This window comes from Budorcas taxicolor, chromosome X (genome assembly GCF_023091745.1).
Source record: "Budorcas taxicolor isolate Tak-1 chromosome X, Takin1.1, whole genome shotgun sequence".
NCBI lineage: Eukaryota > Metazoa > Chordata > Mammalia > Artiodactyla > Bovidae > Budorcas > Budorcas taxicolor.
The window spans coordinates 29,473,264-29,540,148 of NC_068935.1; the positions used below are offsets into that span (position 1 = coordinate 29,473,264).

Consider the following 66,885-nt stretch of genomic DNA (forward strand, 5'->3'; position numbering starts at 1 on the left):
TTCTGTTCACATATCTTTTTTGGTTATCTTTGTGCCTTCATATAAGACACATAAATATTTCTTGTTCCATCATCTATAGATAGTATCTCTTGATTCTATACTTTCTAAAATTAGAATATTAGTGCCTCTATGCATCCTTCCACCTCCCCTAAATTTGTCTACTTTCCAGTTTCTGTATGCTATGCTTTAAAATTATTTGTTAACATTTATCTTACACTTTGTAATTATAATTGTTTCCTGTGATTGTCTCTAGATTGGATTCCAAAGGTTGAAAAGCAATAAAGATAGTGTTTGTATTATTATGATTGTATATTTTTCAGTGTAAAGCTAAGAAATGGGCCTTGATTATATTTTCATGTTACAACTTCCATCAATTATTCTATATCACTCCATGTTCTAGTTGGTCATCATTATTGGAAAATGACATTTTTAAACAGTTTTGTATTTGAATTTTTGATTGCCCCCCATTTTTTTTTCTTTTTGGCTGTGAGTTGACTAAACATGTGCTGTCTATACCATATCTCTATTCTCCAGCTTTCTCATTTTGTCTAGTGCTCAGAATAAATTCTATTCATCTATAAGCACACTCTCTGTGTTAATTCTATCTGATTTTTCACATTTGATCGATGATTTCTTGTACAGATTTTGTTTTTCTTGGATTTCTTCATTGCTTCTTTTTGGATTATTTCTTGCCTTCTATGCTTTTATTGTATCCTAAATTTCCCTAGCTCTTAACTATATTATCTCTTTTTCCAACTTCCCTTTTCCCTGGATGCCTCTTTTTCTGTTATCTACGGTGTTTTTCTGGACTCGTTGGTTCCAAATCAGCATGTGTTCAGTCAATATCCTTTCCTCCAATTTCTGTCTTCTAAACATTTGTAAAATACAGTGTCATCTGAGTCCTTCTCTTTGTTATGAGCTTATGCCTTTTCAATCCCTTTATTATAATTCTAATAGTGTCTTAGGAGAGAGTGGATATAAATGCATGTGGTCTTTCTGCCATATTGAATGAGAGATATACAGCCTTATAATATAAATCTTTCTTTTAAAGTTCTAAAATTAATAACACTTTTTGTAACTAATTCAGACATGAAAGACCTGTATAAAGTAAAACTTAAAAGTCTGTTCACCACTCTCACTTGCCAGAGATAACCACTGTTAAGTATATATCCTTCCAGACTTTAAAAACTATACATATGATATATAAAGTCATACACATACAAAATGAGTTTTTTATTTTACAAAGTTTGTATTTTAGAAAAGTTTAGATACTTGATTTTTAAACTTAATACATATTGGGCACACTTGCTTGTCAGCTGATGCTTAATTTTTTAATGTAAAAATCTTTATTGAAATATATACACCTACAGAAAGGTGATAGTCTTCTCTTTCCTGTGTATACAGTTAATGAACTTTTGGTTGCTGCTAACTATTTCATTGACAAGCAGTGTTATAGTGAATGTCTTTGTACATATATCTTTGAACACATGTGCTAGCATTTCTTAGTAGAAGTAGGATCGTTGGGTCAATGGTTATACAATATGAAAATATTAAGAGATACTACTGAACAGCCCTACTGAAAGATTTTTCCAATTTACTCTTCTATCAACAGTATTTGAGAGGGTACACCCTTCTGAGGCAAGCTCTCCTTAAAAGGTTGGAAACTGTGGTGCATGCTTGAGAACTGGACTCTGCCCTGTTTCATGTTTATCTTTAATGACTTCACATGAGCTATTCTGTTCTCCCTTAGAATACTTGAAGTTCTTTAGAGCCTGGGATCATGTCGTTTAGTTCTTGGATATTTCTCATCATGCCTGGTATAGGCTGAGCAAACTGTGGGTGCTTGCCACAGTTTAATGATTGACCATAAACCAGTTTATAGTTTTGGGCTAACACAATCCCTTGAAGTCAGCTCGTGGAATGAGAGGGCTGGGCAGAGCGGGAGGCTAGGGCTGTGCTGGGTTTGTATCATATGCTCTCACTTAGACATCAAGTTTAGACCATAATCTAGGGACCTAAACTGTGAATACCTAGCACAATCCTTGGCTCAGAGGAGGTCCTTAATAAATGGTCTCCATTGATGTGATTATGACTCCTGTTTAGTGAAAGAGGGCTCAGCAGTAAAGAATCAGCCTGCCAATGCAGGAGAAGTGGATTTGATCCCTGGGTTGGGAAGATCCCCTAGAGAAGGGAATGGCTACCCACTCCAGTATTCTTGCCTGGGAAATCCGCCAGGCAGAGGAGCCTTGTGGGCTACAGTCCACGGGGTCACAAAGAGTGGGACACGAGTGAGCAACTAAACAACAACAAGAAGTCTTAGGATTAGTGTTGAGGGCTCCGGCACAGCATCTAAAATCATTCTGGGTAGAGTCAAAGATCCACAGTCTAGAGATGAAATAAAATTTAAAACTGGCAAGAGCAGACTGGCATCAGAGGCAGGGGCAGAGACTGGGTTGGAGCACTTTAGTTGCACTGTCATAGGATCTTCTTGGCACCCAGGCAGTTTTTCCTGGACTTTTTGTATTGTATTTGTTATACAAATATTACTTATTTGTAAAATGTTTGGTTTTCACATGGTGGCATCCTAAAGGTGCTTCTCAGTCTCTGACAGGAGCCAACAGTCCCAACACAGTGATGTGAACACAGAAGGTGTACAATGACAGAGATGCCAGTGGTCTCTTACTTATTGAAACACATAATATTCAGGCAATATTGAGGATTCCCTGGAGATGATGGTGCTACAAAACAGCCACTCTACTAGACCAAGATTATAGCCCAAGCTTTTCCCAAGCATAAGTAAGGTTCCCCGGGGACTGGGAAGCCAAGGGGCCAGTCAGATAAGGATTAATTCCAAGTGACAGATTTAGACGCTCTGTAAACACACAGCACACAGATGACCAGGGTTCGACAAAGTGAAGAATGGGTCTGTTTCTTCTTACAGTTCTACCCCCAGTCATCAGTGCAGATAAAGGAGGGAGGTGGGAAACGGCAGTTACCTACAGATATCATTAGGACATACATCATTGATTGTGTTTCTCCTATATGCCAGACATTTAGCACACATCATCTCCCATTCCTTTTATAACTCTATGAAGTAGACATTAGCTCTGTTTTACAGCTGAGGAAATTGACTCAGAAATGAGAAATTACTTGACATAATTTACACGAGCTCCTGAGTAGCAGAGTCAGGATTTGAACCTAAGTCCATCTGGCTATAAAGCTTTGGCGCTTTCTGCTATGCATACCATCTTGCCTCTTCTGCGTCAGGGAAAGCAGCCCAGCCCCCAGGGAAATAGCTATTGCTTAAGAACACTAAGTTGGTCCCTGTGGACAGGATGTCCGTGGTTCTTTCCTTTATTCATCAATTCATTCTACAAATATATGTTTATTTATAGCCAGAAAGTAAGAAGAGAGCAGGCCAGGTGGGTGAGCTAGAAAGGGACACTTGTGTGGGTAGGAGGACAAGGCGGCCTGAAAGGGTTGAGGCTAATGTAAACAGACAAAAAAAAAAAAAAATGAGGCCAACAAGAGCTTAAATGCAGGATGGGGACTAAGTTTGGGGATCTGTTTTGGATACAGTACTGAAGGGGTCTCTGGGTGTTTATAGGAGAGATGTCTGGAGCAACACAAAGAGGCAAGTTGCAACTCCATGGCAGCACTCAGAATCTGAGGCCGTTGACACCTCCACACCACGAACACACGCAGGAACTATCAATATGGAGACAAGTATTTTTAAAAAAGCACACCAGAATGTGTGTGACCACACAATGGAGGCCTACGCCTTTATTCCATGCCTTTTCGAGTGCTCACCACGTGACTGCAACTCCCCTTCAAAGGAGCCAACACCCCTTTGGATGCATAAAGTCTAGAGGTTTGTGGAAAAGAGAAAACAATGTTCATTTATAGTCACAGTGTAGTTAGGGATGTGTATTAAGACCTTGGGGATAATATGAAACGATGCAATGACATAGAAGGAATCGGTATGGAGGGTTTGTCCATATCCATTTTCCTTATTTTTCTTTCAGAGGTGAGCACAAATGATAACAGATTGTAGTAAAGCAAGCCTGACCTACACAGTCACTTAATAATCCCGGAGGGAATGTGACCCAGAGCAGGGAGGGGCAGAGCTCAGGAATGTGTTGCTGTGACTCATTCCGGGACTCCCAGGGCTTCACCTACACCTGAGACGTTTGGGTGCTGGGGAGGTTTATTTTTGTCCACTCCCCAGTTGGGAGGATGACAGCTGGGGAGACTCCTAAGGGCCTCTGGTATACACAGGCTTGGGAACCCAGAGGCCTGCTGAGCTGTCCCTCTCCTTTCCATACCAAATGAATGCAATACCAGCAGCCTCCAGGATTTAAAGGGGAGAATGGAGGTGATGATACTGATCATACAGTTCATAAAAACTACACTGATGATTATAATCAGCATGAGTGCTGGGGAACAATAAAAGCTTTATAAAGATGTACTTTCTCCTACAAATGAATTATAACACATCTCTCATAAGAGAATTACCTAGTAATTTTTTTATCCTTTAAAATTTTTGATTGAAGGGTACCATGAATGTGTCAAATGTAACTATCATTAGGTAGAATTTTGCTTCATATCTTGTGGGACCCAAATCCTGTAAAAGGAGAAATAGTTCTTGACCAGGCAGTGGTCCTTCAACTAACACACACCAAAAAAAACTGCCTTGGGAAGAGCTTTGGCAGTCTCTTTTGTATTCATTACAAATACCTTCACCCCAGAGAAACTTTGTTCAAGCTTAGGAAAATAGCTAACAATCTGGGCACTCTCCCTGATAGTGTGACAGGTAAGGAAAGACCACCTTACACCGTCTCTCATATTTCCCCTTATATTTGGAAGCCAAGAGCCACAGTAGCGGAAACAGACCCAGTATCTTTTAAAGTCTGTTGTAGAATATTGATGCCGTGGTTCTCAACTGTTTTCCCCACTCCATTCTTATGCTAAAGGATGCGACTCACTCAGATCAGTAGCAGTGGCTCATTGTGGTAATAACTGCCCTGTCAGAGAGGTGGCAGAAAGATAGAATCAATGTGGTTGGTGCGTAGAGTTTCTGCTGCTCCCCTCTGAGCCCCACTCAGCGCCTCATTATCACAAGCTCTTCAAATCTAATAGTCATTTACAAGCTTTTGAAGCAATCTTTACTTCATCACCTACCTGAAAGAATTTATGTCCTGTCAGTAGAGTTTCAGCGTCAATTTTTTGTTTACGATACCGCAAAGTGATTCTATCCTCTTGGGGACAGTTATCTCTTTCAAGTTCCTTTTTATATCTGTTTGTTTTGTCCCTAAAGCCACAGATGCAGGCCAGGATGACTGGGACAAAGGTGGGATCCCTACCTCCTGAATAGGACTTGGGAGGCAGAGGACTTATTTTTACGAGGGTACAGAGTAAAATCCCAAGTCGCGATTGATTTTATGTAAGTACGGCTGGAGAGGCCCAAGCAGGATCCAGTTTGGGGTGAGCACCGGGATCTGTGAGCCAGGGTTCCTTCAGCGTCTCATGGTACGTGTGTTGGGGGGGAGGCAGGTCCCCCGTTCTTCCTAGTCCATTGACACTACGCTTCATCCCAGTCCCTGCGGAACTATATTAATAGAAAGCGACACTTCACACATCGGTGCTCAGACCCCAAAGGGAGGCTGGCAAAGGCTTGGCAGGTGGGCACCAAGTCGGGAGATGGGTGGGGGAATGGGGCGGAGGCGTCGTCGAGTGGCGTTCTGCGCAGCCAATGGTAGTTCGGGACAGGGGTGGCAGGGGCGGAGGCGCCGAGGCGGATCAGCCAATAGAGGGCTAGCAACTACTGGAACGACCTGGTGACGTGAGGAGCGTTCCATTTGGCCAGCGGTGGGCGGTTGCCACAGCTGGTTTAGGGCCCCGAAGACTGGGGCCCCTTGTCAGGAGGAGGCAGCCTCCGGGCTGGGGAGAAGCCGCTGCCATCTCTGGCGGCCGACGCGGTCCCCTGGGACAGTGTACTTCCTGGCTTCGGTTCCCGGCCGAGTTCGGTCTCCGGGGTTCAGGTAACAAGGGGGTGGGTGGGGGTGGGGGTCTCCGGGGCTCGGCCGCGTGGTGGGTTGCAGCCCCGTCGGCTGCCCTGGGATGCGCGGAGCCTGCTCTGCCCTTCTCGGCTCGGCAATTGCCGAGCCCCTGGCCGGGGGTGACTACACGTGGCGGGGCGTGTGTGTGTACGAGCGTGCGGAGGTGGCGCGCGTCCCATCCTGCCCGGGGCGGTGGTCGGCGGCGTGGCTGAGGTTGGGCGGGCCTCTCGAGGCCGCGCCCGCCGCCGGTCCGGGACTCGGGCCTCGGGCCCCGAACCGCTGGGCTGGTCGCTGGTTCTCGACGGATTTTGATCTTTGTTCTCCCAGGCCTGGCTCCCCTTCCTGGTCTCTCCTCCCGCTGGGGCGGTTTATCAGGAGAAGATTGTTATCCAGGTTAGTTTTACACAAAGGAAGTGTTCTCTACACCTCCGATGCCCCCTCCCCTTTCCCAAGCCTTCCAGCTTCTCCTTTCCCTGCTCAGCTGCTAGTCTCTCTTTGGACTGTTGCCCTCTCCAGCCCAGTTGGTTATTTCTCATCAGTCAGTCGAGCTGCAGGTTTCCGCCTCCTTCTTGCCAGCGTGAGGCATGTGGTATCGGTAAATAGAGGCCACAGCACCACACCTGAAAGGAGAAGGGTGACAGCGGTGAGAAAGGCTGGGCCTGGGGATTCAGGATGCTAAGTGGAGATGGTACTTCTGAAATGTCCCAGAAAGCACCTTTATGACTTTTCTTAACTGCTGCCACCCCTCCCCCCCGTTGAGCCCCTCCTCCTCCCAGCCATATAAGAATCTCTCTGGCTTAAGTCAGCCCTTCACCTACAGGTCTGTGATGTGGTTTCATTAAGATTCCCACAAATGTTAGGCTAGACCGGCAAAGTTGGTTCATTTCCCAGACTCAGGAAGTTAGGAGGGTTTGATTAGGGGAAATCTGTTTGGAGTAAATACAACCTGGGTTTGTGTACAGTGTCCAAAACCTCCTAGCTCTCCCAAAGGATGACTTGTTCCCTGGTGTGATTCAGATTCCAGTGGCTAATTGAAGAAAGAAGGTGAAGAAATGGAGGAGGGGAGGGAATGGCCCCTAAGGATAGAAATTCCATTATTTTTAGAGTCTTTTTCATGATAATTATACAATAATACGGTATAGTGGAGAGCACCCTGGACTGAAAGTCAACAGACCTGTTTTCTTGGCTTAGCTTCGTGGCTTTGTGACCCAGAGAAGTGATTTCCCCACTTCAGTCTTCAGTTTACTTATTTCCAAAACAAAGTAATTGGGGCTGTCACCTATAAAACCTCTTCTAGTTCCTAGTTCTGTGATAGTCAAATCATCAGTATTATACTGAAAGTAAAGGGATGTATGTAAGATATACTAGCCTCTTTCTCTTTTTGAGAACCTTTAACCTTTTCTTCTTTTAAGGGACAAAAACAGATTGGAAATAAACTCTTCCATTTCTTCACTCTCAACCCTTGAGGCAGTACTCATCTTTCTGCCTCTGGGAAAGGAAGATTGAACTGCATTTTCTTGTTCTTGCCTCATTTTTTTTTTCTTTTTGTGTTTTTCCTTAGGGCTAGAAATTGGACTTCTGATGATGTTTGACCCAGTGGCAGCAATAGCACACATCGTGATTTCAAAGCTGGGCTCAGCTTCTGTATCTTCCCTCTTATAATCACAAACCCATTTTGGACCAGGAATTCCAATCATGTCTGTGATGGTGGTGAGAAAGAAGGTGACACGGAAATGGGAGAAACTCCCAGGCAGGAACACCTTCTGCTGTGATGGCCGCGTCATGATGGCCCGGCAAAAGGGCATCTTCTATTTGACCCTCTTCCTCATCCTGGGGACATGTACGCTCTTCTTCGCCTTCGAGTGAGTTTCCATTGAGTACTGTTGCCTGATTATGGTTACTTTGGGTCCAGGGAAAGAACCTTCTTTCTGGGGAGTTTATGGCTAGTCCTTGGAAGGTTGTCACTGTCCTCTTGAGCAGTGTCTGTAGATCAGGTCACCTGAATTCATTGCTTTGTATGTGCCTTCTTAAAAGACCAAGACATTTGATAACCAATTTTATAGCACTGATTTGGGGCCGCCCCTGGAACACTTAGGAAATAAAAGAATTCATCTTCATTACTCACCTCCCCTTTACAGTGGTCTCCTTAGGTGGTTAGTGACAGATTGCCTCTTCTCCACCCCTCCTGAGCCTAGGAGCACTCCCTGTGGTCGTAACTCCACCCCATGATACTCACCTATTCTGTTATTCTGGGTCCTATTTTCTTAGGGCTCAGCTCTCAGCTAGCTGTTAAATTGAAAAGCCAACTGAATTGGGAACCTACAGATTGGTTCCAGCCTCAGCTGTGCCACAGTCTAGCTGCCTGTGTGGCACATATGTGCTTATTAAATGTGAGTTGCTCTTTCTTTCAGTCAAAATCACTCAACATAAACAACTCTCTATTCTGTGTGTGCCTGATACCAGCCTTGGAGTTATTTTTTCTGTGATGTAACAGCTAGTTCTAGAGGCAGTTTGAAATCTGTGTCGGTCACTGCTCTAGGGAGTTGACCAGTTGACTACTGTGGCATGACTCCTGGGTATGCTGAGAATGTGGTACATTCCAGGGATGAGAGCAATGCTAATTGGTTTGGGATTATTATGAGGAAGGCCTTGAAGGAGCCAAGAGATGTGTTTGTAGACCATGAGCTACACCTAATATGAACCTGCTACAGTTCATGCACTCCAGTGACCTGGAAATGGAACTCCCCTCAGGGGGTGTGGCCATGGGATGGAGGAGGGGGCTTCTTGGCTTGCCTTGGTAGATAATTAAAATGAACTCTGATCTTTGGGGGCTCATTTTTGTCTTTCTTCTGTAAGGGCTTCAGGCTTTCCCAGTGCCTCAAGAGTGATTTTTGGGGGGCTGGTTTGCCAGACTTTGGGATAAGTGCAAATGGCTTGAATAACAGCAGGGGAAGGAGAGGGATGTAGTTTATAACAAGGCCAGGAAAGTAAGGTCAGAGGACCTTTTTGTCAAAGGCACGTTTTTTGCTGCTGTTGCTACCAAGTTGTAAAATATTTGGCAAAATCAGACAGGTTGATCATGGCTTCTTAGCTGCTTTCCAGTCAGAGTTTCATGGCTGAATGTGTGTGTGTATACTTTGTGTGGTACAAGTGAGCGTGTGCAGGCGGGCAGGTATAAGCATAACATTTAAAAAAATATTTCCCCACTTCTCACCCTTGTCTCCAAGTTAGCTTTGTTTCTTCCTTGCTTGTTTATGGAAGTGCAGAGCTGAACTCTGCTTTCTGTCATTCTCACTCCTTCCTCTGCTAAATCATTAGCTCTTTTTGCCTCTCTCCCCTCCCCAACTCAGGGTTAAATTTTTGTGGTTGAAACCATTCAAAACAGAGATGAGATTTGTTTCCAGGCCCTGAGCGAGCTGGTAATTCTGGGCCCAGGAACCCTCTGGTTTGACTGGCCAAGGGAACTTGAAATTTGGAGCTACTGGCATTTGGCCCTTTTTGTATCTGGGAACCAGACAGAGTATGATTTGGATGTGTTCTGTTCGGCCCTGAAGGCCTCTGAAGAAAACTGCCTGTGAGATGAAGCTTATAATCAACCAAGTTACTGTTTGACAGAGGCAGGTTGGGTTTTCTGGTGAGATGACTTTTTCCCCCCCAAGTTATTTCTTGCGCTTTGCCCTCAGATGTGAAGGGTGAGGTTGTTTGTAAACTGCCCTGGGTTCCAGCTGTGTGTGTGGTAGGGTAAATAGTTTCGAGGGTAGGGCTGGGCGAGGGAGTAGGAAAGGGGGAAGGGAGAAGGAAGTAAAAGTGTTAGCTGAGAAGTGGAATGGGGAAGTTTACATCTGACCAAAGGGGAGAGGGCCCCGTCAATGAATCCTTCTTACTAAGAATGGTGGGATCTGTGTTTGTGAGCACATATGTGTATGCATATATGTGTGCACATGCACGCATCTGTCTGTCACATGCAGACACATGGGCACTCTAGGTGGCGGCTGCCTTGAGCCTAGCCACTGACAGGCTGTACAGAGGACACCAGCCTGCCTCTGAGGAATGAAGTCTCTTTCGAGTCAACCTTTTTCTTTGGGGGTCTATAATTCACTATCCACCACACGGTGGAGGATAGGGTTTGGGGGCAGAATATGGGCTCCTTTGCTAGTATGAGAACTTACAGAGACCTCAGGAAATCACCTGGTTTAGTCCCCTGCCTTCAGGCAGTTGAGGGTGTCTGAACCGGACCGTCTCTTTTCATGTTTAAATTGTATAGGAGCATAGACTGTACATTCTCTGGCTGCTGCATTTTGGCCTTGAGGAAAAAAGTTCAGATCTTGAGGCACATCTGGACCTGCATTTTCGTAACAGGGTCCTGCTTGCAGCAGGTGTGCAGGAATGAGTGAGAGGTGATTTATAACCCCCCGTGGCACAGCCCTGGGTCGGCCAGATGGCTTGAGAAATCTGGTCAGGCGTGTGGGCGCCCCTTGATGAAAAACATGCAGTGTTAGTAGTGTCAGTGGACATCTTTTTATTTTTGGATTTCGCTTTTACATGTTTAGATTTCTCAAAGGAGGGTCCTATGATTTTTCAGTGAACAGACAGTAGGTTAACTACATAAAATGAGAAAAAGTGGTCCATACAGGTGCTCATTAGCTCTGTGTTGTTAGAAGCGTTTCCAAAGAAGCTGGGTAGCCATCTCTCAGAACTGCTGTCACAGACTGAATTCCTGCCCAGGATGGGAAATAGGGCTAGATTATCACTAAGCCTCTTGCAGCTCTGAGATTCTGAAATTCTATAACTCTTGTGTCTGTCTGGAAGATTCTAATACACACATAGAAAAGGAGAGGATAGAAGATTACCAGTAGATAGCTGTATTTTAAATGTAATTGTATCTATTGTATCTATAGTAAATGTATTTGAATTTAGAAGCAGAGTATACATTGTACAGTGCTTGAAAAAAAGAATTTCTTTGCAAGTAGAGATTATCATACTAAGCGAAGTAAGTTAGAAAGAGAAAGACAAATACCATATGATATCACTTATGTATGTGGACTCTAAAATGTGACACAAACGAACCTATCCACAAAACAGAAACAGACTCAGAGACACAGAGAAAAGACTGCGGTCGCCATGGGGGATGGGTTAAGGAAGGAATGGAGTGGGAGGCCGGGGTTAGCAGATGTAAGCTATTATATATAGAATGGATAAACAACAAGGTCCTACTGTATAGCACAGGGAACTGGATCCAATACCCTGGAATTAATCATAATGGAAAAGAATGTATATATAACTGAATCACTTTGCTGTACAGCAGAAATTAACACAACATTGTAAATCAGCTATACTTTAATCAAGAGTATTCTAATTAAAAAAAAAAAGAGGAATTTCCTAATGTATTCTTAGGATGAGGTATTTAGGAAATGTGAGCTTTAAGCACATGAACCATTCTCCATCCTTTCTGCCCAAACTCTGTCCAGCTTGTGTGATGAACACATAGCCAACAGCTTGGCTAGGAATGTCAGGACACTATAGCATACTGACACTGACAACCTGTGAACTGTCCAACTACTGAAAGGCTATTGTGGTATTTAGTCAAATTCAACTTTCTGATAAAGCTTGGGGAAAAGACCAAGTGCACTGTGTTCTGAAAGTGGCTTCCTAGCTTTCTGTTTTAACTGTGTGACCAGATCACTACTGGGGTCAAGGTCTCTTGTGGCATGAATGATTGTGTGACTCTTGACCCCTGAAGTAGGAAGGCGTTTACTGCTGTGATCAGTGCTTATGCCTCACTGTGCTGTTTCTAGCGGATATCGTATCAAGGCATTATCAAACCCTGTTGGACTGACCCTCCTGGGTGCTTCTGATGTACAGAGGAGTCATTGAATTGGATGAACTGAAAAAAGCTTTGTAGCACTGCTTAATAATTGTCCTACTTCTAGCCTATTCAGACTCTACCCATTTTTCAAGTCCCTTCTTGACTCTTCCTTCATGAAATTTTTCTAGTAATTTCTGCATTCATAGGACTAATTGTACATATCAGTCATTTAACACATAATTACATGACATTTTTAATATTTTGTAATTCTGTGGATATTACAGTTTGAGTTCTTTCAGGGTCAGGGACTATTCTCTGCATGTGTGTGGCCCCCACAGTGCCTTCTACTAGGCCTTACTTAGAGTATGTAATCAATAAATGTAGCTGAATTGATACATTCTGGATGCACTTAAGATGTAGCAGTCTTGACTCACAGAATCATAGAATGATAGATCTGAAAGGGGCCTTGGAGACCATCCCCATCCTTTTGCGGGTGACAAAACCAGGTCTACAGAAATAGATTTCATCAAGGTCAATCGGCCAGCCACTGCCTTTATACGACACTACCTTTCATCTCATTGTTACCTTTTGAATACGGAATCCTGAAGACATGCAGATTACTAAAGCTGTGCATAGTGCCAAATGCTGGACTGGCATATTCTGGAGTCTTGCTAATGTTTGTGTTGCTTTAGTGGATTCTAGGTTACTTTGGCCTCCTTAACTCATGCTCCTAGTGGCTCAGATGGTAAAGCGTCTGCCCGCAATGCTGGAGACCCAGGTTCGATCCCTGGGTTGGGAAGATCCTCTGGAGAAGGAAATGGCAACCCACTCCAGTATTCTTGCCTGGAGAATCCCATGGGCAGAGGACCCTGGTAGCATGCAGTCCATGGGGTTGCAAAGAGTTGGACACAACTGAGCGATTTCACTCACTAGAAAACGAAGGCATGTTTGTGGAAAACTGACTGTATTCTAGCATGGCATTCTGGTAGCCTTGCAGGAACAAGGAACCTCTTCCTTTAAGTGTGAACTTAGAGAGTAAGCTTTTGAGTTACAAGGGATCATCACCCCTGTTACTGCTCCTAGTCTCTGCTTCCAAGATGAGGACAGCTCTGAGAAAAATTAGGTAATGTGTGCTCCTTAGCATGTTACTCTGTGGGTGATGGCAATGAAAGGGGCACTGTGTCCCCATGGTCAGACAGAAGGGAAGAGGCAGTCTGATAACAAAGTTACCGGGTTTGAGGAGACACAGGGCTAGGTAGAGCAAGGCCAAACTCTGACATGGAGGGATATCCCTGTCTATAGTGACAAAGTCCAGGTCTCTGAATTCCTTAGGTGAGATTAAGAAGAAGAAAAAGTGACTTTATCATGATCTGTAATCAAGAGAGTATTCTCTGAAGAATTGCCCTGTGGAGATTCAGTCTTGTGCTTATCTAGCCCTATTCTGTGACTCTGCCAACTAAAGACAGTTTTAGAAAGGCATAGTTGCCTCTTTGATATCAATCTGTTACAGTACTTAGCTAAACTCAACTTCCTGATAAAGCATGTCCCCTGGAGAAGGATTGGGCTATGTCTCCTGAACAATGTATTTCTCTTTACCAATTTTTTACGCTTCTGTCATTCAGAATTCATCTGTGTATTTTCAGCCTTTACTACCTTTTGTGGTGATGAGGTTCACACTGTCAGTCTCCACTGAACGTATCTCCCATCTTTTGAGAATGTCTTAGTTGAGTATAGTGATCGTCTGCTTTGGGAAAAGTGAACACAAAGGACAGGGGTGTCCCTAGCATGCCGACAACAGTTGAGATGCTTATTGAGGGAAAGAAGTCTTAAGTCTTCCTCCTCAGAGATGCCAGAGCTGGTATTGTGTTTAACAACAAAAAAGACACTGTATGCCTCCTCTTGCGGTAGCAAGAGGCTAATGAACTCACGGTAATGAGGAAGATGTGTCTGGAATGGAGTAAGGAAGAGGCAAGAAAGAACCTATGATGATGATTAGATAAGGCCAGTTAAAGGAGGGTCTCAGAATACTGGCCTGAGGAGGTGGGGGCTTAATATAATAGGTAGCAGGGAACTGTTCTAAGTTCTTGATCAGGAAGATATTATAGTTGAAATTTGTTACTTGTTATTTTTGAAATTGGTTATATTTGTTACAATTGAAATGTGAAATGTATTGTTACAATTGAAATTTGGGAACTACTTAACAGGTTTGCCTCTATAGAGATTTTGGCCTTCCTCAGTGAGAGGATGGCTCATTGCCTCAGAATTGAAAATGTTTGTTTAATTTTCCCTTTGCTGCTGGAGCAAAACAGGGTTATGCATTTTCAAAACTCTGACCTTCACATAGCAGTAAATCTTGAAGCTGATATTAAATTATGTTTTAGTGTCAAGGAAACTTTGTCCCTCATGCAAACTCTGAATGTCATCAGCAAGAATGTTGAACTGGTCCTGTGGGTGGTTCTACGTGTTTACGTGCTCTAGAGATAGGATGTATGTATAAGGACAGATGGCAGCCCCTGTCAGGGAGGACTTACAGCAAAGGCTTATTTCTGTTATGTGGACTCAAGGGCCATTGCGGAGCTCTAATCCTTAGCCCTTTCTGCTGTGCCAAGCTTCCTTAAAGACACCCTTAATGACTGCTGTGGGAGCAGTTTCAAGCAGCCCCCAGATTCCCAAGAGAGCTCTTCTCTGACCACTTACAGTCCTTAGAGTCTGACTCACCATCCGTACACTTGATTATTGGTCTTATCTTATTTAGCTGTTTCATATGTTAGTTATGTTTCTCCAACAAAATTAAGTTCCATTTCTCTTGTTCTTCATTTGTTAGACCCATAAATACTTGGCTGATTGTGCTGATAAAAGAACAACAGCAAAAAGCATAGCAAGAAAGCTATTAGGGAGACAGAACCAGAGTACAGAACACTAGTGCACACTGCCGGGCTATGAGGCAGCCCTGTCGTGGGATCTGTCTGGTTTCTTACCACTTCCAGTCATGAATCTCTTTTGAAGTTTTTTGTGTGAGTTGAAGTCTATGTCATTATGATTGTCCTTCCAATGAACTCTGGTGTGCTAGAGATGGGGGATGGGATATGGCACACCAGCCCAGCCTGGCACTGCTGGTTACTGCTGGTCAGTACCATCATGTGGCCCATGAGACATGTGGGAGTCCTGTCATGTAGTCCAGCTGTGGAAGCCTGAAGCTGATCAAGAGGTTGAAAGAAGATGGCTTAAAGTGATGATGTCTCTGCAGGTGGCAGAAATGGAGATTTAGTGGGGACATGGTTGCATTTATAAAATTCACAAGGGAGAAAAGTCACTTCTAACTGCCTGGTATTCTGAAGACAAAGGAGAGTTCTGTTTCAAGTAGTGTATGGATATCATTATTCATATCAATATAGATAGAAAGTACACAGGGTTTCAAAGATTCAAAGAGTTTCTATTTGTGGATGATAGATCCAGTCTTTCTCTAGGACAAATTAGTGATGTTTGAGGATACTCCTGACTTTTGAGGTTGATACTGGGAATTACCACCAAATCTTTGCATAGCTTATTCTTATTTAAGAGAGATCACTAGCTTACTGCAATTATGAGGCTAACCCAGGTGGGTATTAAAGGCAGACAGATGGGTTGTAGTTTGCAGCGGTCTTAGCCTCTGGCTTTCTTATTTCCTCTTATTCTGAGTAGAAAGGCCTGCTGGTCCCACATCTGCCTTCCCAGCCACACCCACTCACTAGTGACAACTGGCTGCCAGTAGCCTTGTCTCCGAAGAACAATACAATGGGCCTGTTGTGTACTTGTTGACACACAGAGTGGATTGTTTTAGCAGGTGCAGAAGATATTCTGTGTGGAGATTACAGAGACCTTTATCCTTGATGGTGAAGCGTAATTCAAATCTAAGTTGTCCTTTGTCCAGTCAACAAGCAGGTGTTGAAATGAGACTTTAGTTAAGCTCGGTCCTTCAGGGTATGGGGGCATCATTAATGTGTGTGTTTGTGTTCTACTCTCTCTGTGTCTTTTCCCTCAAATAAAGCAGTTTTAAACTCCCTTTGGTGGCCAATCAGATGGCTCTGATTTTTCTAAGGCTTTTCATTGGCAATGATACACCCAGGGCAGTCTGAATTCTGGAGATGTCACTTCTTTGTTTTCAACAGTGATTTTAGGGATGGGCAGTGATGAGGAAGATGGCTATTTTCTGCCAGTGTGGTAATGTCATTTGGCTTGTCTCAGAGATCAGAACCTTGTGTTTCTCCTGTGTCCTTTTGGGTCCTTGATGAGTGCAGGTGACTTTTCTGAATTCACTTCTTGATTATCTGTACCAGTGAAGGGGAGCAGTGGAAAAGAAGGTAATCCACAAGCTCGTGCTATGCAAGGACCTTCATTACCCTGAACTCAGTTAGCCAGACCCTACCCTGGGATTTTAGGAGAAGGAAGAAAATCGTACAAAAGCAAGATGAGAGCAAGGATTTTGTTAAAAAACAAATGAGCAGGCAAGCAAACAAAAAGCCACAGAAATCATTTGCAAATTCACTCCGTATGTTCACCTTCATGGCAAATTGCTCAGCCGAGCAGTACGGTTGGTTCCCACCCGCCATGCAGTTGAGTGTGTGGCAGGGAGGCAGGAGAAGGATCTCATGGGGATTGTTCCAAACGTGCAGCGTAGGTACAGCCTGGGGTTAAAGGTCTACTCCAAGTGGACAGCAGCGTGCTTAATCCCCATGCTGATGAGGTAAGCCTTTTTCCTTAGCTTACTCTCTTCACTCTCCCTCTGGTCCTTGTTCATCTACTTATAGTCAGCTTCCGAGACAAGATTTCTGTGTTGAAGGAGGAAATATGCATCAGGAGAAGGAGAATAAAAATAGGTCAGTGATAACTCTCATCACATATTCCCATTTATTTGGTTTGATATTCAGTTCAACTGGACAAGTATTTGTTGATAGCTTCTTTGTTCCCATACTTGTATTGGGCTCAGGGAGATAGAGATCCATGATGATAATGCTAATAGCTGATATTTACTTAGCATTTACTGTGTGTCAAGGGCAGTTCTAAGCATTTTATTTGTATTCATGCATTTGAGCCATACAACCACCCTATGAAATACTACTATTATCATCTTCATTTCATAGGTAAGGAGACAGAAGTTAACTCAGTTACCCCAACATGAGCTGGTAGAACCAGAATTCAAACCCAGGCGTTCCCACTCCTAAAAGGCAAAGTTCTTGCTCTTCGGAAGTTTAATTGGGGGAGATGAAGTCAACGTAGTGAAAAACAGTGCAGTTTAGGATAGGCCTTTGGAAGAAGCAAGACCTCACTAAATCCCAGATTCTTCAGCTATCACAGATGTAGTTTGAGAAGTGGATGCTACAGTGTGTCTGAAGAGCCAAGTGCATATGGTGTGTGCTCAATAAATTGTGGTTGTAATGGTGACAATGATGGCATTGATGGCTTTAGGTCTGAAAGGCCAGTAGAGCTGGGATATCCAGAGAGGGAGAGGAATGGCCTTCCAGGTGAGTTAAGGGGAAAGAGGGGAAGAAATATGATATTGAGAAGGGGTGCTAAAGAGATACAGTTTTCTTATTCACTTGCTTATGGTCACTGGCCACCTACTGGCTGAGCTAGTTGAGGAAGGAAGAGGAGTGAGTGGATGTTGCAGAGTCAGGCAGCATCTCTGAAGCTTTTCAGTGGCCTTTGAACACACTGGACATACCATCTGTTTGACACTGGGACTCTGCTTCATGGCTGGTCCTTATCTTTTCTTCCCCCTCCTTGGGCTCAGGCCCAATGTCAGATGAGTGAGTACGAAAAACTCTAGACATTCCCAGAGTGAGAGCAACCTGTGGTGCTTACAATCCAGGCTCAGTTACGTCCCGGACCTTAACAGGTATGAGCCTTTGCTGAAGTGCATAGGAAATGTGGCTGCCAGCAAGCTGATGGAAGGGACTGGGCTTGGGGGTATCAGAGGTCCCTTAGACTATCTCCTGTATATTATAGGTAGCATCAATCAGTGATGTATTTGTTGAGCTCCTAGTATGTGCAGAACCATATGTTAGGAGGTTTTGGTAATTTGAGAAAAGTAAAAAATATGTCCCTGCCCTTGAAGTACTGTGATTTTGTTGTAGAGACCAGAGTGACACACTGGTAATAATTCGAGGTCAGTATTGGGTCGGAATAACTAAGTGTTCAATTGTCTGCTTTCTTCAAGATGCCGCTACCTGGCTGTTCAGCTGTCTCCTGCCATCCCTGTGTTCGCTGCCATGCTATTCCTTTTCTCCATGGCTACCCTGCTGAGGACCAGCTTCAGTGATCCTGGAGTGATCCCTCGGGCCCTACCAGATGAAGCAGCTTTCATAGAAATGGAGATAGGTGGGTTTTCTGACCAGCTGGCAAGATGCTGTACAGTGAGTGGCTTTGATTGGTAAGGGAGTGGAATCATAATTATAGTTGCAGATTAATACTCACTTCCGGCCTTTTCCCCTAGAGATCCTGAATCTGAGATTGTTACCACTCAGTAAAGAATGTGAACTTCATTCTTCCCTCTTTGGGGTTGCATTTCAGGAAGGATCTCTTACCAAGGTCCTGCTGCACTGTTTCCAAGAGGATATTTTTAAATTAAGAAAATAAAAACTTTTGGGGGGTCATCAGTTCATTTGATTTTTTTGAATGAAAACTGTAAACCTCTTCATAAAAATATTCTTAAATGCATCACACACATACAATTTTTTATTTATTTTTATTTATTTATTTATTTGGCTGCACTGGATCTTAGTTGGGGCACATGGGATTTTTGTTGGGGCATGCAAGATCTTTTTAGTTTTCGGCATGTGGGATCTAGTTCCCTAACCAGGAATTGAACCTGGGCCCCCTACATTGGGAGCTCAGAGTCTTAACCACTGGACCACCAAGGAAGTCCCTGGATATAATTTCAGGACTTCATAGATCTTTTGAAGCATTCGCATGAGTTTCTAACTAAGAATTCCTGCTTTAGGGAAACACAGGGTGAAAGGGGACACTTACGGTGCCAGGAACCATTGAGAATTCTAGGAATGGTAAAGGAAGTAGTTACAAGCTCATCACAGTGCAGTCTGCAGCTCAGGGTAGGGCTCTTTGGGACAGAGATGAAGTGCTGTACTAACCAGGAGCCAGCCAGAGTGCCTTCATGAATTGAAGCAGAACATTCCAGAACTCGAGGAGGGGATATCCTAGGAGCTCACACTGCAAAAGAAGGCTCTGATGCCAGTACTCAGAGAGACTGGGAGCCCACCAGATCCAATAGCAGTCGGTGCCTGCCTAAGTTGTTCTCAAGTCTGATACTCAAGTAGCTAGAGTCAGTATCCAAGTCACGTAGAGTAGAAGAAAGGGACCCAGGACTTGTAAGACTAAAAGCCATGCCAATGGAGCACTGATCCGTGGTTAGCCTTTACTTCCTTCAGGTGGTTTGTTGTTATTGTTGCTCGTTTGTTGGGATTTTATTAATAATAATATTATTTTATTTAATTAGAAAGATATAAACATGTTAGAGTTCTAATAGGTATTATATTGCATTTATATCTTATTTTTGAGAGAATTTATATTTGTATAAATATTATGTGCCTCTCCAAGAGGATAGTATATTTTTCTGTGTTTTCAGACTGAATTTTGTACCCTTTGATACAATTTTTATCATTTTTAATATAATTTCTGTACTTCTCATCCTGAGTTTTTTCCTAATGTTTATATGCGTGCTGTTGTCAAGGAAATGTTTTCTCCCAGTTCTAGTTGGTTTCTTTTTCCCCCCAGTTTTATTGAGATATAATTGACATGTGACATTGTGTAAGTTTAAGATGTACAATGTTTTGATTTTATATTCTTGCTTTGAAAGCTTCCAGCTTTTGTATTTCTTTTGTTTATTTAACTGTGTTTATCTTGCTTCTTAGTGGATTTCTTTTTGAAAAATTTCAGTCTGTTTTAGTTGTGCTAAGGGGACACGGGTTTGTGCACATCTGAGCTCAGACTACTTAGGGACGCAGTGAGGGTGGGAGTTGTGGGAAGGAAACAGAGGTGGGGCTTGTTGGCACAGCTGGAGTTGGGGAAGACCTGGGCTAGTTAGCAGCAAGATAGGAAGGGACAGTTATGAGTGTAGTCTTTGCTCTCTCGGGGTTATTATTCTTTTATCATCCTCTTTCCATTCACATATGGAGAAGCTGAAGGTCAAGGCAGTGCTTTGCCGTGATCTTGCCTCTCACAGCAGACGGTTAGCAAGGTTAGCTCTGTTTTGTCAGATTGCTGGGCCCAGGACCCAGTCTTGAGCTGTCAGGTTGTTACCTCTGCATTTAGCATGTTTCTGTCAATAGTAGGGTGTATTCTTGAGTTCATACATATGTTTATGTTAACAAGTTTTTGTCAACTTACATTTGGCCCTGTACCAGGTATGCTGTGGGTGGGGGCTGGGTAGGAGAGAGAAGAAGACATGTGGTTCCCTTGCATAGTAGCCTGCCTCATGGGGAGGGTGAGCCATGAACTCTGTCTCCCAGGTGCCTTCATGCAAAGCACATGCAGAAGAATGTTAAGGTGACATGCTGGTACTTAGATCATCCTCTAATGAATAGCTCTCCCCATTCTTTTAAGACTTGTGTCACACTGTTATTGTTTGATTTCACAGCATCCGCCCCACTCTGCAAAAAAAGGAAAAAAGTTCCATATGGCAGATATTTTAAAAATCAAAGTGAATTGAAAAAAATCTGTTTTTAGAATTATCCTGCACAGCAAGGGTGCAATGAGACAGGCACTCTCACATGCTACAGATGGGCGGGCATTAAATTAATACAGTCTGTCTGGGAGGCAGTTTGGCAATAAGTGACATGGGCTTTAGGGTTCTTACCCTTTGACTCAGTCATTTCACTTCTCTCAGGATTAGCTTAAGGAAATAATCTGGGATGTACACAAATAATCATAGAAGGATTTTTAATGCATCACTTTTTTTCTTTTTCCTAGCTATTTTAATGACAGCAACTTAATATATTACTGCTCAGACTTCAACATGTTTTCCTTTTTTTCTTTATGATTTAGCAATAAATTTTAACACATAAACATATTCTTGAGGAAAAGGAGGAGATTGTGATTAGGGTGGAGATCAAAGGGAACAAGCTTTGTCTTTAATGTTTTAAGTTTTTGCATACAACATCATTTAAATAGCAAAATTCCAGAGACAGCTTAAATGCCCAATAACATGGATTGGTCCAAATAATTGCAGTACATGCATATGATACAATATAGATAATGATGTTTTCAGAAAAAAACAATTAACAACTGTGGGAAAATGCCCATTGTATAATGTTGAGTGAAAAATACAAGGTATAAAATTGTATCTATAATATAATCTCAAATTTAAAAAATTATGAATGTTTGTTTATCTGTTGAATAGAGGGAAATACACCAAAATGCATAAATATCCCTGAGTTGAGAGATTGTCAGTGACTTTTCTTATCTCCTATTCGTATTTTCTGTCTTTTCGATTTTTTTGCAATAAACATGTATCACTTATTTTTAAATAGTTGTTTTTCTGATTCTAAATATTGCCAGTTTTTTCATGCATATATTTACTTTTGCAAGATAAAATCCTTTATACCTGTTTCTTTTTAGCATACATTTTCATTTTTCAGTATGTTGTGAACATTTTCCTGTGTCATTTAAAATGCATACATCATTTAAAATGGCTACATAATATTTCACCCCATGTGTGTATCATAATTTACTTAACCAATCTCCTACTCTGATATTGAGGTTATTTTCAGTCTTTCACTATTAAAAGGGACTTCTGTGACAAATATCCTGCGTTAACATCTTTTGTACATCTCTTTGTAATTTGGTAAGTTCCTAGAAGTTGAATTGCTGGGTCAAAAGTATACACATTTAAAATTTTGGTAGTCACTGCCATATTGCTTACTAGTACCTCCTCCCCATCCTTGCCAACACTGAGTATTTTTCTTTCTAATATTTGTTAATATAGAAAGTGGAAATGGTAACTTTGTGTTAATTTTTTATTTCTTTGGTTATAGGTAAAGTTGGATGTTTTTATTTCATATATTTTTTAGCCATTTTTATTTCTTCTTATATGAATGTTTTTCTGTGTTATCAGCCAAAAAGCTTGAAGAAACACTTTTTTACATGTAAACAAAATAATTGCATGGCACTCAGTGGAGTTTTGGGAAGATACTCTTGTGATGTTGAGAGTCTAGTCTGGAGATGACAGTGGGCCTAGGGAACCTTTGATTATTCTCATTGCTCTTGGAGAGGTGGTATTAACTGTCTTTACTGTTCTACAGAAGCTACCAATGGTGCGGTGCCCCAAGGCCAGCGACCACCCCCTCGTATCAAGAATTTCCAGATAAACAACCAGATTGTGAAACTGAAATACTGTTATACATGCAAGATCTTCCGGCCTCCCCGGGCCTCTCATTGCAGCATCTGTGACAACTGTGTGGGTGAGTAAAACCGAAGGGGCTTTGCCTGGGGGAAAGGCTGAGTTGAAGAGGATCAGAGTGATTTTTCGGGGATGGGAAGATAGATTTAGATAGAAAATGAGCTAGATTTAGTTAAGAAACTTTAGATAGGAAACAAGCTTCTGAACAGTTGTAAATCAACTATACTTTTGTAGATCAGATCATAATTTAAATATCCTCTAGTCTTAAAAAAAAAACAACCTCTTGTAAATGAAGAGATAAACTTTACCTGTTTTTCAAATCTGAATTTTCCTCTGCTGAATCTGTTTCAAGTGGAACCCACCTTATAAAGGGGGAGGAGAATCCTAGTCCACTGGAGGGCAGCATCGAGGAAGGAAGGGCTAAATAAGTGGTGTTCCCAAGAAGAAAAAAGTTGCTAGCACTTATTGAATTTCTCGTATATATTAGGCACTGTGCTAAGTGCTTTCCCTTTCTCTCATTTAAGACTTATAAAAACACCATAAGATAGATATTATCCCCATTTTGCAGATGAGGAAATAGGTGAAGCACCTTTGTGTAGGTTCGTATGAAGCTGGAAAGGGTCTAATTCCAAAATCCTCATTTGTTCTTTCTCTGCTTCTGCTTCAAGTGTGGCAGGTGTATGTGTGCATAATACAGGGGTCTGTGCTTCTATTTGCATATATATGTGACTTAGTTGTAATCACTGCCTAGTGTATGCTGAGCCCTGGAAACGATCAAAAACAGACAGTAAATACGTCCGTTGAAAGGCAAATGTGTGCAGTTCCTTATATTATCAATAAGGATTCTTCCAGCATTCTTCGTATATGCCATGGAGTATGCCTGAGTACCTTGCTTTCCTCTTATTAGCCAATTCTTTTTAGTTTAAGGGTGGGAAGATGTATCTTACTTTAAATGGTAAAAGATATTTGTAGATAGGATTTTTATAAATTGAAACATTTTAAGTGAATCAGGAAACTTGATATTTCAAGAAAGTCTGATGTGACGGTTTTCAGAAAGAATTTCCTCTCCTTATTAATATTCTTAAACATAAAGAACTCATGCAAGTTGATTTTTTTAAGAAGAAGCCCTAATATTTTAGTAGAAATATGGACAGCAGATAAAACAGGAAATGCATTTACTTAGTTAACATGAAAAAAAAAATGTTCATCTCTACTCAACATCAAAGAGAAAAATTAAAACAAGATCTTTTTAAATCTAGAAATTCAGCAAGGAAAACTTGATAATGCTTCGTCCTACACTAGTGAGAGTATAAATTGGAACAAACTTTTTGGAAGGCAACCTAGTAAGATTCATGCCTTTAGAACATGTATACTTTGATGCCACTAACTTGCTTTCTAGGGATCTATCCCAAGAAAGTAATTAGGGATATGGTAAAAGATTTAGGTATGGACATATTTACCTCCAGATTATTATAATAATGAAAAATTGGAAAGAACCGTATTGTTCACCAGTAGATAGATGGTCAAATAAATTGTGGGACATTCATGCAGTAGACTTCTGTCTATGGGAAAAGCTCATCTATGTCTATGGGAAAAGTGGAATGAAATAAAATAGAAGATAGGCTACATTTATAGTGTGATCTCAGTTACCCATTGAAAAAAATATAAGTATGTATAAAGAATTATGCATGGAAGTTCCCCAGAATGCTTATTGTCTGTTATCTATAGGTTGTGGGGTTATAAGGGATTTTGTTTCCTTCATTAGAAAAAAATTATTTTCAAGTTTTCTACAATGAGCATGTACTAGTTGTATTATTAGAAAAAAGTGTGATTTTAATATAATAAAAATATATCTGTATGAATATATATTTTCCAATGTTTTTTATATGGCAGGTTTGTTTAAAGTAAGGCTATCTTCATTCCTTTTTCTGAAAAGATATTGCAGCCCTTTAACTAGGAGGTGCACCATTCTTAACACTTATTTTTTTGACTGGTACACAGCTCATTGTGCTTTAAAAATGATGTATTTTATTCTTTGTGGGTTTTTTTGATTCATTAAAATAATACACATTCATTGTAGAAAAGATAGAAAGTACAGGTATAAATAAAACTTAATCCCAAACTCATTCTCCATTTTGTTGTATTTCCTTCTAGTCTTTCTCTTGTTTGTAAAACTCTATCTACATGATAGAGTTTTTAGTCCTGCCTTTGTCATTTACTGTTATCTCCTGAGCATTTTTCTACATCTTTAATAAATGTTTTTTGAATATATTATTGTTATTATTTTGGCCTCACTGCATGGCCTGTGGGATCTTAGTTCCCCGACTAGGGACTGAACCCACATCCCTGCATTGGAAGGCAAAGTCTTTACCACTGGACCGCCAGGGAAGTCCCAGAATATGCTATTTTAATGACTGCATAATCCATCATATGGCTATATTCTAGTTTATTTAGGCAATCTGCTATCAGTCTATATTATTCACAATCCTATTTCATTCATTATTATAACACATTAATCAAAATTAATAAGTTTAGGAATGTGGTGAAATTGGAACCTTCATACTTTTCTGGTGGGAATTGTAAAATGGTGCTGCCACTGTGAAAAATACTTTGGCAGTTCTTCAAAAAGTTAAAATTATATGGCTCAGCAATTCCACTCCTGGATATATACCTGTATTAGTGTGCTTGGGCTGCTGTAACAGAATACCACAGACTCAGTAACTTAAATAACAGAAATTAATTATCTCATAGTGCTGGGTGTTAGTGGTCCAAAATCACAGAGCAGACTGGGTGGATTTCTGGTGAGGATTGCAGGTGGCCACCTTCTGGCTATGTCCTCACCTGGCCTTTTCTCTGTGCTTGCGTACTTCCTTTTCTTATAAGGCTACCAGTTGTATTGGATTAGGGCCCCACCCTTATGATCTCATTTAACTTTAGTTATCTCCTTAGAGGCCATATCTCCAAATACAGTCACATTGGGGCTTAGGGCTTCAACATATGAATTTTAGGGAGGCGGGGGAATAACACAATTCTGTCCATAGCAATACCAAAAGGAACTGAAAAACAGAAACTCAAACATATTTGTACATCAGTGTTCACAATAGCCAAAAGATGGAGGCAATCCAAGTGTCCCTCAACAAACAGATAAGCAAAAATGTGGTACAGCCATACAATGGAATATTTTTCAGTCATAAGGAGGAATGAAGTGCTGATACATGCTACAACATGGTTGAGTCTTGAAAACATGCTGGGTAAGAGAAGTCAGATGCAAAAGGCCATATATTGTATGATTCCACTTAAGTGAAATATCTAGAATAAGCAAAGTCATAGAGATAGAAAGAAGATTAGAGGTTACCAGGGACTGGGAGAAGGGGAAAATGGAAAGTTACTACTTAATGAGTACAGAGTTTCTGTTTAGGGGTGATGAAAACTTTTGGAAATAAGTATTTGTGATGGTTGCACAACACTGTGAATGTAATTAATGCCAGTGAATTTTACACTTAAAATTGGTTAAAATGGCAAATTGTATGTTTTATAAATTTTACCACAATAGAAAATTTAATGAAAACGTATTGACCCTAAATTTCTGTGCTCTTCTCTATTTCCTTATGAGAAATTACTGAAAATGGATTTATTCTGCCAAAGGGACGTAAACATTATTAAGGCTCTTGATACATATGTCCAAATTGCTTTCCAGAAAGGTTCTCTCAATTTGTAGTTCCACAAACAGTATATTATACATTTTACCCTGTTCTCACTAGCATTGAATATCATTTTATATATCCTTATTTTGATAGGCAAAACCTTTCTTATTGTTGTCCATGCATTGGAGAATGAAATGGCAACCCACTCCAGTGTTCTTGCCTGGAGAATCCCAGGGACGGGGGAGCCTAGTGGGCTGCCGTTTATGGGGTTGCACAGAGTCGGACACAACTGATGCGGCTTAGCAGCAGCAGCATTGCACTGACTTATTAATGAATCAGAAGACTAAATATATGTTTATGTGATATTATTAACTGTTTTGCTTTTTGACTATTTTCTTGAAGGAGTATTTGTATTTAATTATTGATTTATAAGGACTTTTAATACACTAAGTTATAAAATTCAAATATATTCCTGTTGGGTTTTCTTCCTCTTTCATTTTCCTGATAGTATTTTTAACATATTGGAAATATTTTTTGAAGTGTATGAAGTCAAATCATTTCTTTGTCATCTGTGTTTTTTTCCATTACTTTTATGCTTAGAAAGCCCTTCTCCATTCAGGAGACAAATGTTCACCTAGTGTTTTTGGTTATTTTAAGGTTTTACTTTGCTTTTACATTTAACTCTTTAATCCATCTGGAATTACTTTTGATAAATAATGTGAGGAAAAAAGATTGAAGCTCATTTTCAGTCAAGTAACCAATTGTTTATGGAATGATACTGCCTTTCACCACTGGTTTTGTAGCACTGCTTTTCCCAGACAGAAGATTTTTATATATTCTATTTCTGGGTGATTTCCATTCCATTAAGCTATGCCACACCATTTAAGGTGTGTAATTTTTTACTAACTGGAGTTTAAGAAAAACCACACTACTCGTTTTTCAAAATTTCCTTGGCTGTTTATACTGATTTATTCTTCCTGCACTTAGTAGACTCACGTACTAAGACTTTTCTTGGGAAAAACAATCTCTGTGCTGTTAACTGACGGTGAGACAGATCACTTAACCCCTCAGTATGCCAGTTTCCTTATCTGTAAAATGGAGAAAAGAATATCTTCTTTTGCCTAACTCCCAGGGTGATTGTGGGGATCGAAGGAGATGGCTGTGAAAACATTGCAAAAAGTGAAAACCAGTGTTTTTTACAGTTGCAGTACACAAGGACCCTAAGGGTCTGGGAATTCCGTATGAAGTGGATGGTGGGGTTGTGCTTCGTCTTGGAGGCTTTGGTGCTGGACTCTCTCTTTCTCCCACAGAGCGCTTCGACCATCACTGCCCCTGGGTGGGGAATTGTGTTGGAAAGAGGAACTACCGCTACTTCTACCTCTTCATCCTGTCTCTCTCCCTCCTCACGATCTATGTCTTCGCCTTCAACATCGTCTATGTGGCTCTCAGTGAGTATACAGGGCAGTGTCTGTTGGTGGAAGGGTGGGTGGAGGGAGGAGGCTTGAGGACAGCTTAGGGGAGTGGTTCCATATCCTGGGGAGACTTTCCCATTGCAAAGGCACCTTAGGAACAATTAGAAGTGAGCACTACTGTCTGCTCCTGAGCAGAGCTCCAAACCTCAGGATTTACTGAGCATGTTGGCCTTCTCAGTGGCCCTCTGCTAGGGATTGGGGCCATAATTACCAGTTTGTCCCTAGAGTACCTGGCATGTCCCAGGTGATCCCAAAGGTTGGGGATGTATTTTTGGTGTATGTGTCCTCTCTTCTGCCTCATAAGACCTGCTTGGTGTCAGGTGGTAGAAGGGGTTATACCAGAGAAATGTCTTTTAGTGGCTCATGGTCTGCTTCGGAAGATAGAAAACACACACTTGTGCACATCTGCACATGCACACACGCCCACACATCCAACAGCCCAAGAACAGACAGGATGTGGAGTTAAAGGAGTGGTCTTCCTCAGGGTAGCTCCCTGGGAAGAGATGAGTTCTGAGCTGGGTTTTGAACAGTGGAGAGATATAGATTGGTGAAGAGAGAGGATTTTTCTTGGATATTTCTTGTTTCTTTCACCTATGAATGCATTTCCCTGCTGCATGCCCATAGCTGGAGGTTAGGGAGAAGGGAGGGGAGCCAAATGCTGGGCTTGTAGCTGACTCTCTAGTTGTGTTGGGTCCTGCGTTGGAAAGGTGAACCCTTTAGTCAAGAGAGCACCAGTTTGCAGGAGAGTCCCTTACCTGAATGAGGGCTTATCTCTTGCCAGCTTGTAACAAGGATAGGGAGGGAAGAAAGTAGGCACTAGAGTACGTGGATATTTTTTACTGAAGTTACTAATCTTTCTACTCCTCCTCCCAATTTCACAGAATCCTTGAAAATTGGCTTCCTGGAGACATTGAAAGAAACTCCTGGAACATATCCTCCCCTGGCAGTAGGTCCCTGTGCAGCCCTCTTAAACTACTTTTCAGCGTGCTTTCTGTCTGCAGTTCTCCACCATCTCATTTTTCAGACGTCAGAGAGTGCCAATGTCTAAAATTGAAAAATGTAGTCTTAGTGGTAGCAACCAGAATGGAAAATGGCTGGGGCTTAAAGGGAGGTTGTTTTTTTCACCCTTGTCTCCACTGCTTCCCTCCCAAGTCCTTCTGATCCCAGGCTCAGCTCTGCCTTCTCTAGTGGGCTGTACTTTGCTCTCAATAGACCTCTTGTGTCACTAGAAGTCCCACCTTCCTGTTACAGCTAAGGCTTATTTTGTACAGCAGTTACATTTCTGAGAAGGAGATTCAACTGGGATTTCTAGAAATCACATTCTGGTTTCTTTCCCACCAATTTTTTTGTTTATAGAGTTTGTTTTCTGGTGGCAGAGATGACCATCGTTGTTTTGCTTTGGACCCCTCCTAAATGTCCCTTTCAAAGAGCCAATGATGAATAAACAGAAAACGTCTAAATACACTAAATCTGTTAGAGAGCTCCTTGTAGTGTATAAACAGGAGTCTGTTACTTTTCATGAGGGATACAGCCAGTGAGTTTAGAATTCATCCATTGTTATAAATGGATATATATTTGTGATGTATGTTCCAAGGGGTAAAGATGGTGTGATTGGTGCCATGAACATGGGCTGAGGCATTAAGTCCCCTGGTGTGGCCTCTTCAACATTCCTTAACAACACCTCACTGTTCTAGAAGTACTCATTTGCTTCTTCACGCTCTGGTCCGTCGTGGGACTGACTGGATTCCACACTTTCCTTGTGGCTCTCAACCAGACAACCAATGAAGATGTGAGTCAGCTTTTCCTTTCCTTATCACATATTCTTCTACCAAAAGCCTATTCTCTAATTACCTGCTAGAGAACTGTCTCCAGGGTCTGGGAGATTGAGGCAGGTGTGGGAATTGGTTAAACCAGGTGTGTAGAAGAACAAGCAGACTGCTTTGTTTGGAGCTGAATGCCTATAGGGAATGAGGAAAAAGAGATTGAATGGTTGGGTGGGCACAAGGTCTTCAAATGTTCATACGTCCTTAAAAGTTAACTAACTGGGTTTGGAATGGAGAGAGACAGTTGCATTGAATTACATCCTTGCTTTTAAAAAGTTACTGATTAATCCATATTTATTGTAGGAAATCAGAAACTACAGATAAACAAAAAATAGCAAATAAGTCCCTGTAATTTTACCTCCTAGGCCTCACCATTGTTATGGTATGATCTATAGTCTTCTAGACTTGTCTAGACTTGTTCCCATGCTTGTTTATTTGAGTATATTATGGGGGTTTTTTGCAGTCTGGATTTCTTTTTTTTCTTTTTTTAAAAATAAATTTATTTATTTTAATTGGAGGCTAATTACTTTACAATATTGTGGTGGTTTTGCCATACATTGACATGAATATTACGTATTTTTAAATGGAAATAATATATAATGCTCAGGTATCTACATTTTCAACTCTATTGTGAATATTTTTCCATGGCTGTGCGTGCATGTATTTCTTTTTTTTTCTATTGTGGTAAAAGACATATAGCATAAAATACACCATCTTAAACCATTTTTAAGTGTACAATTCATTGGCATTAGTACATTGACATTGTTGTGCAACCATTGCCACCATCCATCTCTAGAACTTTTCCATCTTCCCATGCTCTATGTATTTCTTCAACATAATGTTTAATGTAAGCCTTGGCTTTTATCTTGCAGATCAAAGGCTCATGGACAGGGAAGAATCGTGTCCAGAATCCCTATAGCCATGGCAACATTGTGAAAAACTGCTGTGAAGTGCTGTGTGGCCCTTTGCCCCCCAGGTACTCAAAGGACTGGAAGGTTCTGGGACTCTTGGGACAAGCAGTTAGACCCAATCCTGTCACCTGGTCTGATGCGTTCTTCTGAACATGGCCTCTTGGTGTCAAAAGAGGGCTTCCCAGGGATTGTCCCTGGGTGCCATATCTACATGGACCATAGACCACAGGCTGGTTGTTTTGAGGGGATGACCTTTCATTCTTATTTCATCTGTTTATTCCTTTGTTAATGTGGTATTCCATGATTTGTGGAAGAAAAAAGTGAATGGAAGGCAGGAGGTGCGTGCTTGGATCAGGCTAGACTGCCAAAGGGCAGGCTTGTGTTTTCCAGCACACACAGCAAGCAGATGTGGGTGGATGGACAGGTGGATGCGAGGTGTTTTGTTAACTCTGCTATCTCCTTCAGTGTGCTGGATCGAAGGGGTATTTTGCCACTGGAGGAAAGCGGAAGTCGACCCCCCAGTACTCAAGAGGCGAGTACCAGCCTTTTGCCTCAGGGCCCAGTAAGTGTTCCTGACTTTTTTAAAGCTTTTAGACTTTAAGACTGATTCGGTGATAGAGGGTATAGGGTAAATTTATACCTTGGCAATATAATTAGGCAATTTTGTGTCCAATCACTCCAGCTTCCCTGTGTCTGCTTCTGTGCTGACATTTTCTTAAGATCTTTGTGCCCTTGACATAGATTAAGATCTAGTCATTTCTCCAACATTTTGTGCCAGCCAATGTGTTAAGGATACACCAATGAACAAGGCACGCAATGTCCCTGATCTTACGAACCTCATTGTGTAGTGGGGATGAGAGACAATAAAACAGGCTGTTAGTTGGTACAGTGATGAGTGTCTTGATGAGGGAAGAATAAAATGCTATAGGAGCAGTGGTAGTGGTCAGGGGAGTGGGTCGGAGTTAGTGGTGTGGTTACCTTGATAGAAGGGGGCTGCTTCTCTGGAATATGCAGATGTTACGGAAACTCTCCCAGCTATACTACTCAGATATGCTTTAATAAAGTATGTTCCTCAGAAGTTATTAGTTGAACTTTCTTCTTAAATAATAGCTCTATTGAGATATGATTCAGATACCATAAAATCTCAATTAAAAATGTAGGATTCACTGGTTTGTAATATATTCACAGAATTGCACTATCATCACAACAATCAATTTTTAAACATTTTCATTGCCCTTCCCCCCCCCAAAAAAACCCCTGTACCCATTAGCAGTCACTGTCCCTTTCCCCCCAGTTCCCTCAGCCCCATCCCTGCTGCTGCTGCTAAGTCACTTCAGTCGTGTCCGACTCTGTGCGACCCCACAGACAGCAGCCCACCAGGCTCCCCAGTCCCTGGGATTCTCCAGGCAAGAACACTGGAGTGGGTTGCCATTTCCTTCTCCAATGCATGAAAGTGAAAAGTGAAAGTGAAGTCGCTCAGTCGTATCCGACTCTTAGCGACCCAATGGACTGCAGCCTTCCAGTCTCCTCCATCCATGGGAGTTTCCAGGCAAGAGTACTGGAGTGGGGTGCCATTGCCTTCTCCACAGTCCCATCCCTAGGCAACTGTTAAGTTTCTTCAGTACATTTCATATGAATGCAGTCGTATTATATGTGGTCTTTTGTGACTGGCTTCTTTCATTTAGGATTGTATTTTCAAGGTTCATCCATGTTGTAGCTTGTGGTGGTACTTTTTTCCTTTATATGGTTGGATAATATTCCATTATATGGATAGACCATATTTTATTTATACGTTCATCAATTGATAGACATTTAGATTGTTTCCACCTTTTGGTTATTATGAATAATGCTGAAATGAACATGTGTATGCAAGTTTTTACATGGACATATGTTTTCATTTCTCTTGACTATATACATGAAATTACTGGGTCATATAATAATTTTATGTTTAACCTTTTTAGGAACAGCTGTACTGTTTTCCAAAGTGGCTGTACCATTTTTTTACCCCCACCAGTTGCATATGAGGGTTCCAGTTTCTCCATATCTTGGGCAACACTTGTTATTATCATCCACCATTTTGATTCTAGCCATCCTTGAATATGTGCAGCCATATATCATGGTAGCTTTGATTTGCATTTCCCTGATGCATAATGATACTGAACATCTTTTCATTAGTTTATTGGCCAGTTGTGTATCTTCTTCTTTGGAGAAGTGTCTATTCAGATCCTTTGTCCATTTTTAAATTGGATTGTTTGGGATTTTTTTTAAATTGTTGAGTTGTAAGAGTTTTTTATTCTGTATGGAAGTCCCTTATCAGAGATTTGATTTGCAAAGATTCTCCAGTTTTGTATATTGTCTTTTCACATTCTTGATGGTGTCCTTTTAAGCACAAAAGATTTCAGTTTTGTGTAGTCTAGTTTATCTATTTTGGTTGTTGTTTTTGCTTGCGCTTTCATTGTCAGGGCTTCCCTTGTAGCTCAGCTGGTAAATAATCTGCCCACAATGCCAGAGACCTGGATTCGATCCCTGGGTTGGGAAGATCCTGTGGAGAAGGGAAAGGCTACCCACTCCAGTATTCTGGCCTGGAGAATTCCATGGACTATATAGTCCATGGGGTCGCAGAGAGTTGGACACGACTGAGTGACTTTCACTTCACTTCACTTCATTGTCAGATCTAAGAAACCATTGCCTAATCCAAGATCATGAAGATTTATACTCTGTTTTCTTTTTAGAGTTTTATAGTTTTAGCTCTTATATTTAGGTCTTTAATCCATTTTGAGTTAAATTTTGTATATTGTATGAGGTAGAGGATTCAAATTCTTTATTTTGCATGTGAATATCCAGTTGTCTTGGCACAGTTTATTGAAGGTTATCCTTACTCTGTTGAATTGTTGTGGTACCCCTGTCAAAAATCAGTTGATCATAAATGTGAGAATCTGTTTCTGGACTTTCAGTCCTATTCCACTGATCAATAAGTTTATTCCTATGCCAGTATCACACTATCTGGGTTACTGTAGCATTGTAGTAAGTTTTGAGATTATGAAGTGTGAGTCCTCCAAATTTATTCTTTATTTAATTGTTTTGGTTCTGTTCCTTCTAATTTCTATATGACTCCTAGAATCAACTTAATCAATTTCCAGAGCTGAAATTTTGATGGGGATTGTATTGAATCTGTAGATTAATTTGGAGAATATTATGATTAACATAATTACATGTTAAGACTAACATGATTAAGTCTTCTGAGCCAATAATATGGGCTGTAATCTCATTTATGTAGGTCTTTTAAAATTTCTTTCAACAATGTTTTGTAGTTTTCAGAGTATAAGTTTTATATTTCTTTTGTGACCCTTATTCATAAGTCTTTTTTCTTTTTGATGTTGTTATAATATAAATGGGCTTCCCTGGTGGCTCAGGTCATAAAGAATCCACCTGCAGTGCGGGAGACCTGGGTTTGATCCCTGAGTTTGGAAGATCCCCTGGAGAAGGGAATGGCTACCCACTCCAGTGTTCTTTCCTGGAGAATTCCATGAGCCTGGCGGGCTACAGTCCATGGAGTCACGAAGAGTTGGACACGACTGAGAGACTTTCACTTTCACATAATATAAATGAAATTATTTTGGAGACTTCCCTGACTATCATTCAGGAGATATTTTCAAAGCAGATGTACCATCTGAAAATTTAGCCACCCTACCTGCTTTGGTTTAGAATCACTGTTCTAGTGAGCCACGTATTAGGGCCCAAAGAAGATTGAGAGCCACTGTGTCAGACCTTGTGAGACATGTATGTTATAATATTCTGTTGTGAAAGAGGGAAGGTGATCTGTGTAATTATTTGTGGTCCCGTTTATTATTATCATGAATAATAATGGAAACATCTGTCCACAACAGGCAGTTAAGAGTAGAACTCAAATTTCAATTGCTTTCTGTTGAGAAGACAATAGTCTAGTTTTGGTTCTGAGTTTCGGGCTGGTGGGAGCATATCTCTAGCCATGAGTGTGGTTAATGGGTTCAGAGGATGAGTTCAGTGTCTATGGATTATCTCCATTTGGATTCTGTATTGACTTTGATATCTTTTCCTTCTCAGGCCCCAATAGACCATCTAAGCAATGAGATGCCGGAGGACACCAGCACTCCTGAAGAGATGCCACCCCCAGAGCCCCCAGAGCCCCCACAGGAGGTGACGGAAGCTGAGAAGTAGCCTATGTATGGAAGAGACTTTCATTGTGTTTGATTAGGGCTGTGAGAGATTTAAGGGGAGAAGGTAAACCTGAGACAGAGAGAGAGTAAGCTGTTCCTCTCACTGTTTTTCTTTGGTCTTTATTCACCCTGTTGTAAACTGACATTTTCTTGCTGCAAGCTTTTTAAATTTCTGGACTCTAAGCAGTCGCAGAAGATGTCAGTCACCTCTGGTAACTGGACAAATGGGTCCCTTGGGCCCTGGCGCTGGTTTTCCATGGCCTCAGCCACGGAGTCTCTTTGGACTCCCCTCTCTTCCCTCCAGATCCCAGCTCTCTTGCTTGGGGTCACTGGCCCAATCCTGGGGTAAAGGTCCTTGAGACTGGCTCAATTCCCCTCAAGTTGCTGCATGTCACGAGTCCAGAGGCAGTCACAGAGACTGCTGGCCAGGGCATTCTACCTGGATTCTCGAGGCCTTCAGAATGGAGGAGGATGGAGAGTAGGTTTGGAGGATTCTCACGGCTCCAAAGTGCCAACATTGCCAGCAAATCCTTTCAGGAATGGGGCAGGTAGCTTCCAGTTGTATTTATTCGTGTAGCTTCTCCTTTGTCCCCTGTCCACTCTCTTAACACCTAAGCCCCACTCTTTTCCTGTGAGATATATGTAAGTAGTTGTAGTATAGATAACAATTTACATTTCTTGTAGACTACCCAGAAACTTTTTACTACCTGTGCCATTCTCAATAAGAACTTATGAGATGCCAATGGCACGGCCCCTCACACTCTCTGTCTCATCTCTCCTCCTCTCTCACTAGCCCCTTTTAATTTGTTTTCCTTTTGACTCTTGTTCCTGTTGGGAGCAGGAACGGCAGTAATAAAAGTCTGCACTTTGGTGGCTCCTTTTCCTCAGAGGAAGCCCGAGTGCTCACTTAAACACTACCCCCTCAGACTCCCTGTGTGAGGCCTGTCGAGGCCCTGTATGCACAAATGGGGAAACCAAGGCACAGAGAGGCTCTCCTCTCCTCTCCCCTCCCCCTGTATCCCCTCAAAACAGAAAAAAAATAATAGAAAAAAGAGGATAACAAGTACTTCCATTAGGCCTCGGCTGAGTGAGGAGGGAAAGCCCCGCACTGCTGCCCTCCCGGGTAACCCACTCCAAGGCCTTGGCCCATCTCGGGCTTGGTAACCACACCAGGGGCTTCCTCCAGGCCCCAATCTTCCAGCACTTCCACCGGCAGAGTCCCAGAGTCACTTCACCCTGGGGGTGGGTTGTGGCCCCCAGTCAGCTCTGCTCAGGACCTGCTCTATTTCAGGGAAGAAAATTTATGTATTATATGTGGCTATATTTCCTAGAGCACCTGTGTTTTTCTCTTTCTAAGCCAGGGTCCTGTCTGGATGACTTCTGGGGAGGGGGGGAGTGTAAACCAGAACTTTTAATCTATTTGAAGGTGATTAAACTGTGTCTAATGCAAACTGCCTGCCTCCTCCTTCCCCTTCCACTTCAGGAACCACTGTGGGGTGTAAGTATCTTTGTGTGGCGGTGTGGGGGGTGGGGGTGGGGTTGAAGGGGTTGCTTGTTACTACTACCCATACTTCCCTTTTCCAGGGGACCCTTGGGTTGGAGAGATTGCTCCCAAACTCTCCACTGATCTATTTTACACTCTGGGTTGAAGTTTACCTTATTCTGAACTATGAAAAAAAAAAAAAGCCTTTCAAGGCCATGGACAGTGTTGGAAAGCTTGGGAGGGTCGAGGGTTATATTAAAGTAAGAGAACAAGTTCTTTATTAGGATATTGTTTTTATACAGATGGATGGTTTTAATTGCAGATGAGTCTTGGTTATTAAAGCAGGGTTATCAGCCCCCTGCCCCCGGAAATATTTTGTTAGTGATCTTTTACGAGTGATGGTAATATTTCTTTTTAAATGGTCTCTAATCAAAATTCCTTACCAATTCCTGTTTCACTCTCCCCAGTTAATCAAAAGTAATGAAACTTTGCTGCTCACAGATTTTTCTCTGTCTTCCTATTTTCCTTGTAGCAGGATTTGAGGTTAGCAGTCCTTGGAGAGACAGAGAGACTGGGACTGGGACTGACTCTGATTCCTGTCCTATCTGCCTCTGCTTTCCCATTATTTTTCTGGCTCTCTCGGTTTTGTCCTTGTAGTTAGATTTTAGTCAGTTCAAAATAAGGCCAAGCCTGGAAAGTTGGGAAGATACTAGATTTTTTTCAGTTAACTCGCCACTCAGATGAAACTGCTTTTAGTCAGTTCTCTGCCCATCTTGCCTCAGCCCATGTCCTCTCTCCTCCAGTTTACCTCAGCCACTCTTCTGTTGACCCTTGGGTCCATTAGATAAGCTGTCTTTTCCTGAGGTGAAGGGTCAAAATGGAAACCCCTTATCACTAGTGTGAAATGATTTTTTTAAAGCTTCTGGTTTTCCCTACTCCCTGCCCTTGTTCTTTTCCTTTATAAATCTTCTATTTTTAAGACCTTGGCCTGAAGATCTGTCCATTCATACCATGCACCAGCTGGGACTGTTCCTAGTCTGAGTTCTGATCAGAGTGGAGATTGATGAATTGGTCCTTCCCAGGGGAATAGGCTTTAAATTGTTTACTCTTTTCAATGGCTGACATTCTTTCCACCTCTCCCCTTCCTCCCCATTCCTTAAGTTTCCTATGTTCCCCACTTCCCCAGGCCAGGATGGTTGGCATGAATCCAAAACCTCTGGGGGCTGGTGGAATTTGACTCTTTGGGGCCTTTTTATTTTTCATGTCCCTTTGGCCCTGGGGCCCCCTTTGCCCTAGATGAGAACACCATCTCCCCCTTTGCTTTTTTCACCAGTGGCAGCAGTGGGTTCTCAATCTATAGCAGCTAAACTCCATTCTTCCTGTCCTGACCTTCCTGCCTTTACCCATAAGTCCCTTTTTCCTGCTGAATGAATCTCGTTACCTTGTTGAGGGAAAAATAATTATTTTGTTTTAAAATCTGTTTTCTAACTTAAATGCAATTTAATATGTAAATCTCAGCACTTTTGTGTGAGCCTACAAATGTGTGTGTGTGTGTGTTGTATGTGTATGGTGGGATTTTCACTCTCTGGTGTTTCTTAATAAAGAAATCCTTCTTTCTGGGGGGAAGCCAATTAATGAAGGAGACTTGAATAGTTGTAGAAATAGAAGGATGTTTATTTCTTTGTGCTTCTGCCTCATTTCTTTACTTGTGCCTAGTGTGAATGACCAGACCCCTCCACCACCTTTTGACCCCCTCCCTTTTAGAGGGCCCTCAGCCTAGTGGGGCAGAGAGAGGGACCAGTACTGTGTCTGGTGCCCCTCTGGGAGCACTTGGATTGGCTCAAGCAGTAACCTAGCAACCTAGCTCCCCTCCCTCTCCCCAAGGCCTGGCCCTGTTAGTCCTTTTCTTCCAGCTCAGTTCACTTTATACCTCTGAAGCTTGGGGCTGGGCTAGGGAAAATCACCAAGGGATCACAGTAAATGTTTTGTTTTTTTTTTTTAATAATTTTCTCTCGTGCCTTGGTGCTACTAAAGAAGACCAGTGCTTCCAATGATTCAAAAAGCATTTGTGTCACTTTTGGGAACACATTCTAGGAATTGCTTGTGGTTCTTTGGAAATATGCTTTAGAAATAGTTTCAAAGGCTACAACTGCAAATATCATTACTTTTAAAGGATGCAAGGCATACTCCCTAAAAAGGGAGTCATTGTGGATTTCATGTTGTGGATAAATATGAAAGGGAAATGGGAACTAGAAATCTTCTGTAAACCATCAGATGCCCTATAGGACATCAGTATAGGTAGAAAAACCTAGTACCACTATCTGGGCCTAATCGTTATACAAGTAAACACAAAACATATTTTTATAGTTTTAATATTATACACTGAATTTCCAGTAATGCAGCAATTATGTAAATTGAGTAAAGATGGTCCTTTATTTTATTCAGAAATTTACCAAGAGTTGTGACTTTTGAAAATCAGGTCACCAACAGGAGTGCCATTCTTGGTGTTTTAAGTCTCCAATATTTATTCTTCCTTTGTAGCACTTGCGTTTGCAGTGAATCTGCATGTATAGTGGAAGCACCGGACTAGTAGAGCTTTTAGTGTAGTCTTATAAAGGCATTTGCATCTGAAGTTTAGTTATCTGATTCTAAATGACTTCCCTTTTGTTTCTTCTTTATACTATAGTTAGTGTATTATATTGCTATTCTGGAAATTATGAGTATAAGCAGTTTATATTAACTGTGAAATGCATTTCAGGCCAAGGGTATATTACAAAATATTATATATACGAAGGGAGGGTTGAGAACTCCTGGACTAGATTATCTCAAAGGTCCCTTTCTACCTCTAAATATTTGGAAGACTTAGAAAATCAACAATGCCCCTCATCTCCTTATACCTTTAATGTGCTTTTTAAATTTTAAAAATAACACATGTTGAAATTTTGAAAATACAGGAATGTAAGAAGATTGAAAAAAATCACTCATAAACTTATCACCAAATATATTAATCACTGTTAATGTTTTGGTTTATTTCTTTCTGGTCTTTTTTCTTGTGCATACATATATACATATATATATATATATATACATACATATTTTTGAACATAACTGGAATTCAACTATCAGTATAGTTTTGTAATCCAGCTTTTTTTACTTAGTATTTTTCATACCATTTTAAATTATTTGAAAATGTTTTTTAATGACTCCATGATATATATATAATCTTTCCCCTATTGTCAGACATTTTTTAGGCATCTCCAATTTTTCCTTATTATAAATATTGCTATGATCAACTTCCTTATATATGGGCATATCTGTTATTATTTCTTTAGGATAAATTCCTAAAGGTGCAATTACTGAGTTTAATGGCTCTTGATGTGTGCTATGCTAAGTCACTTTAGTCGTGTGACCCCACGGACTGTAGCCCGCCAGGCTTCTCTGTCCATGGGATTTTCCAAGCAAGAATACTGGAGTGAGTTGCCACTTCCTCCTCCAGTGGCTCTTGATAAATATGGCCAAATTACTTTACAGAAAGGCTGACCCAGTTTGTCCTACCACCTCTGTATCAGAGAGCCTCCTTCAACACACCTTATTTAAACATTTGATCATCTGATAGCTAGTTATTAACTGGTATCTCCATGCCTTCATTTCCTAATTCCGTTAATTATGAGGTAAAACCTTTTCTGCACCTCCCTTATGTTTCTTGCCATTTTTATTCTGTGAATTGGCTAAGTCCTTTGTTTATCTTTCTTCTGGCATTAGGGGTTTTTCTTGTTGTTTAGTCACTAAGTTGTGTCTGACTCTTTTGTGACTCTTTGAACTGTAGCCCACCAGGTTCCTCTGCCCATGGGATTCTCCAGGCAAGAGTACTGGACTGGGTTGTCATTAATAAATGGAAGCTTGGAGCTCATCCTCCACCGTAGGCCAGGAAGTAAGGGAGCCTTGAGTTAGAAGTGTCCTTACAACTCTGGAGCACAGCGTAGATTTACCACCCTAACATTCCATGTCTCTTCACTTTCTTCAAGCTCCCCTCCCACTACCTTTTCTGCAAGCCACTGCCGGTCTTCAGCTATCTGACCATTCCAACTTGCCTGCGTGGGTGGTAGTTTTGTGTCCCAACTAGAGACATGATTGTCATAAAACCTGGCCTCTGTCCATGACACTCCTGAAAGGAAAACACCAATCAATCATGTAGTTCATATTGCTTGTGCTCACGTTTGTGCACCCTCTCTGTCTCTCAGCAGAAAGTACCACGACTTATCTAAGGTCACATGGACAGTTACTGGTAAAGCCAAGACCAGAATCCAGATGTCCTCAGTCCGAGTCCAGAGAGTTTTCCAGCATAACCCCCTACCCCTCAGTCGAGCAGGTGCAGACAGAGAAAGCGGTTTGAATAATTCCAAGTGCCACTGAAATGAAATGAACCTTTCCTTTATTTAACATTCAATAAATACTTGTTGAAAACTGACCACATTCTAGGGCTAACTTTAGGCGAAATTGCATTGTTGACCCCATTCTCTTGAGAGTTGAGAAGCAGCGATGATTTAGGGTTTTTGTTTTTTTTTTTGGCCATTTTGGGTGAATTTTACCAATGATGTCTCCATTTTAGGCAGGCAGAGGGCTGACTATATATAGTTGAGCTGGTCTGGGGGCAGTTGTTGGGTTTTTGTTTTAAACTTAAATCTCTTAAATCTCTCTTCAGACACCTGCACTTAGGTTGAACTGATGGTGGGGTTTCTTTAGCACAGAAAGTCAGGAAGTTGCCTAGCCGGGTTCCCACAGTCAAATTGCCTGTCCCTTTGTGAGGGCCATTGCCCCGGGCCCTTTCTGACGCTATCCCTGGCAGCTCCCAGAGGCAGTGGTATACAAATGCTATATTGGTAACTGTGAAGTTATAGGAAAAGGTGAAGTCTACATATCAAGTGCTATAGAATTGCGTTTATTTAGGGCCTTCCTGGAGGAGGAGTGTCGGCTGGGTCTACAGGGGAGGCAGTTCCTTCCCACTTGATTGTGTTGTTTGTTGGCCAAGCAACATAGAATGTGGCTGACGTTGTGTGAGAAGTGAAGGCAGCCTTATTGTGAAGGAGGGGTGGGAGAGCCACTTCTTTTCCCCAGCTGGGAAACTTCATACCTCATCCTGAATTTCCTGCCTGGGAGGCTGGGGGGGGAAGGCGGTGAACCTCACTGAGACTACCGTGATCAGGGCCCATTTTTCCCTTTACAGACCTCTGTTAGCTTGGTTTTAATGCCCGTTGTCTCCCATGGCTCCACTGGGAAAGAGAGGTGGCGAGTGACAGTAAGATGGTTTAGGAGGAAGGTGCTGATACCGCTGACTGCTTCCCCTAACTGCTTCAGCCTCTGATCCTGACTTGATGCTCTTTCTGTTTGAATCTGGCTTTTATCCACTTCTTTCTGGCAGCACATGGACGTCCAAGGGAGTTGCCTAAAATAAGGCTGGTACCCAGGGCTGATCATCTTCCTATGGGCTGGGCACAGCAAGGGCTGTCCCGGGCTTCCCAGATGGACTTTCTCCCATCACCAGCCTCTCCACACACCAGAGCTGGAACCCCCTACCCTGAATGCTAGCACCCTCTGGAAGCTTCGAGATAGCTTGTTTCTGAGCTACAGCAGTTAGCCTGCAGACAAGCACATGTCAGCATGGCCTTTGTGCCCATTCTTGAGCTTAGTACCTTGAAGGTTACAAAAAATGTAAAACTCCACTATTTATTGTCACTATGTGCCAGGAACTTTATACACTATCTCATTTCTTTCTCTGCTGACCCCAAGAGGTAGGTATTATTAGCTGATTATTCTTTTTTGTTAAATTTTATTTTTATTTATTTTAAATTATTTTAAAATTGAGATTTAATTAACATAGCATTGTGTGAGTTTAAGGTGTATAAAGTGTTCACTTGATATATTTATCACAATATAGATCATTATTCTTATTTTATAGAAAAGAAATGTATGTGTCTATAATTACCTCAAATTGTGTAACTAACTAGTAAGTGGTGGAGCCAGGATTTGAAGACACTTTAGTAACTCCAAAGCCTTTGCTCTGGGTCACTGCACTAACTAGGGGTCCAAGGAGAGATGGGCCTTAAAGGGAGTGAAATGGAGGTCACAGGATGGTGACATGATATCATTCATTGTGCATGAATTTTGTGCTCAACGCTATGCCAAGTATTTTGCATACACTACTTCATTCAATCTAGGTTAACAGCTCCATCATGGGGACTAGTGCTATTATCCCTACTGTACTGATGTGGAAAGTTTGGTTCAAGGAGGTTTAACGATTTGTCCAGGATGATCCAGCTAATGAGTAAGAGACCTAATACTTGAAGTCAGGTTGGCCAGAGCTGCTAACTGTTAGTACTCTCCTTTCTGCCCTAGAGGAGCTTCCACTGGCTGGAAGAACCCCATTGCCCTCTTGGCCTGGGCCTCCCCTACCTTCCAAGGGTAGTTAGAGGCTACAGTTCCCTTGGCCTTTGACATCCTGGGCTGGGGGTGTTTGCTCTCCAGCTGTGAAGACTTTGCCTCCTAGACACCAGCCCTTGGTTTGCTGGGCCTGGGGCTCCACTTGACATCTTCTAGATGACCCTGGGGCTGGACAGGAGCTTCCAGCAGCAGACCTGCAGAGGCACACTGCCTTTCTCCCCCTGGCCTGTAGTCTACATTTCCTCATTGCCCTTCTTCACGGCCCACTCCCTAAATCTGATGATCATTGGAGCCCTTGCACAACTACTTACTTTCAGCCTATATTCGGCTTGCAGACCAAACTGAAGCCCAGTAGCTGTGAGACACCCTCCCATCCCCCACTCCAGGGCGGGGCAAGATTTCAAAACATGTTCTCAGTCATTCCTCTTTTTCTGAAGTTTTCCTTTCCCCAGCTTGGAGTTAATAGGGGGTTTGAAAATTGTAGGACTCTCCTCTGATAGGCTCCCCTTGGTGTATGTGGATTTTAAGTACTTTGGGTCTTATTCACCCCCACTCCCCATCTTTCCAAAAGCCTGCATAGAAAGGCAGCAGGACAACGACTTTGCTGCTCCCCTAAACTGGAGGCTTAGGCCCGTTAGTTCCATTGTTTTCAAAAATTAAAACACGATGTATGGCAAAACCAATACAATAAAGTAGTTAACCTCCAATTAAAATAAATAAATTTATATTAAAAAATTAAAACATTGGTCCTTTTTTATAGATATAAAAATCATTGTTTTGAAATTCAAATGAGACACGAATATATTATGTGAATACTCCTCTTGCTCACTCCCCTAGTCCCAACCACCCTCCTCACAAGATCACCACTGGTTAACCATTTGATGCAGATTTTTCTGGTCTTTATTCTTGTGTATATTTCCTTTTCATAAATAAAAATGGAATCACTCTATAAATAAGGTTTATTACTCACTTTCCCCCCATGATATTGCTCAGACTTCTTTTACAAGAACGTTTGTACGTTATTTGTATAATTTTAACATTTCAAGTTAAACAATAAAAAATCACAAAGATTTTTCCTGTGTCATTACATATTTTTCTACAACATTGTGTTTAATGATGTATGAATGAACCATAATGTATCTAACTAATTCCCCATTTGCATTGTTTCCAATTTTTTACGTGAAGCTAGCCTGAATATCTTTGTTCATATATCTGTGTGCACTCATGTGGCTCTTTGTACAGATGGAATCCTAGGAAGGGAATGGCTGGGTCAAAGGATGTCAGAGGCACATCACAGAGGGATAGACTGCCCTCTGGAGGGCTGGCGAGGCTTTGAAAGCTTGTTGGGTTTCCCACTCAACCTGTTTCCTCTGTAAATTGGGAAGATGATGGAAGATATCCCCTCAGAGCAGGGGGATAGCATGAGGATGCATGCAAAGCCCGTGTTAGTGCTTTTGAAATGACGGGAACTATTCAGTACCCCTTGGGCGGTGAGGCCATTTGGGCTGCCCAGCCACTCACAGTAGTGGATGATTGTGGCTGGGAACAAAGCATGGAAGCAGAGTGGCCTCATCCTCACGCTGGTGGGAGCTCACATTCCAGTTTGCCGTCCCTAAAGCAGTTCATGTTGGAGAAACAAAGCCAAGGGTCCTAGTCTCCAGTTCACTTCCCAGGAGACAGTGGAGCTTCAGTGGGTACATGGTGGGACCTGAGAAGAGGTGACCTGGGAGAAAAGGCCATGCTGACTGCAAGTCTCCCCCTCTTGGACCCTGGACAGCCCCCAGGACAGGCTCCTCAGTCACTGGGGGTGGGGAATGAATAGTTCTAAGGAAGGAGAGAGCTATTGCTTCCCACCCTCAGACCCGAGCAAGGCTGGTGGCCACAGGAGCCTGGGCTCTGAGGAGGGTTGGTCAGCCATCAGCGGGATCAAGGGCATGAGCATCTTTTGGGTAAGGGACAGATGGCCCTGACAGTGAAGGAAATTCTGCTGAGTCCAGCTTTGAAGGAGACTGATCTGTTCCATCCCCCCACACCCTGCCCCTTACCTCCCCGCCTCCTCCATAGGAAAGACAGCAGGAGACAGTAATTTAGTTCTACCAGTTTATTACTACCAACCTGTCACCCTCCACCCTCATGCACACATGCTTAGTCATGTGACCCCATGGACTGCAGCCCGCCAAGCTCCTTTGTCCAAAGGATTCTGCATGCAAGAATACTGGAGTGGGTTGCCATTTCCTTCTCCAGGGGATCTTCCCAACCCGGGGACCAAACCCATGTCTCCTGCATTGGTAGGCAGATTCTTTACCACTGAGCCACCTTGGAAGCACCCCCCCCCAACCTCCCTCATATTTACACTGAAACTATTCCCCCCCAAGATGGCTTCTACCAGAGTTTCTGGTTCTGAGTCCAAGTGTGTCTGCGAAGCAGGCAGTCCAAGACATGGTGGGCACTGTTTGCCCTCAGGCCAGTTGGGCCCTGGGAAAGAGTTACTCTGGGAATTCTGGGCACAAACTTGGTACTGGAGTCAAGGGAGGCCCCCTACCAACACTCTCTCCCTTCTGGAGCTCAAGGTCCATCAAAACCTTAGCAGAGTAAAGATGGAGTAGCAGAATCCACAATGTTAAGCTTTGCACTTTCTTTGCTTTTAAGGAGCCACGTGAGAGGCCAGGTCTGGGCCTGGACCTCTGAGGGGCCAGTCTGTCCTTGGAAGCCAGGTCTGGCTCAGCCTTGGGGAAGTGTCATTTGAGGGGCTCGGAAGGTGCTTATTGAGGTGTGGGCATTGACTTAAGCTGGGGCAGTTGCAACTTGGCTTGAGTTATATGAGAAGGTATGGAATGGAGGAGCAGGAGCCATTTCATTTGGGAGCCCAAAGCCCCTCTAGCACCCTCAGTAAACCCCACTGGTGTCCGGGGCCATAGTAACAGGACAACAGACATTTAACCATCACAGAATGTCAGAGTTAGCAAGGCCCTCAGAAACTATACATTCTTATCCTGACCCGTCCTAGACTGAGAGTGAAGAAAGCACTCGGTTGAAGGGGCACAATGATTTAGTGGCTAAACCTGTAAGAAAATTAAGGTGAAGGAAAGTAGGAAAGATACATGTGGCTTTCTTCAAACCTTTGAGAATCTGGATTCATCTGTGATCAGTTAGAGTCCTTTGCAATGGTCACCTTTCCCAGGGTGTTGAGATTGGACCTGAACCACTGACTTGGCCCCCTTTTCAGGATCATCACGACAAAGGAAGATGGTGTGGAGGCAAGGAGGGTTTGGAGGCCTTGGTGGCCTCTTGGTACCCCCCTTGCCTTGGCCGCAGCTGGAAGAGCTGTGCTGTCAGTAGCTGGTGGAGGGAGGCGACCGGGCTTGTGTGGCCTGTCATGCACTCCAGTTGCATCTGTAAGGCCTGGCCGGCCTCTGCTGCCCTAGGGGCCCTTGGGGGATCAGGGCCAGGATCAGTGCCAGTCCTCCAGCCTAGGGCCACCATGGGAGGCCGGGTCCATCCCCTCTCCGGCCTCAAGGGGCCCCAGACAGGGAGAGGCCATGCAGTTGCTCCTCGGTGCCCGCCAGCTCCACCTCATCACGCCCGCTCTCAGAGCCCTCGAAGCAGCCAGAGTCGCGTGGGATGTCCACCTTGGGCTCTGCCACTGTGCTCACCGCTGGCTCCTGGCCACTCTCTGTGCCCTCTTCCGCCTCCTCACTGCCAGCTGCCAGAGGCCAGGGAGGAAGAGGAATTGGTTGGGGGGGCTCAGGCTTTAGCAGTGAGGGGGCTTCAGAAATCTCAGGGGCTCCTTTTGGGTGGAGGGACCCTGGGAAGCCCACTGGAGGCTGTCTCTCCCTCTGGGGGCCCACCACCACCCTCCCCCTGCCCCAAGTGCTGTCCAGGCCAGCTCTCCTGTCCAGGAGTGCAAACGTCTTCAGCACTGAGCTAGTAGCCAGGAAGCCTGCTCTTGCATCCTGGCTTCATCATTACCCAACACTGAGGCCTGGAGTCTGTGCCTCACCTCCTCTGGCCCTCTTTGATCTCACAGGACGTTGTAGAGGTCGAGAAAACTCTCCTAAAACCCCTTCTGCTCACAAGCTCTGCCCAGAGATGGGAATTCAAGTGTAGAAAGCACCTGCCCACTGTGGAGGGGCACCAGGGCAGGACTGGGGCAGGCCTCCCCACCCCACCCTTCCCACCCTCCACTCCTAAGCCCACTCACTGTCGTAGTCCAGCAGTAGCTCGGCGGCCGTGAGCAGCTTGGCCCGATGCTGCGGGTCCATGATGTTTAGCTCATTGAGGTGTGTTTCCCGTAGCTCTTTGAAGTCCTCCAGTGTCTGGTAGCCATTGAGCAGCAGAGTGGATGTGTGCTCCTGTGGGCAGAAGCAGGCCACTTACCAGCCACCCCCACTGAAGACCCATCTCTCCGCCCGGAACTGACTTGCTCTGGCCCCCATCCCTTGCTCCTAGACATACGGGCAGGCCCCCCACTCAAACCTCAAGGCCGATGCGCTCCAGCAGCTCATGCAGAGTCTTGGTCTTGGGCCTCTTGCCCTTGCTCTGTCGGCGGCTGGGGCGCGCAGGCCCCACAGCCTCCTCGGGCAGCACATCCACGTAGATGAACTTGAAAGAGCCCAGCCTGCCGTTGAGCAGGCCCAGCCATGTGCCCACGGGTGGCTTTTCAACGATCTGGATCACGTCTCCTTTCTGTGGGAGGAGAGGAGAGTAGAACGGACGGAGGATGAGAGGGCCCCTTGGCCTCTTGCTGACACCACCTTACCCTGGCTCAGTGCAGCCTCCTGTATGGGTACAACCTGCCAGGCTCAACAGAGGCCTGAATGCTAACCTTACCTGCAGCTTCAGTGAGTCACGGTCATAGGGGCTGGGAGTGAAGTCGGTGTGGACTCGTGCCCGGCCACAGAAGGGGCCCGTGTACTGTGGTGCAGTCGATTCCTCCCCAAGGTTTCCAGAACCTGGGCTGGGGCTGCAGAGTTCACTGCCTGCAGGAAATGGGGTGGGGAGGAAGGTCATCTTTGTCCCCAGGACAGCTGGGGCAGTGCCCAGCTGGTACCTTCCAGGGGGTCTGGCTAGAAATCCCAAGGGAAGAAAACTGAGTTCCAAGAAGTCTCACACTGCGGAAGTGATTCTGAACCAACCTCTCCACCACCCTGATGAGCATAGCTTCAGGGGCCCCAGGCATGAAAATAGTTGACCATAAGAGGATCAAAGACTAGGCAAATTGGGAGGGTCTCTAGAAAACAACTGGGCCAACACCCACAATGAGCAGATGAGGAAACTGAGACCAGTCAGGCTAAGTGAACTGCCTAAAGCGTCTCACCTTATAATTGGCAGCCCTGGGTCTGTTAGACTCCAGGCTTCCTGACTCCCACTCCAGGGCTCCTGGAAGTCACCTTCCACCAAGAAGCCACACCGTGCATCAATATTACTTAATAAGACTCGGTGTCTAGCTACATCACATGGAAACTCAGATTCTTTCTGAGAAGGGCAGGATGAAGGGCGGAAGTGACTTTTAGTGGGGGTAAGGAAGTGTCTTTGGAGCAAGAGAAACATCAGAGAACTTGGAACTAATCATAAGGGTGAGAAAGGCAGTGCCTCTGTAGGTCTGCAGCCCACAGCCTGCAGAACCTCATTCAGGCAGGGCTGCTGAAAGCTCCTGTCCAGCCCCAGGGACATCTAGAAGATGCCAAGTGGAGCCCCGGGCCCAGCAAACCAAGGGCTTGTGTCCAGGAGGTGGAGTCTTCACAGCAGGAGAGCCAATACCCTGACCCCCAGCCTTGGATGTCAGAGGCCCAGGGAGCCCATAGCCTCTAGCTCCACTTGGAAGATGGAGGAGGCCTAGACCAAGAGGGCAATGAGGTTCTTCCAGCCAGTGGAGGCTCCTGGAGGGCAGAATTAAATTCAAGACGAGGTCACCTTGGGCAAGTCACTTAACTTGCCTGAGCCTCAGTTTTCACATCAACGAAGTGGGGATAATAATATTACCACCCCATGAGATTGTTAGGAAGATTTAATTTCAAGAGACTGGGAAAGGTCCCCGCAGATTAACAGGAAAGATTCATTTCTTTTACCAACCCTCTCAGACAGTCACCTGTATGGTGTTCACCCTGTCCTTTCCTCCAGGGTCAGCAAGTGTGCCCCCACCTCCCACACTCACCTGTGGATGTCTGGCGGCTGAGAGCTGGGAGCTCCTGCTCCTCCTGCTCAGAAAAAGCCAGCGCCATCTTCTCAGGGCCGGGGCTGTCCAGGCTGCAGTCTGGAGACGTTGGGGATGCTGAGCCCTCCTCCAGAGTATCTCCCTGGAGGGGAGGAGAAGCAGGAAGTCCTGAGTAGCCTCGGTTGAGGTGCCCATGGGGCCGCCTCGGGTGCAGAGGAAGTGAGCCGGGGCTCCCGGGAAAGCTGGGGCCTGGCTGCCACCCCAGCCGTGCCTCTTGCAAGGCTGCAGGGCACCCTCTGGGCCCTAGTTTCCTCTTCTGTGAAGTGGGACTGAGAGTGCTTGCCCTGCCCATGGAATGAGGCTCCCTTGGTACCATGTGAACGTGCTGTGTCAGCCTGAAGTGCCCATGTACACACACAAAAAGTCTTGGTGCTGGAGTCTGAACCCAGAGGTGTTAGTAGCGCATAGCCAGGCAGGTCACAGTGCTGAAGAGACTCACTACTTTTAACTATGTTCCTATGTGCGACACAGAGGATTTTAGTTCATCCTTACTCAAGGACAGGTGCTTGATCCTCCCAAGCTGACAGGTGAGAAGTCATGGAGGAATGTTCCCAAGGCCATGCAGGAACTCACAGCCCCGTCAGCCTGACTCCACAGTTGCTGGGCCTCCCCAGCCCTCAGTGCAGTTGTAACTCTTTCACTAGTTGACTGAGTGGGAATAAAAGCCCTGAGTTGTAGGGGCTGCCAGTTTCTGTGTTGTAAATACTTCCCATAGTGGCCAACAGATCTACCACCTAAATGAGCAGTGTGCATGCGTTCAGTCGTGTGAAACTCTTTGTGACCCCATGGACTGTAGCCCACCAGGCTCCTGTGTCCATGGGATAGCCAAGGCAGGAATACTGGAGTGGGTTGCCATGCCCTTCTCCAGGGGTTCTTCCTGACCCAGGGATCGAACCCGCATCTCCTATGGCTCCTGCATTGGCAGGCAGAATCTTTACCACTGCGCCACCAGGGAAGCCAGCATGAGCGGCAGCATTGGCTATTTGCACCCCCCAGCCACTGGGACAAGGGCACAGAGCACAGTGAAAGGCGGGACAAGAGTTAGGAAGTGAATTTTGAAGACTGACTTTACTCTTTTTCTTCTTATAATTGATTTAATTCTAAGTTGGTATAAATTAATTTTCAATAATGCTTGTATCTCACACCTGGCTCATGAAATTACTGAAGATTTGAGCAACTGCTGTCTTGAGCTGGCAGGAGTCTGCTAGCGGGAGCTAACTCCAGCACACTGCTGCCAGGGTGCCTCCTCTGAGAGCCAGGAGCAAACCAGACGCCCGGTATGACTTCAGCTACTTGGATGTGCCTGCCCCACAGCTGTCTGTCTTGCCCTCCCTCCCTGGGCCAAGGCCAGCCTTTTTTTTTTAAAAAAAAACTTTTTATTTTGTATTGGAATATAGCCAGTTAACAATGTTGTGATCGTTTCAGGTGGACAGCGAAGGGACTCAGCTATACATGTATGTATTCTACCCCAAACCCCGTCCCCACGGCCAGCCTTCTCGATTTTCTTTCTTCGGGCATCTTTGAATCAAGCCTTTCCAATCTCAGTGGCTCATTTCAAGTAAAACTTCATGGTGAATGAACATGCCCCAGGCTATCTCATCTCCTCAGGTCAGTCTCCCGAGGAAGCTTGTTTCCCAGACCTTCATCCCTCCTCAGACCCCACTCCTGCTCCCTCAGGACCGTGCCTGCCTGCCACGTGCTTGGCTGGGGGAACTCCCTTCCCATGGTGACCTTCGTGCTTGTATGGGGCCAGGCAGTGTGTCCAGGCAGTGGCTCTCCTGACGGCCATGCTCACCCCCCACTAGACCGCTGCTTTTCCTTGTGGCACCCGCCCCAACCCGCGGAGTCCCTGGGTCCCAGGCCTCACCATCTCCTCTGACAGGGCCTTCACCATCTTCTTGCCCGTCTTCCTGTTCATGGTTCGGGAAATCACCGCTCTCCACTTCTTCCCCAGCTTCTTGCCGCTCTTCTCGGCATCCTCTGGGGTCGGCACACCTGACTCATCTTCTGGAATCTGTGACAAGAAATTTGGAGATTCGGGAACCTAGGTGGCCATGTCTGGGTCCAGGACTTGGGAGCAGAAGGAGGCCTTGGGGTCCAGGTAAACCCTGGAGGGGTGGGAAAGAGAGGTCCCTATCCTCATTTTAGCCCCAGACCTATTCTTGGCCCTATTCATTCATATTTAAATTGGCAATTTGCAAACGAAAAGAATGCAGGTGAAGCTTTAGGGCCTAGAATTTTGGTGGGTGCAGAGGTAGGCCCAAAGTGTTTAAAAAGGCTTTGCCTCCACAATCCTAAAATCCTCTTTCCCCTCCCTCCCTCCCTCCCTCCCCTCCACTCCCCAATCCAGGGCCCGCAGCCAGATCCCCCAAGGAGGCTCTGGAACTCACATTATCATCCAGATTAAATTCCTTCTCGCTCACCACAGGGGAGCTGGGTTTGGATTTGGCAAAATCTTTGAAGCTGCTGGAGCGCTGAAGGGAGAGCTGGGAGAAGCAGAAGTGTTACCAGGAGTTAAATTGTGTTGCATTACAATTGTGGTCAGTAAGGAGCACAGAGCTGTTCTTGCTCCCAACACAGCGCGTTTAACCCAGGGCTGGGCCCAGAGCTGAGAGGTGACGCTGCAAGTCCTCATCCTGCTCTTCAGCAGCGAGCGGTCCCCTTAAGCAGGCTCCTCACCTCAGGAGCCTCTGAGCCCACTGTTCCACCAGCACCTTAATTCTGGTCCCCAGAACCCTGTAGTAAAAGATTAAATGTGTCTGAGGAAACGCGTGTCTACTACTGGAGACCTGCCTCATGTGCAACAGCGTCACCTCTTCATGCAGTAGAGCAAACCCTCCAAAACCCCACAGCCCGGCCTCCAGGCTCTCTCTTCCCCAGGCCTGGTTTCCTGTGACTGATCGTGGGAAACACACTGGGGCCCTCAGCCTGACACATCGATATCCCAAGAAGAGAGAGGGCCGTGACACACTGGTGTCCCATCCAAGGGCCATTATGCATTATGCGTTCTGGAAAGCCATGGTACAGACTGAATGAGAAAAGGTTGGGACATCAATGATTGGTTCTAACATAATAAAAGAACGCTGCCAGTTTCTGTCTTCATCTCTGCTTTTAATCTCAGCTGCTAATGAGCTGGCTACTCTACGCACTTGCCAGTGTTCAGATTTGTTGTTGTTTAGTCACTAAGTCCTGTCCGATTCACTGTGACCCCCATGGGACCCCTATGGACTGTAGCCCACCAGGCTCCTCTGTCCGTGGCTCAACCTATTGTTTGTGCTGCGGATGAAAACTGTTGCCCATCTCCGCTGTATCAGCAAACAAAGGATGCCGTGGCCATCCAACCATCAGTCACCCCACGGTGAGCCTGGAGGCACCAGGATGCAGACTGGCTGCCAGCTGCCAGGCTCTTAGCCACTTCAGCCACCACTGATGATGCTCCCTGAGGGGACACAGGATGGGAAAGAACACAATACTGGCCCTTATCTTTGCAAAGCAAAGGAATAACTTCAATAAGCGCAGACTCTTGCATCTTCCCATAACACAGAGAAGTGCTAAATTTATTTACTTGGGTTGTCTAGTTTTCTTTAACTAACGGTAATCTTTTGATATTCTGACTACCTGGTCTTTGTTACAAAACTCCTTTGTATTCTGGCTCCTCCCTTACCTCTCCGGAGCAGTCCCTCGGAGCTATCTGAGAGGCTTCCCCCATCCCCCATCCCCCACCCCCCAAGTCCTCAGAAAGTACACTCAATAAACCATAATTCTCAACTTTAAGGTTATGCGTTTTTTTTCAGTCGACAGCACTGATAAGCCTGTTTTCAGGAAATGAGCTTTCTTAACTGCACATGCATGCACATGGCGAGATAGTAGGAGAAAGTGGGGCCAGGTAAGGAGAGCTGACTTGAGACACAAGAAGGGGAGGCTGAACCCGAATCAAGTCAAGACCAGAGGTGCACACAGGAACCAGGGTTCACAGATGGCCAGACAGATAGAGTGGGGTTGGCTGCAGACACCAGAGATAAGGCCTTGAGGAACCGAAGCCCCAAACCTGCACAAAGTTGAAAGTTTCACATCCTCTTTCCTACGAAAGGGGGGTCCAGTGACAATCCCCCAGGGCAGGGGCAGTATCACACACACCCCCATACACATAATTGGTCCCCCGCTCCCAGGGACTAAAGTGGAACACTTCAGTTCCCTTGGTCTTGACCAAGAGCAAGTCAGTAATCAGGGGCAGTGACCACACCTTCCACAGCAAGCTAGAGGACCAGAAACCAGGTCAGCGGCCAGGTCAGGCAGATACCACCACCATGAAGGCCTCCTGGGTGAGGCGCCTGCATCCTTAGGAAGAAAGCCCCTTACATGTGATGCGGGGGAGCTGGGAAAGGGACCTGAGTGGTACAGGGCATGGTGGTGGGGTGACCGCTCCTATTCCTATGCATCTCCTCCATCCTCCTTCCATGGTTTTCCCTACCCACTATTTTTTCCTCTTTTTCTCCCTCGTTCTCCCCTTCTCTCCTCCACCTTCCATTCATTTCCCCCCTCTTGTATAGCTAGGATGCAGCTGCCTGGATAACTTCCTCCTCTTATTGCCTGGAAACGAGGGAACAGAGAGAGGGTGGGCACCAGGCTGGCCCGGGCCCAAGGAGGGTAGGCTGGGCGCCTATATTTAGGCTGATCAGGTCTATTGTGGCTTTCCCTTCACCAGGCCCGAGTCTGGTCTGCAGACCAGGAGGCTGAGAGTCGCCCCTGAAGCCCCAGGGACCAGTGAGCCTGGAAAGCCCGCAGCAGGGAAGGCGTGGGGCCGGAAGTGGGCTTTGTTGAGGAAGAGTAAACTGACCGCTAGGCTGCCCTCTAATTGCAGTTCTTTCCTTTTCCTGTCATTAATCTGTCGTCGTCGGGGTTTGGGGGTGGCTGGGGGGGGTGGGGGTTTGGGGGTGGCTGGGAGGGCAGCTTTTTGGCTCCAGGGACCTCTGTCCCAGCTTTAGCTCAAAATGGGAGAAAACAATCTAAAAGGCCCATGGGGACGGCGCTGGAACGTGGGCCTGGCCGGCTGCTCCTCAACCCTGGCCTGGGTACACAGAAAGGACTAGAAAAATTCTTTGGGGGACTAAGGATAAGGGTCTTTTGCCCGGCCCACCTCTAAACTCAGGAGCACCCCAAATATCCTGAATGCCTTTCAGTGAGTCTGAAGTGACTCATATGTCCAGGTATGAGTGGAAATCCTTGAGCCCTTTTGGATTTTCTGCCTGGCCTCCCTTTAGGGTGAGGCCTTCCTGGGGGTCCTGGGCTGGAGGTGGTACCATACACTGTAAGCCCCATTTTCATATCTAAGGGGAGTATGCGGGCCTCTCGGAAAGAACTACTGTTTGGGCGTCACACGTTGCTGAGTGTGACCTTCGGTAAGTTTCTTTATCTTCCCCAAACCTCAGTCTCTTTATTTGGTGTCAGCTGGCAAGAGTTCACATCTTGCTTCTGCCATGGAGCAGCTGTGTAAAGCTGGGTGAATTTCTCAATTTCTCTGGGCTTCTGTTTCCTCATGGGTGAAATGAAGAGCATAGCACCCATCTCACTGGGTTGTTGTGAGGCAGAGAAGGGTGAGCACGGGACATGGCAACCCCTCACGGCTCCTATCCCTCGCCTTCCCTACAATCAACCATAGCTTCTCCCATTCTTCAGAACCCAGTTTAACTGGAAACAACTCAAACACTCATCAGCTGTAGAGAGGACCTGTGAACTGTGGCAGAGTCACACGAGGGGATAGCACACGGCAATGAACTTCGTGCAACTCTCCCCAGCAATATGGTGCTCACAGCTACACTGTTGGGCAGAAGAGACCTGCCACCAGGGTATACTATATGGTTCCCTGTACAGAAAGTTCAAAACTAATCCACGCAGTTGGAAGTCAGGAGAGTGGTTGGTTACCTTTGGGGGAAAGGGGGCATGCAGTGACTGGCAGGGGCATGAGGGAAACTTCTGGAGTGTTGGAAGTGTTCTGTGTGATCCAGGGGCTGCCTACATGGGGATGCTCACTTTACAGAAATCCGTCGAGTGTTACATTTGTGATGTACATGCTTCTTTGTATGGATATTATACTTCAATAAAAAGGATTTTCAAATCTAGTTTTAAAGGCACTGCCCCCCTGCAGGAAGCTTCCCCCATCGCCCCCTCAGAGGCTCACCCTGCTGGGCCTGGTATCTTCCCTGCTTTCTAAGCAAGTGCGGCTTTCCAGCGTCTCTCCAGCCCCATCCCAGGTGTCTCTGTTGCTATGCTGTCTGCTCCTTCAGCGTACCGGTCACATACTGAGCACCCTCTGGGCTCTGGACACTGGCCTGTGCATGTGTGGGAATCCAGTAATGAGAGGTCGAGTACCTCCCCTGTGCCCCGTGCCTTGCCAAGCACTGTGTGTGTGTCCACTCACTTCAGCCTCCCTGCAGCCCCGTCTTACACCCACTCTTTCCAGCTGGGGACACTGAAACTGGGAGAAATGAAGCATCCTAGATGGAGTGACGCAGTAGGTGGAGGCCAGCGTCAAGCCCATGTCTGAAATTCTGGAAGCTTCTGCTTGTTACTGTGCTCAGAGCTCACGAAGTCACCTCCTCATACAGAAGTGGATTAAGGGTAATGGTGACTGCAGGTGGGATTTGGAAGAAGCCACCAGGAGAGCAGGTGGGAGCATGGAGGGAGAAGGGCTCTAGAGGGCTTCGTGGAGGAGGAGGCACCTTTGAGCTAGGCTGTCCTGGGGATCCAGGATTGCTCCAGGTGAAGCTGGGAAGGGTTTGATCAAGAATGATGATGGAATGGTGAGTATACCAGTGTTTGGGGTGAATGGTGGAGCAGAAAAGGCCACGGAAGGCCCTTGCCAGCCATGGTGTTAGCCTGTGAGCAATGAGGAGCCATGGAAAATATGAAGCGCTTGCTAGTGGCAGGGGTAGGGGGTGGCATACCAAGGTGTGCTGTAGGAAGGGAGCCAGCAAAAGTAATGCGCCAAGATTGCAGAAGAGAGGGGCAGGGAGAGACTGGAAGGAGTGGACAAGTGACCCCTCAGATAGGAGCCTTGAGTCCTCTCCATTTTCCCTGGTGGCAGGTCTGGGATGTAGTGAAGAGTAGGTGTGCGATGGGGTAGGACTATCCTTAGGGGAGGCAGGTCCTAGGACAAACTCCTGTCCACTGCCTATATTCCAGCAGATCAGAGAGAGTGCAAAGAGATGCTTTGATGGAGGCAAGAGTCTCCAAAAGGCAGCCAAGGGGTATTGCCTCCCCCAACCTCCCTCCCCCTTCAACCTGGGCATCTCCTCAGTCCTTCATGACATACACATCCTGACCCCACCACCCTGGAAGGCTTGTTCCTGACTCTGCTTGGGGCTCCTTGGAAGGTCACTCAGTCCATAGCCATCTGGGCCTGCCATGCAGAGCCCTTCTGCTGATAGGTTGAGTCTTTTATGCTCATCAGACTTCTCCAGTGTTTTTGAGGTCAGTAGAGAGATGAGAGTAGAGGGAGAAGGGGTTAAGACTCTGGACACTGACAGATCTTGGCTTCACTCCCTGCTTGGCAGCTTCCCAGCTGTGTGTCCTTGAGTAAATCACTTCACCTCTCTGTGCCTTGGCCGTAAAGTAAAAACAACACTGGCCCCCACCTCACAAGGCTGTTGTGAAGAGCCAATGAGCTAAGAGATGAGTGCAGAGCATAGCACCCGACATCTGGTGAGCTACGAGGTCTTATTTTCTCCACTTCAGGGCTGGGGCCGTGGCTTGTTTTTGGCAGTGGGCTCTCTGCCCCCACCCACGGCTTCAGCATGCACCCCTTCATGTGCACAGGCACACATGTGATAGTGCACTGGCATGTACTGTTGCAAGTGATCCATACAACCTCCTGAGGTGGGCAGGTCAGGACCTATCCCTCTTTGTCAAGGTCCCCAGCACATCCTCCACTCACTCCACACTAGCCTTTGTACTATTCCCTCCACCACGTTGCCTTGGCCTCTGAGGGGCAGGGATGTGCCCAAGTCACAGAGCTGGAGCTGTGCCGTTGCCTCCTGGCCTGGGGAAGCTGCTGTGTCCGCCTTCTGGAAAGCTGGTTTGTCTAAGAGTGCTTCCAGGGGATGCGGCTGGGAGAGTGGCTCTGGGGGCTGGCCCAGGCTCTGATGGGCTGAGGCAGGGTTTGCCAGGCCGATGTTGCCCTAGAGGACATGGCCCTCAGAGGGCTGCAACAGCCTGGACTCTCCTGGGAGAAGCCTGTGGGGAATCCCAGGAACCCACCAAACCCAGAATCTGGATGATGGAAGTGGGGAGAGAAAATGGGACTTCTGGCTCCTGTGAGCCTTCAGGCCCCTCCACCTGAGGCGGCACAGGCTGCTTGTGTGAAGTGTCAGCTCTTTCTCAGACTCTTTTCTCCGCTCAGCTCCCCTGTGGCTTGAGGCCCAGCAGTGTCTTGGGCGGTCTCCGTTTCCCACCCCCATCAGCCGAAGAGCAAGGGGAAGTGGACCCACTCGCTGAGGAGGACCAGCCAATGGCAAGTCTGCCAGGTTAGTCTGCCGGGGCTGGCACTGTGTGGTGCTTGGACAGGGGTGACAGAGCCTGTGTGAAGAGTGGTGAATCTCTTTCCCACCCGCCCACCTCCACTGCAACCTCAGCGAAGCGGCCGGGGTGGGGGAGAATACAGCCGGAAGTGGCAGCCACCCCAGGACTTGAGGGGGAGCAGGATATACACCCCAGTGCCCCGAGGCTCGGCTTCTCAGCTGGTTTGGTCTCTGCCTGGGAGCCGCTCCTCTGACAAAGGGGCTCCCCCACGGAGCACCTGGGCTAGGCTCCAGGGGAAAGCAGCAGGGCACCATGGAGGCCTGGAGGCCCCGGACCTTGGCCTGTGGCTATGCTTGGCCTCTCCGATCTGCTTCAGGCCTAGTTGGGATGGTCCTAGGATCCTGCTGGGTGTGTGGATGTACCTGCTGATGGTTGGGGAGAATCTGACAATTGAGTCCAAGATTGAAGTGTAGAAATCCTCAAATTCAACTAGAGAAACCTAAATGTGGCAGAGCCTTCAAGGAATCTTCTAGGCTGGCCTCAAAACTCCAGGAAGATGAGCAGATGCTTTTCTTCCTGGCCTTTAAAATATGCCTGCTCCCCACCCACAGAAATTTTCCCCCTCAGCCCTCACTCCCACGCCTCATCTCAGCAGCTTCATTTCTCATTCTTCACAAATAATTTCTCCCCAGCTGCGAAGAACCTGCATGCCCCCTGCAACCCACTGCGGGTTTGGAGGCCCTTTCCCTGAATCTGGAAATCTGGGCTGCATCTTCAGGTGGCCCCCTCTCCTGTGGGCCCCTGGGAGCTACAACAAAGCTGAATGAAGATGGCCAAGCTCAGGCTAGGGCCAAAGGGCAGGGGCTCTGTGAGCATCATGGCTCCTGGCCGGGCAGCCCAGTGGAGCCCTGTGAGTGAGATGGCTCCTGAGAGGCAGGCTCGCGAGGGACCGTTGTAGGGGAGAGACTAAATACAGTTTTAGGTTCAACTTGAGAATTGTATTCTGTAATTCTTAAATTCTAGTCTAGGATTCTAGTCCCCAATTTTAAGTCTCTTACCCTGGTAGTGTTGAATCCTGCAACTCAAGGCTTCCAAGAGTGTATTCTATAACTCTGTTTCTCTACAATTTGGGACATCTCTCCTGGATTTCTGTTACTAGTCCCATGCCCTTGGGAGAATGGCCCTCACCTACAGACTCAACAGAAGGTCTTTGGCTCTTCCCACTTCTGTGAGTTCTGGAGAGGATGGGCTGAGAGAGCAGAGGGAAGGAAGCAACAAGTTCCCAAAGATGCTCCTCACCTTTTTCTTCTGAGTAGGCTCCTTCTCGCTGGCGTTGGAGGGCTTACGGCGCAACATGGTCCTCTATCCTGGTGATACTCCGTGCCTGCTCTCCTAGGTGTCGAGATGCGGAGGCCTCTTGCTCAGCCTCGCCAGTACCGTCCAGGGGCCACGGCATGGACTGAGCCTGTGGCTGCCACTCTGACTGCTGCACTGGCAGCTTGGGGGTGCGGGCCATGGACACCCGGCGGCAGCAGCATACAGGAAGCCCCGTCACGTGACCTACTCTTACAGCAATCGCAGCCCCTGCTGGCCCCTGGGGAGGAAGGAAGTCCCAGCTTCAGTCTCCAGAGATTCTGATGCAGACAGCTTTTGGGTTGAACAAGCAGAGAAAAGTCCCTACCCTGCCATCTCATGGCAATCCTTGCCAGTCCTTTGGCCAATCAACCTGATGTTATACAGCCTACTCAAGCCTTTTATCTCACTGACCAGAATCCAGATACTGCAGGTGGGACCATCTCTCTGCTGGTGTTGGGCCAATGCTCCCAGTCACCTTGTATCAGCAAGATCATCACTGCGATCACTACCTCTGCCATCACCCTAGAGTCATCATTCCTATCTACAGCCATCACCTTACAGATCAGCCCTGAAGTCATCCCCACTGCGGTCAGCACATCTACAGCCATTATTGCTAGAACAACCCCAGCCATCACCACTGCCTCTGTGACTGTCACAATTGTATCCTTTCAGCTGTTACCCTTACAGACATTACAACGAGTCATCCCCATGACACTCTTCCCCATATGACCATCACCTCTACCACCATGACCACTTTCCTGTAGCCAACACCTTTGGGCTCTCATCCCTGCCGTCAACACACCTGGGTCATCTGTTTGTATCTGCCTCCTGACTGCCACTGTCACCCATGCAGCTATCATCCTCTTAGCTACCACCCTTCCAGACACTATCACTAGAGCCAGTCATGCCCAGTGATGCCCTCACCCCTACAACTGTAACTCCTAGAGCCATGTACCCTCCGTCATCATCACCCTGCAGCTGTCATCCCCCTCACCACCGGCACACCTCCAGCCATCCTCACCAGAGCAGTCACACCCAGAGTCAACATCCCTTGGCCATCACTACTTATATTTATCACCACCACAGTCATCATCACGAAAAAAAAAAGCAATTGCAAGTCAGTCCACACCACCAGCAAACGTCCCTTTCGGCAGGCATTTCTCGACCGTCTGTGTGCTAAGTTTAGAATGTTCACTTTGTGTGTCTTTGGTGGCAGACATTTTAATAACGTTAATGACAATCTTATCACAAAAGCAACTCATTTGTATCATATATAATTTAGAAAAGAAGGATAAACAAAAAGAAGAAAGTTCAAATATCCCTTTCTGTTCTCTCCCTCTCTGCAGTACAATTTGCACAGAAAGCAGATTAGTGGTTTGGGGGGGTGGGGAAGGAAGGGAGAGATCAGGAGGGACCCAAGGATGCTTTGAGGGGTGATGGATAGTTCACACTTTTGGTCATGGAGATGGTTCATCATTGTATACAAGTGTAAAAACTCAACAAACCATATACTTTTCAAAAGTGCAACTTATTGTAATTCAATTACACCTAAATAAAGTTGTTTTTAAATTTTCAAAAGTTCAAGTCCCACTTCACACAGTGCGTTGGTATCTGCTTGTCAAGCTGACCACAGTATCAAGATTTTCTGGCGCTATGCACCTTCTGCTAGAGGTGATTTGTAATGGCCGCCGAGAAGCCCAGGCATAATGCACCACGATTATTTCACCAGGCCTCTACAGATGAATTTACGTTGGCTTGATATTTTGACTCTTCATCGTACATCCTTAAAGGAAATATTCACAGCTACAATTTATTTATTTATTTTTTTCTCCTTAGGATACATTTCCAGAAGGGGAATCCCTGGGGGAAAAGATGTGCACCTTTTAAGGCTTTCCATTACCGGCCACTTGTGAAATTCGAGGTTGTTCCCAAGATGTTCTGTTGACTTCTTCCCCCTACTCTCCAGCCTGCCCTATGTCCTCCCACCATCCATCGGTGGGGGGGTGAGCTCAGGAAAGCCTAGGTCCTTTCCCCCCAAGCTGAAAGCATACTTCTTTGGCTCCGTCCTACTCAGCCTGCCCGGTAGACTCGCAAAAAGACCAGCGCCGCCAGCTCGTACCCCTTCCTCTACCCTCCCCGGGGCCTGCGCTTTCCAGCCCCAAAGTCCTTCCCAGGCCGACCCCGGGCCGCGGGAACTGCCGAGCCGCGCTGCGCGGTGTGGGGGACCCGGCGGGCCTTGGGGGACAGGAGACGGCGATCGGGGGCGCCAGGCGCGGGACACGCAGCTGCGGGGCTTGGGGCACATGGGACTCGGGCGGCCGGAGCGGAGCAGCCGGGGAGGAGCCGCTGGCCCAACCTTCCCGGCTCGCGCCGCGAGCGCGCGTCCCGGGCCTGCGCAGGATGTGCCGGCTTCCTGTTTGCTCAGCCCCGGCCGCGAGCCGAGCTCACACACTAACCGCAGTCTTCAAAGGCAGCCACCTCAGCCCGGCGCGCGACCGCCTCGTCGAGGACGGGAGAAGGCAGAGGAGTGGGGGAGGGGTGAAGGGACCTCGAGAGAAGTACAGCGGGGCGACCCGCCCCCGGGCTTCTGGCAGCCCTTCCCCTCTGGCTTCTTTTCAGATCTCTCTCTTCTGGTCCGCTGTGTCCACTCAGGGGGTCTGGGCTCCCTCCTCCGCACTTGCCTTCTCAGAACGTTAGTCCCAGCAGACTGCCCTGGCCCCGGTCCCATTAGGTCAGGCCCCAGCTGGCTAATGGGCCCTAAAAACGTTTTTAATAGGTGTTGCCTTCCGGGCAACACATTTGTATTTTATAGTTTCTGTTCCAGGTACACAAAGCCCTCAGTTGAAAAAGCGATCCAGGTCAGTAGTTCAGGGAACAAGGCCACCTCCAACTTGATAATGGGCAGGCAAACAGGACCCAGGATAGAGCTCTCTGCCCAGAGCCTTGTGCCAGGCATTCTGAGGAGATGTGGGATAATAGCTGTCAGGGTCCCTTGCACCTGGGAGCTTCCAACTTAGGTAGGGGCGGCAAGCTTACATCTGCCCAGCACTGTTCTTTGCCAAGCACGACAGGAGGCACTTCAGAAACATTTAATGCCACTACAGGCCCCGCCATCCCCAACCAGGGGAAGCAGTTTAAATTGGGGTTATTATGGCAAAGATATGTATAATAGGTGGGGCAGGAGTACTGTGGGGTGTGTGTGTGTGTGTGTGTGTGTGTGTGTGTGTGTGTGTGTGTATGTGTGTTGTGGGGTAGGGGGAGTATTCCACAAATAGTGAAAACTGTCTGAACCTTCAGAGGGCAGATCCTGGGCTTCCATAGACACAAAGGTCTTTGTAGACTGCATTCACATAGAGCAGCCCCTGACTTGCACCTCATCTCAAGAGATTCTAATTTGCTAGATGATCATGGGTGGAATATTTGTGGCTGATGCGACCCAGACATGTATGAACGCATCCGTCACTCTGCAAATGGGTACAATCCTGCTGTGAGAGAGTAAGTTTAGATAAGCGATATCTAAATTTGGAAAACTTCCCAAATGATTCTGATTCTCACCTCTCCCTGACACCCACACACATGCAGTTGAAAATAAGAACACTATGTGGCAGGCAGTGGGCTCTACAACAACCCTATAAAGCAGCCACTGCTGTTATCCTCATTTCCAGGGAGGAAGCCAAGACTCAGAGGGGTTCAGCAAACTGTGTAAGCCAACACAGCTAGGAAGTAATGGGGCTAACTTAAACACAGGCTTGGTCTGGGTTCAAGGCCCGTGCTATTAACCACTAGGTTCAAGTGCCTCTGATATAGAGTTTCTGAACAAGAAGGTGAGAGAATTGCCACCCTATCCTGGTTGGGGTACCACAGGGCCACCTTGAAACAAAGCAGGATGAAGAGGATGTGGAGGGCATCTGAGAGGGGCATCACATACACAATAACTGGAGAGTTAGGGTTGATTAAATGCAGGCGATCTACAGGGGCATCCTTGTCAACCTAGGGAGTATTCACATCTGTAATACCTGGCTTAGAAGGTTGGAATGGGGAAGCAAGCCACTTCAAACAGCTGTTGTATAGATGGAAGGGCAGTATTCTAGGTGGCCAGGAATGATGGGGAAGAGATAAATGGAAGATTTGGGTTCATTTCATGGAAGACATTTTTTGATATTCAGATGGTACTAGCTCAGCCCTGGTAAATAGTGATCTTCCTGTCTCTAGAAACATTTCAAGTGGAGATCACACAGTCCCTTGGAAATACCTGGGCATTTCCAAGGTAAAGTCCATCTTGGTAGCCAGAGCCATTGTCACACTTCATGATGGTCATTTTAGGCGGGGTCAAGGGCAAGGAGAGCAGAAGTGCAAGTGAGAGGAGGGTAGAAGAGAGCCAGGAGCCTGGGCAGGAAGCCACCATCTCCATACATATAGACAGCACATAGGGAGCTCGCAGCTCTGGGAAGGCCAGGGAGCCCCTGGCCGCAGGGGCTGATGGGAAGGAAAGACAGTCATCTCTGAATCTCTGAACTCATGATAAGGTCTGGGTTTAAAAACAAAACAAAACAAAAAAAAACACCTGCAGGCAGCGGTGGCATTTACCATCAGAGGAAGAGGCTGGGCTCTATGACCTTGGGCAAGTGACTTTGGGCCATGAGCTCTAATGAAGAGAATGACAATGATAATGTGGGCCTTGCGTGGGGGTTGGAGGGGAGGAGTGTGGTGTGTGTGTAAGTATAACCAGCGTTACTCAGATGACATGTATAGGGAAAGCGCTCTTGGCCCAGTGTCCAGTGCTTGGAAAGCTTGGTCCCTGCTGGGTGACGCCACCTCAGTTCCCTCCAGGCTCCACTCAGACTTTCTCCTCCAGCCTTGGCACCTGCTCCTACATCTTATCTGGACCCCAGCTAAAATCTCTGCTTCATGACCTGGTGGCCCATATCCTGCATGTCTCCACCTTGTCAAGGGCAGGGTCATTCAGCCCAAGCAATTCTAGAACACAGGAGGTGTGACAAGCAAGAAGTCCTAGGACTACTCAGGACCACGGGGAGGGAAATCAGCTTTTTAGCTTCAGGGTCTTGCCATGGACCACTGGGACTTTCTCAACCACCAGCCTACCTCACTTGAACTGCTTGCTCAGTTCCTGTTTCACAAAGAAACTAGGAAGTGAAGAGATGGGCCGGCGTCGGGGCAAGGGTTGGCTGGGCGGAGCGGGGCTGGGGAGTGCCTCCCACTCCCCGCTGAGAGAACCTTGAGGGACAAGATGGACTGAGAGGAAACGGTTGTTATTGAATCTTTCATATTTCTATTTTTTGGCTCCAACAGGGTCCAATCACTGATTGAGGAAGTACCCAGTGAGTTGGTAACGTTCACTGCTGACGTGGTTAAGCTGGGTGAAGGGTGGCTAGCCCCGCCCCTTCTGTGGTTCTAGCCCATGAACAGCTGGAGCAGCTGGCGGGCAAGTGAGAGAGGACTATGTCATAATTTTGAAAATGAACCGTTTAGAGTCTTTGTTCACGTACAGAGGTATGTCATCTTATCCACGTTCTTTTGTATTCCAGAAAGGATATAAAGGGTCAAAAATGGAGGTCAATCCCATCCTCACCACAGCCGTCACAGCTCTGTGACCTCAAAGAGGTCTCCGTGCGCCTCAGTTTGCTCGTTAGCACCAGTAGGGGAGTAACTGAGGCCCATTCTGGGAGTCAGAGGGGAGCTAGCTCAGAGCTGAGTCAGGAGTACTGGGGGCTTCATCTGAGCTCCTACCCCGAAGAACAGTGTCACCTTGGGCAAGTCCCTTCTTTTTTCTTGTCTGCTGTTGCAGTTTTCCCATCTGGATACTGAAAGGGTCAAACCTGCTCTTTGTTTATTTGGTCCTGGAGCTATTAGTCAGGACTGGCTATGGCATTTGTGGGGCCTTGTGCAAAGTGAAAAGCTGGGTTATTCAGTTACTAATTTGAGTCTGACTCTTTGCGACCTCATGGACTGCAGCTTGCCAGGCTTCCCTGTCCTTCATTCTCTTCCCAGAGTTTGCTGGAAGTCATGTCCACTGAGTCGGTGATGCCATCCAACCATCCCCTTGTTAAAAAAAAAACTCTTAAAGATTTCAAGATGATGACATCAGAATATCACATCAAATTTGGGGCCTTTCTAAGCACAAGGCCTCAGGCAACTGCACAGGTCAATCAGTCAGAATGTGGCCCTGCAATTGCTTCCAATACATCTGTATGGGAAGCCCCTTCGGATGCTTTTTTTCTTTTTAATTGAAGTATAGTTGATTGACAACATAGCATCAGTTTCAGGTGAATTGGCACTCTGCTTTGCCCTGTGGCATTTCTGAGGAGCCCTGGGCTCCAGGGAGCATAGCTGGGAAAACACAGAGACTTGTTCAAAAGCCTGTCTGGTTTTGACAATTTATATGTAAAAGTTGAGCTCAAACCTTTTCCTTACCTCCCTGCAAAAGTGGGCAGATGATGGCATTTTCATCTGTGAGGCTTCCTGGCTTACAGGGCGCTGTCACATCCGAATCTCATGGGCCTCTCATCATAACCTCATGAGTACGGTGGGCCAGGGAGTTTACAGCAAGGATAACTGAAGACCAGAGAGGTGTGGTGACTTGAGCAAGGCCACACAGCTGGCACAAGAACTCTAGAATCCTAACTCCTAGGAAAAGGGAGTTTTCCACATGGCCCGCTCCACAGTGGCGATTGGCAGGTGAGGAGGGGTTTGGCAAGCTTTATTCTCCAGTATAAAAACCAAGGACCAGAGCCCAAGGGGACATTTATTTATCTTTGATTTCTAATATCTGAAGTGCCCTGTGTTAGCCCTGCTGTGTGCCCTGAACGTCTCCCTGCTTGATCCAGAGGGAAGCCCTTGAAGCAAGATGCTCTGCAGGCCGGGCATCTGAGGCCCAGGGAGGGAGGTGGTGAGGGGCTGTGGCCCCCTCTGCAGCCGGGATTCTGGGGCCAGGGTTCTCAACCTCAAAATGGTGGATTGGAACAAGCAGTTAAGTTGTGCGGAGATGAGGCAAAGCCCTGGGTCTTGCGCAAAAGGGAGGAAAGGGGTGTGAGCTACCCTAGGGTGCAAGCCTTGTGAGGGGGTCTTGGCCAGGCACTCGGGCCCCCCTGCTGCCCAGGAACCCCAGGAGCAAGTATCAGGGGTCAAAGGTAAAGACCAGGGCAGGCAGGCCCTGGGGAAGTAGGATGGTGTGAAGAACGTGAGCTAAGTCCCAACTCACCAGCTGTGTGATCCTGGTTGAACCTGTTTTCTCATCTGTCAAACAGTGAGAAACAGAACTTTTCCCCCTTTTTAAGGGAATGGGTCCTGGAGTCCTTTGCTTGGTTTAAATTCTGCTCTTTTCATTTCCTTGACAAGTGACCTTGACAATTTGGTTAATCTCTATGAACCTAGCTTCCATTCTCTCATTTGTAAAATGGGAACAATGTAAGTACCTTCTCAGAGGTTGTGGGGATGAAATGGGAAAATGTGATAATGTATGGTACACTTAAAAATTTAAGAGAGTAGATCTCACATTTAATGTTCTTAGCACAATAAAATAGAAAAAATGTAAAACACAGTGCCTGGTACATGGTGAACACTCAGTGGATGATAGGTGTGATGACCGTGATGGTGGCGGCGACTCATTTTATTATGACTACGTCTTTTTGGGTGAGCTTGTGAGGGAGCAAATGACTCAGCAAACAGGGGCCCACCATGGGGTGCTACAGGCTCTCAGTGAGGATGGCTCAGAGCTGGGGACTTTGGGTGCAACATTGGTGGTAATAACTGTCACAGGTCACCCTCACACTTGGTGCTCCCACCTGGGGGACTCCTCAGCCGGGTGCCCTTGCTCAGGACTCTGCCCCAGAGTTCTCCTTTTCTCCTCCCCTTGGTGCTGGCCCCAACTTTCTGGGACCACCTTTGCAAGTCCCCCAGCATGGGGCTCCCCTGGTCCTGTCCACAAAGCTACAACTTTTACCACAGGAGGTGGTTGGCTGGGCGTGGCATGCATGCGAATCCACATACACGCACGCATGCTCACTTGCACCTTCTCAAGCACATGTGCTCCCTAACTGAGCTTCTGGGAGCCTCACATCCCCGCCCCCACCTCACCTCCTCCCCTTCCGCCCCCACCACAAAAGCCACAGGTAACAGCAGTCCCCGGCTGCACAGCAGACAATGCAAAACCCACAAGCAGGCTTCATTGCCAGGCTGTTTCAAGCTTTTAGCAGGATGTGAGCCCAGGTGGCTAATGGTTCAGCTGGCCAGGGACAGCCCTTCCCTATCCTCCCTCATGCTCCAGCCGCTGGTTCGGCGAACCTGGAAACGGCTAGCAGGTAGGCTAGGGCATTCTGCACGGTACCAAGGGGCAAAAGATCTGGACTGCTGATCCATTCTGGCCCCACCATTTTCCCACCAAACACAGTGTGTCCTCAGGCAGGTCTTACCCCATTGGGAACTCAGTTCTCCTATCTGTAAAATGGGGAGACCAGATTTCATGCACACAGGTTAATGATCACCCAAGGATGCTGGAGGATTTTTCAGCATGGTCCCAGGGCCTGTGCTTTGGAAAGCTCACTGGGTGACCAACG

General features: G+C 45.7%; 2 protein-coding genes across 3 annotated transcripts; one reads left to right on the forward strand and one right to left on the reverse strand.

Annotated features, from left to right (window-relative positions):
• The first annotated feature begins 5,873 nt into the window (after nt 1–5,873).
• ZDHHC9 (zinc finger DHHC-type palmitoyltransferase 9) lies at nt 5,874–35,755 on the forward strand. Of its 2 annotated transcripts, XM_052662963.1 has the most exons (11): nt 5,874–6,041; nt 6,387–6,452; nt 7,621–7,921; nt 18,062–18,222; nt 22,161–22,319; nt 27,213–27,350; nt 28,256–28,304; nt 29,061–29,163; nt 30,070–30,173; nt 30,574–30,670; nt 34,192–35,755. In XM_052662963.1, exons 3-11 carry the CDS (start codon nt 7,755–7,757, stop codon nt 34,303–34,305), a joined length of 1,092 nt encoding a protein of 363 aa, XP_052518923.1. In that variant the 5' UTR covers nt 5,874–6,041; nt 6,387–6,452; nt 7,621–7,754; the 3' UTR covers nt 34,306–35,755. The 2 variants fall into 2 exon arrangements, with proteins under 2 accessions (XP_052518923.1, XP_052518922.1); XM_052662962.1 differs by lacking the exon at nt 6,387–6,452 and having other exon boundaries at nt 28,256–28,302; nt 29,059–29,163.
• Nucleotides 35,756–45,737: 9,982 nt separating this feature from the next.
• Nucleotides 45,738–58,388, reverse strand: SASH3 (SAM and SH3 domain containing 3). The gene is made up of 8 exons (XM_052663643.1): nt 58,256–58,388; nt 50,830–50,925; nt 50,307–50,453; nt 48,380–48,521; nt 47,056–47,204; nt 46,702–46,911; nt 46,427–46,577; nt 45,738–45,928 (listed from the first exon to the last, which is right to left on the reverse strand). Exons 1-8 carry the CDS (start codon nt 58,310–58,312, stop codon nt 45,738–45,740), a joined length of 1,143 nt encoding a protein of 380 aa, XP_052519603.1. The 5' UTR covers nt 58,313–58,388.
• Between the last annotated feature and the right edge of the window lie 8,497 nt (nt 58,389–66,885).

What these genes read in the sequence shown, in the direction of transcription:
- SASH3 (XM_052663643.1), bottom strand. Translation starts at nt 58,312, where the DNA reads ATGTTGCGCCGTAAGCCCTCCAACGCCAGCGAGAAGGAGCCTACTCAG. An exon ending in AGGCCCTGTCAGAGGAGATG is followed by an intron (nt 48,522 to 50,306) that starts GTGAGGCCTGGG and finishes CCTCCCCTCCAG; the next exon opens with GGAGATACTCTGGAGGAGGG. An exon ending in CAGCCGCCAGACATCCACAG is followed by an intron (nt 47,205 to 48,379) that starts GTGAGTGTGGGA and finishes CATTTCCTGCAG; the next exon opens with GCAGTGAACTCTGCAGCCCC.
- ZDHHC9 (XM_052662963.1), top strand. Translation starts at nt 7,755, where the DNA reads ATGTCTGTGATGGTGGTGAGAAAGAAGGTGACACGGAAATGGGAGAAA. An exon ending in TTTCATAGAAATGGAGATAG is followed by an intron (nt 18,223 to 22,160) that starts GTGGGTTTTCTG and finishes ACTGTTCTACAG; the next exon opens with AAGCTACCAATGGTGCGGTG. An exon ending in GCCTTTTGCCTCAGGGCCCA is followed by an intron (nt 30,671 to 34,191) that starts GTAAGTGTTCCT and finishes TTTCCTTCTCAG; the next exon opens with GCCCCAATAGACCATCTAAG.